Source organism: Neofelis nebulosa, chromosome 5 (assembly GCF_028018385.1).
Source record: "Neofelis nebulosa isolate mNeoNeb1 chromosome 5, mNeoNeb1.pri, whole genome shotgun sequence".
Classification (NCBI taxonomy): domain Eukaryota; kingdom Metazoa; phylum Chordata; class Mammalia; order Carnivora; family Felidae; genus Neofelis; species Neofelis nebulosa.
Genome location: NC_080786.1, coordinates 46,853,046 through 46,925,134, shown reverse-complemented (window position 1 = coordinate 46,925,134; position 72,089 = coordinate 46,853,046). Strand labels below are relative to the sequence as shown.

The 72,089-nt window shown below is 37.2% G+C and overlaps 1 long non-coding RNA gene across 2 annotated transcripts; it reads left to right on the top strand.

Moving 5' to 3' along the window:
* Positions 1 to 18,890: 18,890 nt before the first annotated feature.
* Positions 18,891 to 71,494, top strand: LOC131512038 (uncharacterized). Of its 2 annotated transcripts, XR_009261884.1 has the most exons (4): positions 18,891 to 19,563; positions 63,109 to 63,224; positions 63,553 to 63,602; positions 67,823 to 71,494. It is a non-coding gene; the product is annotated as an uncharacterized LOC131512038 (long non-coding RNA). The 2 variants fall into 2 exon arrangements; XR_009261883.1 differs by lacking the exon at positions 63,553 to 63,602 and having other exon boundaries at positions 18,912 to 19,563.
* Positions 71,495 to 72,089: the final 595 nt, after the last annotated feature.

Below are 72,089 nucleotides of genomic sequence, written 5' to 3'. Positions count from 1 at the left end.
ATAAGCCAACATCATGTAAAACAGCTTAATCTTGACCTTCTTTGACAGTTGTCATAAAAATTGCTTCAATCCAGTCCTCTCTGATCACCACAGCCTGTACAGCTTCTCAGAGCAAATCCTTTCCTATGATTTGCATAAGGAAGTTCTAAGCTCATGGTTATATGTCATGTCTTCTACTTTCAGATAAGTGAAAAGAATAGCTAATATAAACCCCTTGCTTGAAAAATACTAGGTGTTCCTATACTTTTAAATGAAAGTCAACAAAACAAAAACTGAACAACTCAACAACTTTCTACAGAAAACGCACATCTCAGAACAAGCACTCTTGCAAGAGAGTGGTATACTGAAAAGATCCTAGACTTCAGGCTATATGCATGTTGGGTTGAATCCCAGGCCCCCACCTGTATATCAAGGGAATTTGGCAGCAATGGATTTAACTTTTCCGTATCTGTTTTCTCATCCTGAAGTGAAGTTGCAAATGCCTAAGTCATAGACTGTTATATGTAATAGGAGATTTACCATATAGAAAGCCCCAGGCATAGTACCCAACAAGAGGGCCTTTCAATTCTAGAAAATCCATTCCCTGACTAGCTTTTCCTCCCTCGGTTTTTACTTAACCCTGAGTTTTGCAGAGTTTTTAATACTGTAATTTCCCAAACTGTACTGAAATAGGTAGGACTCAGGATAGAGGACAGTAAGGCAGATAGCCTAGGGAGGTTGAGTAGGGAGGATTTAGCTATCTGGAGAGAAATATGGCTTTATGGAGTTTTTGAAAAGTGAATTACAGCATGTTGTTAGCAATCATGAACACTTCTAAGAATACTGGTGATTTTATGTGTCAACGTGAACTTGAATGTGCTAAGGGATGCCCATATAGCTGGTAAACATTATTTCTGGGTGTGTCTGGGAGCGTGTTTCGTGAAAAGTTTAACATTTGAATCAGTAGACTTGGTGAAGATTACTCTTACCAATGTGGGTGGGCATCATCCAATCTATTTAGGGCCTAAATAGAACAAAAAGGCCGAGGAAGGATGATGTTCTCTCTCTGACCTGAAACATCCATCTTCTGCCCTTGAACATTGGAGTTCCTGGTTCCTGGGTCTTCTGTCTTACACTGGATCTTATAACATTGGTTTCCCCTATTCTCAGGCCTTCAGACAATAACTGAATTATACCACTGGCTTTCAAGGTTTTCCAGCTTGCAAAAGGCAGATCAAGGAGTCCCTAGGGCTCCATCATCATAGATAATTCTTTTTTTAAGTCATTCAATCAACCTCTTACTATGGAAATAAATTTCAGCGACTTGGACTCTCGACCTTGATTCCCCTAAACAAAAGGCCCCATGACTTGATAGTATGATTTAACCATAGGAAGTGTATTGCACAAAAAGCTTTATGCAGTACAACATAGAGAACAAGCTGTAGTTAAGGCAATAATATAGGGAAGGATGGTGTGCATATACATTTGTCCAGAGAAGCTCCTTAACTTTAAAATTATGCGTTAGAACTAGAACATTTAAAAACTTCAAATAGACTCCAAATGAAAAATAATGACAGAAATTAATTAGAGCTGGAGAAAAACTAATATCGCTTACTCAAAAAGCATGTACTAAGAATGCAAGGGAACAGATAGTTTACACATTCAGACTATGTTTAATGAGGTTTCAAGAAAGCACTCTATTTAAAAATTGGTAGCCTGTTTTGGTTACATTGGCAGAGTGTCACTCTGGTGTCTTCTTTTTTAATCTGACTGCAGATCTAATTTTTGCTATGTCAAAGAGACCCTCAAGTGCTTTTTAAATCCTCTTCTAAAAATATTTCTTCATTTGGCTCTAAATGTACAGTTGACCCTTGAACAATGGGGTTTGAACAGCGCAGGTGCACTTACACCTGGATCTGTGTGTGTGTGTGTGTGTGTGTGTGTGTGTGTGTGTGTATGTGTGTGTGTTTTATAAGTATGGCACTATCAGTGTGTTTTCCTTATAATTTTCTTAACATATTTTCTTTTTCATAGCTTACTTTATTGTAAGAATACACTCTACAATACATAGAATATACAAAGTTCGTGTTAATCAAGTGTAATGTTATTGGTAAGACTTCCAGTCAACAATAGTCTATTAGTAAAGTGTTTGGGGAGTCTGATTTAAACTCAGATTTTCAACTGTGTGGGCAGCTGGTGCTTGTAAGCCTCATGTTATTTAAGGGTCAACTGTATATACAATCAATCCAAAGTACACTGTATTTTAGGAAGAGATAAATTATAGTATGAGTATCTATTATTTTAAATCTACTATATTTACCAAATATTTTTGACTCATTATGTTTTCAGGCATCAATATTTATTAATACGAAATTTTATGTGTATACTACTGTTAAACTTTTACATTATGTTGTAATATGTTTGAGTATAATTTTAAGAACATAAGAAAAGATTAAGACAGGTGATGTACTCAGAAAGTTTTCTCATTTCATATAAAGGGGAACTTATGGAGGTCAAGCTTTTCCAACAACTTCCTCCTCTACATAGATAATGGCTTTGGGGCATCTGGGTGGCTCAGTCAGTTAAGCTTCCAACTCTTGGTTGCAGCTCAGGTCATGATTTCAAGGGTTCGTGAGTTTGAGCCCTGCATCAAGCTGTGTGCTGATAGCATGGAGCCTGTTCGGGATTCTCTCTCTCCCTCCCTCTGTGCCCCTCTCCTGATTGCTGTCTCTCTCTCTTTCAAAATAAATAAACTTAATTTTTTTTAAAATAAATAGATAATAGCTTTTCTGAAGTATAAGCTGAAGTATCAATTTTTTAAAATAGTTCAAAGCTGGTGAAAAGTAAGTTGTTATTTTCACAACCTCACCACACAGAATTTTATATTATACTCCATTACTTACCCATAATCATATAACATTAAAGAAGAGAAGAAAATGGACTAGCGTCTTTTAAATATTTTAATTAAAACTTAGGAGGCTGGGGGCCTGGGTGGCTCAGTCGGTTGAGCGTCTGACTTCAGCTCAGGTCATGATCTCACAGTTTGTGAGTTTGAGCCCCGCGTTGGGCTCTGTGCTGTCAGTTCGGAGCCTGGAGCCTGTTTCAGATTCTGTGTCTCCCTCTCTCTCTGCCCCTTTCCAGCTCATGCTCTGTCTCTCAGGAATAAATAAATGTTAAAAAAAAATTAAAAAAAAAACCTTAGCAGGCTGATTTCTCATCAGAAGAATGAAGAATGTGAGTCAACGAGAGACTCTTAAAGACTTGCTGTTACTTCCTCCTCTATGTTCCCAGAGAATTATCTGTACTTTGTATCTAGACATGTACATCATACTAAAATTGTTTGTATACCTACCAATTTCTCTTAAGAGAATGCTAGGCCCTCAAAGAGAGAGACAATGTTATTATTTTTTAATACTTCCGGTGTAGTTAACATGTTGAATGAATGAATGAATAACTCTACTTATGAAGGAGTATAAACATGATTTTGATAAATTACAGAAAAACTTATGACTATGATCCACAGTAAAAAAAAAAAAAAAAAAAACCACAATTTTACATTAGGATGCAAAATACAAATGTTTATCTTGCTATCTTTCTCTGGTTATCTATCTAAAACAAAAGAGTTGCCAATAAATACTCCTCCTTACTCTGGGCACCATTCTCCTATTTTCTATTCTAATCTATTTTATTTTTTAATAAAGTTTATTTATTTATCTTTGAAAGAGAGAGAGCATGCATGAGCATGGGAGGGGCAGAGAGGGACAGAGAGAATTCCAAGCAGGCTCTACATTATCAGTTCAGAGACTGACACAGGGCTCAAACCCATAAACTGTGAGATCATGACCTGAGCTGAAACCAAGTATGGGACGCTCAACCAACTGAGCCACCCATGCACACCTCATCTATTTCATTTTTTAAAGAGGATTGTCAATGAACTAAGTTGATTTTATAAACCAAGTGAGTCATGACCTGTAGTTTAAACAACAGATTTGTGGGGGAAGAGAAAAATAAAAGTATCAATTTATCCCTAATTTAACTTACATACAGGAAACTAATGGAAAACAGGTATATAGATGTTGGGCGTTTCATAAAATGTTCTGGAAATTCTGACAGAACATACAAGATACTTGAGTGTAAATTTCTGGAGAAGGCTTCAGAGAAGTTTAATTCCACTTGAGCCTTAGTATTTTAGAATTTACATGTAAAGAGAGAAGCTGAACATTCTAAGGTGTATAGTAGATGAGAACAAGAGCAGAGAAAGGAGGCAGAGAGCAAACAACTATAACCTGAGGAGATGTGACCACAACCATAAGGATCTTGACAGATGGTCTAAGAGAGATAAAATGGATTGAACACTGGACTGAGGACTCCATTAAGATTTCAAGCCATATACTTTCTATATTTACATATGTAAATTTAGTTTACATTTACAATGTAGCATCATTAAGCAACATAGCAATATTTTTCCCTTTGGTGAAAAAGAATATATGCAGGGAACACAATTAGCCTTTTGAAAAAAAATTTTAAATACTTTTAAAAAGTTTATTTATTTAGAGAGAGAGAGTGCATGTGCATGAGTGGGAGAGAGGCAGAGAGAGACGGAGAGAGAAAATCTCAAGCAGGCTCCAAGCCGTCAGCCCAGAGCTTGATGCACGGCTCGATCCCATGACCAATAAGATCATGACCTGAACTGAAATCAAGAGTCAGACGCTTACCTGACTCAACCACCAGGTGCCCCTAGCCTATTTTTTTAATGTTTATTTGTTTTTTAGAGGGGGGTTGGGGCAGAGAGAGGGAGGGACAGAGGATCTGAGGCAGGCTCTGTGCTGACAACAGGGACCCAATGTGGGGCTCAAACTCAGGAACCGTGAGGTCATGACCTGAGCTGAAGTTGGATGCTTAACCACCTGAGCCACCCAGGTGCCCCAGAATTAGCCAACTAAAGTGCCATGAGGAAGGTGATAAAGATCAGGCTAGTTCAGAAACGGTTGTAAAAAAGGTGCTTGATGATTTCTGAAGCTGAACAATGAATGGAATTAACCCTTACTGGTGTGAGCCTGGCTCACTGGAGAAATGTTAGCAGCAATGACAGGCATGGAGACATTGGGAATAATAGTCTGTTTTAGTGGGCTGATTGGAGTGTTTTTGAGGTTCCCTCATAATTGTATATTTCAATATCCAATCTTCTTCTACACTGGAATGATTAATAGTTATTTTTAGCTAAAAGTTTTTAATCTCTTTGACAATTGGCAGTTTGTTCACCTCTGGCATGACATAACATCAAGATGTAATTTTAAAGCTAAGAATGATTTCTATTTGCATCCTTGGAACAAGGCTAAACTTCAGTGTCTAGGTAGTCTGTTAGCAAATAGGCAAATTAGATAAAAACCAGATTGCTCTGGATATGGCTCTCCCAATCTCATGGTTGACCATCATGGAGATTCAGCATATAATCCTAGGCTCAAACAAACAAACACCTTAGCTCCCCCAAAATAAAAGAACAAAATAATTCCAACAAAACCAACTATATCATGGAAATATTTAGAAAACTATATGAAACTGGACTGAAGTTACTTCTTTCCTTCACAATAAAAAAAAATTACTGGCCTTGAGCATGATTTTCAAAGACCATTATTTTTCTATCCATTAGGTTTCAAGCTTCCTCTACAATACTGTCCTCGTCTCCCACCACTTCCACTTCTTTCTTTATTTAAGTCACTAAACCAAGAAAACACAAGAATTGCCTCTGATAGATACATTTGGCAAAAACTAAATCCAACAGATACAGAAATGTAACAGAGAGCACTGTTTTATTTTAATTCTTTAAACACTCAAGTCACACTCTTGTTGAGCCACAGAATATTCATTGGGTGCTATTTGCATGACTAGTTTTATAATTTGGGATCCATCCATTTGAACAAATCAGAAGTTTTATAAATAATACCTTTCTATGCTTGAGTCACTTTAAAACCGTGATTTTATGTGAAATCGCAATACCTATTTGGCTAATTTGGTTTTTTTTTCTCAGAGTGAGAAGACAACCATGATGAAGGTAACAGTCAATACAATAGAATAAACATTAATATTTACAGGATTACTGTTATAGTGTGAATGGCAGTATCCTACACAGAGAAGAAATGCACATCTTACAACCTTAGAATGTGTTCAGGTGTTTGGGGTGTAGGACATATTATAACACTGCATAATTACAAAGTACCTTTCTTGATAGAATCTATTTCATATGTTCTCCTAGTTTCTTCGGTGTTGGTACAAAGATACATAACTCTATTTGTGAGGTGATGTGTAACTCGGCAAATTCCTAAGTCCATGTGAGTTGAAGAAAGGAGAACAAAAACTAAGTTAGCTGAGCAGATGTTTGCTTGTGAGAGGCCTCTACTGTTCGTGACCTGCAGGACTGGTATAAAGAAGGATTTCAGACACCAGTGTATAGCGTTACAATAGGTTCTGTCCCATTGCAGGAGTTAATATTTCAAAATATCCTTATTGAACATCAGCTGATGTTCTGTTAAGAGCCAACTTTTTTTTTTCTAGGTCCTCTGAATATAATTGGGAATAATGACAATTATTAGGAATGCAGGAAAAACTGAGACACCAGTTATGGATGCTTAAAACATTGCAAGGACACATTTACTCCCTTCAGGTAAAACAAAATTGGAACTCAGAAGCGTTGTTACTTCCGTAATCCCATGTAAATTACGTAAGATTCCCATGTGGGGAATTTACGAATCCCATGTGGATTCATAAGAACATCTAACATAGTATTCTTCCCAGATGACAATAAATCCTATAAAGAACTAATTATTCCCAATCTAGTCACTCTCTCTGCAAGTTCTTTCCAGTAAGTTTAAAGGATAGAAAGGGAAAAGGTAGTGCTAACTATGACAGATTCCAAGACCATAACATCATGAAAGTGGTTTAATTTTAGATAAGAGTCTGAAAAATGCATTCGAATCATGACAAGAGAAATAATTCCAAGGCGCTCGAAATGTGATACTACCGCTGATTGCTGAGAATGTAATTATTATAAAGACTCAACAGTGAGTCTGCACTAAAATGTGATTTAGATGATCTTCCCGCATGAGTAACACAAAAAGGAGAATAAAAAAACAACTTTGCTAAGACTCCTGGAGAAAATATTCAAATGAAGCAACAACAGCAGTGAAAAACCAAATAGCAAACAGGACAAATCACAAGAGGACATTTTTGAGTCCTTAGACATTTGGGAATTGAAAGCATATGAAAACAACAAAGTTAGCAGGGTTTGGGAAAGCCAGCAGTGATGAGATCCACACAAATCAGAGTTCAATAGCACTCACAGCACTGGCTCTACATAAATTTGGGAAGTAGGTGGATTTTTGCTTTGGTACCACCCAGTCATCTTTCAGTTCAACGTTTGGTGGTTGGCGTGTGTGGTAGGATTGAATTGGGTAAAGGAAGAAGTAGGATAGGGTGTGTTTTCTCAAATTCCTTCAAAATTTCCTGCTTTAGGCACCTCTTTTTTTTTCTCTTTAATGCTTATTTATTCTTGAGAAAGAGAGAGAGACAGAGTGTGAGCAGGGAAGGGGCAGAGAGAGAGAGAGAGAGAGAGAGAGAGAGAGAGAGAGAGAATCTGAAGCCGGCTCCAGGCTCCAAGCTGTCAGCATGGAGCCTGAGGTGGGGCTCGAACTTACAAACCACAAGATCATGACCTGAGCTGAACGTTAGACGTTAGCTGACTGAACCACCCAGGTGTCCCAGGCACATTTCTTAACTACTGCTATCATTTTAAGTATCCATTTTATGTGCCTCAACCCAGAAGGCTGCCATCAGGTCAGCTTTTACTTCCAAGGACTTTTCACCATTCATCTCAACTAAATGCTCCTCCATATTTCTGTCTGAAATATGTCTGATAGGCCCTGTGGGCAATAGGAAAACATGCTAAAGCCTTCTTTTTGACTTAGCTGGAAGATCCTATCTTACACTATCTCTCTGAGTTTTAGTAAAATGGAACCTATATACCAACATTATAGGATTGTGGTAAAGATTTAATAGAACTGCTTCTATAGTTGCTGGCACCCAGGAGTTTGGCACAAAGTTTGGGCTCAGGTGCCCTTCATCTTTCACATCATGCTCCTAAAGACTTGAAAGATAGTGTGTAGTAGTTCTAAAATATTATGTTTCTTTCTTTCTTTTTAAAATCCAGTCCATCTGATAACAGTACATTCTCATGAGTCACAGGTGTATTCACCATAAAAAGGATCCTCAAGGTTGAAGTAATTAATTTCAAAATCTGGTGGGCATATTTTATAAGCGGATCAAAAAAAGCCCTACAAGTGGTGTGGTACATCTGGGAGATAAACCTCTGCCCTGCAATTCCTAATGCCACTGCTTTTGGGGGAACGGCTTCTATTTGAAAACTTCCCTGGTACAGATAAAAACTTCCCTGTGGCCTAGACCATAGAGAGAGACTGAGGGGGATCAGGAGTCCCTTCTGCTCTGTAGTATTCAAGGCAGCACCAAAGAACACATGCAGTTTTAAGGGGGGAAAAAAAAGGAAAATCATTTTTGATGTCTGATCTGGAAACAATCATTCTTTTCTGAGATTTACCTGTCCATTTTCACAGAAATAAAAAAGAAGCCTATACATGAAGGCAGGATCTCAATAACTGAGTTTCTAGTAATAAGAAAGGAATTCTTTAGCTTTTAGTTGAATAAACAAAAGCTGGCTTTTCAAAAAACAATACCTGTATCCTGTTTTCTAAAATTTTCCTAGAAAATACAGCCTTTGCTTTTTTTTTTTTTTTGGGGGGGGGTAGTGTATATAGATCCACGCAGAATTCAGGACCTGAACTCAAGACCTTAAGATCAAGACCTAAGCTGAGATCGAGAGTTGGACGCCCAAGTGACTGAGACACCCAGGTGCTCCAAAGCCTTTGCTTTTAAAAGGTGAAAGATTTACGTGATTTGAAGAGAAACCAGACTACAGAAACTTTGCTTTAAAGAAATCTAGCAAAGGGGCGCCTGGGTGGCGCAGTCGGTTAAGCGTCCGACTTCAGCCAGGTCACGATCTCGTGGTCCGTGAGTTCGAGCCCCGCGTCAGGCTCTGGGCTGATGGCTCGGAGCCTGGAGCCTGTTTCCGATTCTGTGTCTCCCTCTCTCTCTGCCCCTCCCCCGTTCATGCTCTGTCTCTCTCTGTCCCAAAAATAAATAAAAAATGTTGAAAAAAAAATTTTTTTAAAGAAATCTAGCATTACATGACTATAAAACCCATACATCTTTTATACACTTGATATTTGCACCCTTTAGACTAAGATGTACATTAAATTACTATAAATTAAGATATAGACATCATTATGAAAAATATTGTTATTCAGAAAACAAAGTGCCATATATACAAGGAGGTTGAAATATTAAAACTGCAGATTTCTTCAATTTTTCCCTACAGGCATTGGTTTTTAAGAGATACAACACTGTATTATAATTAAAAAATACTTTATAATTTTAGAGAAGAGCTTAAATCTTCTCACATTTGCAGATTTCTAATATATATAACTTATTAGTGGCATTTAGAGCATATGCCACTTTGGGGATCTAAAATGCTATAGCCAATGATAATGTGCTATTTGTCATAATAATAAAATCATGAAATCAAATCATTTTACAATTTCACAGGTGGCATTTCTGACATAGTTGTATGTCAGTGTGTTTTTAATAAGTTTTATCTAATTGTCCACCAGTTTTGTGATTTAATATTATTTAAATGACTATTTTTCAACATAATTATTTTTTTGTCAGTCAATTTTTGTGCTTTGCACTTCTTTTCAGTTTGATACAGCGCTACAGCTAGGAGGCTAGATCAACACTCCATCCTGCTGTGGGCTGTGTCAGAGAAAGGACACAGGTAACTCATCTGGAGAGAGTATGCTCAGGTTCCTACATCCATAAAAATTGGTATAAGTCACTCCTCTTTTTATTTGGCACACATCATAAAGATAAAGAAGATAATTAAAAGAGACGGAACATATGAGAATAAATATATAAACCTGAGGCAGGACTATTCTCATGATGGTGATGATGATGATGATGAAGAAGAAGAAGAAGATGATGATGATGAAGAAGAAGGAGGAGGAGGAGGAGGAGGGGAGGAAGAAGAAGAGGAGGAAGAACAATGATTATATTCAAGCCTCAATAATCAACCCAAACTATCCAAGACCATTTCTTACATTGCATTCATAAGGAAACTTGGAAAGGGGAGAGGAATCACAAACTGGGCAGTTGGGAAAGTTGGAGAGCCTGAATCCTGCCACAGGTACTGTAGGGTGTGGTCACTTGAGACAGTCTTATCTGGCAACTCCCTGGTGAGTGCATCATGGACTTGAGTCTTTCCCACCAGGCATGTTCCCTCTCATGTCTGGCAGGAGCAAAGGCCAGAAGCCTGATGGAACAAGCAACTTTTCTTCTCTGATCCCAGAAAATGTCCATTGTGTTTGGAATTGAGTATTGAACCCTCCTGTGGCACCTTATGAACGAGGCAAAAACTTGCAGCCTCTGGTTGCATCATCAGTGAGATGCCAAATGAAAAAGACAGACACACTGGTTAGCCCCTGAAACAATGCTTTCTTTCTGAAGTGTTCTACATCATGGTGAGCAGTCAGGCTTTCTACTGCTTACACCATTTTAGTTAGACACATCTCCCTGTAGTATAAAATTGCCATTTAAAAGTAAGGATACAGACAGATTGAAAGGGTACATGCACCCCAATGTATATAGCAGCATTATAAACAATAGCCAAACTATGGAGACAGCCTAAGTATCCATTGACTGATGAATGAATAAAGATGTGGTAATATATAGTGGAATATTACTCAGCAATCAAAAAGAATGAAATCTTGCCATTTGCAACGATGTGGATGGAGCTAGAGTGTATTATGCTAAGTGAAATAAGTCAGTCAGAGAAAGATACATACCGTATGATTCCTTTTTTTTTAATTAAAAAATATTTGTTTATTTTCAACAAAGAGGGAGAGAGTGGGGGAGGGTTAGAGAGAGAGGGAGACAGAGGATCCTGAACCTGATGGCAGAGAGCCTGGTATGGGGCTCAAACTCCTGAGGCATGAGCCGAAACCAAGAGTTGGATACTCAACCGACTGAGCCACCCAGGTGTCCCTAAATACCATACGATTTCACTCATATGTGGAATTAAGGAAAGAAAAAAGATAAACATATGGGAAGGGAAAAAAAAGAGGGGGGGAAGCAAACCCTAAGAGACTCTTAACAGTAGAGAACAAAGTGAGGGTTGAAGGAGGGGAGGTTGGTGGGAGATGGGCAAGATGGATGATGGGCATTTAAGAGGGCACTTGCTGAGATGAGTACTGGGTTTATACATAAGTGATGAATCACTGGGTTCTACTTCAGGGACCAATATTGCACTGTACGTTAACTACATAAAAATTAAATAAAAAATTAGAGGGAAAAATATATAAATAGCATAAAAAATAAAAGTAACAGTGTTCGAGCATCTCTGTTTCCTTCCCTATAGTACCCCAGGCCCGTTGTCACTTGCACTTCCATTTATCAAGTTTTAACTTGAAAGTCTTCCCTGATGTCACCTTCCCAACCAGGATTTTCTCCTGATTATTTTTTCCTTTTATAGCTCTGTGTTTGTCCTTGGTAACACTTGTCGCAGTTATATTTTTTCATTTACATGCCAAATCAGTGATTAGTATCTGCCTTGCCTACTGGACTTCAAATTATAACAGATCAGGTATAATATTTTTTTTACTAGGGCTGTCATATTTAACATGCATGCAAGATAAAATAAAATAAAATAAAACAAAAATAAAAATAAAATAGATTACAGGACACCCAATTACATTGAAATTTAAGGTGAACAATAATATTTAGTATAAGTATGCTGCTGATCTAAAATTCAAATTTAACTGGAAATCCTGTATTTTGTCTGGCGACATTTTCTAGTTACAATTTGACCTTCAATGCCTACTATGGTGTTAGGACCATTGTAAGAGTTCAATTAAAATTTCTTGAATGGGTGTTTGAAAGATTGCAGAAGGAAAAAAGTACCATAAAATCTGAGACAGTTGCTAATATAGGAGAAGGCTTACTTGTATACTTGTAATCCATTCTCCCCAGAAACTCTCTCAAAGTAATATTTCAAAAATGAGGAATAATCCATCAAGCTTATAGATAAAAGACTTTCACAGTTATTGATAAAAATGTCATACTAGAATTCTGTCCCTCTAAGTTTTGACCTGCTGAGTCCCCCTATATCAGAGGTAACAAAAGTCACATACACACCCTAGTATGAACTAAAAGCTGAATTTGAGGCAAAAAGTTTCTACTAATTTTTTTTTGCAAAATTGATTTATTATAGCAGATGAAACTAATATAGTAGACAGAGGTTGTGAACGATTCACTGAGATCAAGTACTACAGAAACAAGAAAGGAAACTGGCAAAGAGCCCTTACGAGGTCTTGGGTGAGCTTAGGTGAGCTAATTCCTGAACATTATAACTGACAGAATTGTTTCCTTTAATACAAAGCGGTTCACTGTCTGCTCAGATTTTTATGCTCATCTTTTCTTTCTTGAATTTCAGCAAATACTGAATGCCCGTGTAAGCAAGACAGTGTCTATAACAGATGAGAAGAATTTGTGTTACTGTATTGAATATGAAAACGTATATAGAAAGCATACTTAAGTGGAAATACATACATTCTTCATAAAAGCAAATTGCTACATTCCATAAATGTACCAAAGGCAAAGGTTGCAGAGTGCAGAAAGAATCAATTTGTGTGAATACAAGTTAAGACATGTACTGTGATAGAGTTCATTCCCTCTAATATATATTTAGTTTGGCTCCTTATCCTCCATGATTCATACAGCATTAGCCACTTCATTTGTTTGAATACTCTGTTTTAAAACATCACTAATAAAATAAGTTCTACTACAGGTTTAAAGTGCTACTAATGTATGTAGGCACACTTCTGCTTTGCTGGGTTTTGACATGCTCCTCCTTATCACAATATTTTAGAAAAACACTTTGTGGCAGATTAAAGATGAGCTACAAATTCCTTGCTATTACTTCCACATGAAGTGGAGTCTAATCCCCATCTCTTTGAATCTGGGCTTTAGTGATACACACACACACACACACACACACACACACACACACACACACACACACACTTTGGAGCAGAATGTGTAAGACTGAAGGTTTTGTTATTGTTGTTTGTCTTGAGTGATAGTGATAGAACTTGCTGGAAAAGCCATATCTTTTGATTTTGGTTTGTGAGATCTTTTACTAGAAATTCAAACACTTTGTTATTAATGGGACTCTAATGTTTCTCTTTTTAATTTGGTTTTGAGGAATTTGACCAATTATGTAAATATTCAAATTTATTGGCATAAAGTTGTTTATAATATCCCTCTATTTTCTAAATTTTTTAAAATGTTTATTTATTTATTTTTGAGAGAGAGGGAGAGGGAGAGTGCATGAGCAGGGGAGGGGCAGAGAGAGAGGGAGACAGAGAATTCCAAGCAGGCTCCTGATGTCAGCGAAGAGTCCTATGAGGGGCTCCAACAAAAGAACCGTGAGGTCATGACCAGAGCTGAAATCGAGTCAGATGCTTAACCTACTGAGCCACCCAGGTGCTCCATTATATTTTTTATTTTTTTATTTTAGAGAGAGAGAGAGAGTGAACAGGGGAGAGGGACAGAGGGAGGGAGAGAGAGAGAGAGAGAGAGAGAGAGAGAGAGAGAGAGAGAGAGAGAGAGAGAGAAAAGAGAGAGAGAATGTCTTAAGCAGGCTCCATGCTCAGTGTGTAGAGCCCGTCATAGGACTTGATCTCATGACCCTGGGATCATGACCTGAACCGAGATCAAGAGTTGGATGCTCAACTGAAGGAGCAACCCAGGAACCCCTCCCTCTATTTTCTGTTTAAGTTTTCGCATCTGTTATGCTTTCCAATATTTCTAATGGTAATTCTTTAAGCACCCTCATCTCTCCTCACCGCCCACTCCATCTTCCTCTCCTTCTTCATCAATCTTGTGATAGTTTTCTCAAAGAAATAGTAATGTATTTTAGCTTTGTTCTTTTTAGGTGTATTTGTATTTTATTTCCATTATTTCCTAATCTATTAATAAGGGGAGGGGCAGAATGGAAATATCATGTCAGCTAGCAGCATGTCACATTTCCACCTGAAAACTGCATCTATGTTCCATAGAGGGCTAAAGAAAAAAAAAAAGTAAATTTCAGAGAAGTACAACTTCAAAAGTGAAATTCTATGCGTTACCCATTTCAAAATGATACATTTTGTAGTAAAGAATTTTGCCTTGCCGAAAGAGAGACCCAGCCTTATCCTTGGCTCCAGGGAGGTAATCTCCAAACTCTTGGAAATACCCTCAGTGATAGATAGGAGTATCTCTGTTATTCATGGTAGGCCTTTGGAAACACATCTGCCAGTTTATGCTAGCGAGATGACGGGTGGATCCCTCTGACCATATCTGAGACTTTATGCTAATTATGATGACTTATGGTGGGCCTCAGCCCTGTGTTATCAGCCTGAGCTCTGAGAGTAAGGGCTGGAGACTCGCGTGCAGCTTTGTGGGCAATCATCCAGTCAGGCCCAAGTAATGAAACTTCAGTAAAAAGTCTAGGCACAGAAGTTAAGATGAGCTTCCTGGGTTGTCAAGCCTTCACAGGTACTGTCACACATTGATGCCAGGTGGAAAATGGAAGTCTTGGGTTTGGAACCCTCCCAGAATCTGCTCTGTGTTTTGCCTTGGCTGATTTTAATGTATCATTTCCTTGTAATAAACCATAAATGTATATATAATAGTTTTCAGAGACTTCTATAAGTCCTTCTGGCAAATTACGGACATTGAGGATGGTCTTGTGAAACATCAGTTTGGACTGCCAAGTCACATTGCATCAGACCAAGAAACACACTTCATAGCTTCTATGTCCAACAATGGGCAGAAAGCTTGTGTCCCCAGAGCAGTGGCTAGATATAGAATTAGAACGGGCAATAGGAATAGTTGTTGTTTAAAATGGGTAGATAAAAGCAAGAGTAGTTGGCTTCTGCACCTTCATGAGTGTGTTCTCACACTCAACATGAGGGGAGGCCAAGGAAGGATCTCTATCAGATAGATTCCCCTGCTTTTCTGAGTAATCTGAGAAGAAGGAAGTGGGGAAGTATTCTGGTATGACTGTATAATTCTTCCCATGGGGGGAGGATGCTGTTATGACTACACTGTTTCTTTTTTGCTCACATCACCTCAACTTTTTTCTTACCTAATGCAGTGGTCCTAGGACCAGGCCTGTGACTATTGGTGCCCGAAAAGCAGAGATAATCCTTAAAAAAAAACAAACAAAAACTGTACCTATATCTTTAAACTTTTATGTCAGAATTCCTAAGGGCCTGATAGGTTGGATTATGCCTTTACCCCATCTGGCATAATTGGGGTTGGTGGGAAATGTAACACATGAGTTGCTTAGTGTCCGAGAGCCCACTAGCTATGTACTGCATAATCCTACCCTGTATAATGGGAGTGCATTGCAGGGAATGCTTGCTGGACCAGTATTACTACTGACAATCTGGACCTGCTCAACAGCCAAACCTGCTGTCTCTTCCAAAGATGAAAATGTTTGGGTAAAACTAGGCAGTTAATGAAGCTAGGGAAAATAGTAGCTGAGGCTATGGGAGGGCATAAATCGGTTTTATAAGGGGGGAAAATAAATACTACATTACTACTTTGAGAAAGGCTAAGAACAAGAGATGATATGGTGTCATTGCTCAATTACACCAGTGTGTGAAGGCCACGTCTGCTTTTGCAACCTGACAGCATTGACAGGAAACCTACAAAGCTGAGTGGCATCACTCTGGCAGCCATTTTGGTTAGACAATATGATGATGGACTGTACTGTTAATGACTGAGTGGGACTCTGGTGATGTGCCAGTATGTTTTGATTCTTATACATTAAGAATCCTATATATAAGAATATACATTCTTGTATATTAAGAATATTATATCACATCTGCTGCCATAGTGTGGTAGGGTATGACACTGGCCTTGTTGTTAAGGTTATAATGTTGATATTGATGATCAATTTGGGAAAATGAATTAAAGCCTCCTCAAACCATAATACTGATAGAAAATGATTGGCTTAAGGAAGAACTGAATTTAGCCAATCATCAGATAATCTCTATGCTAAATAACATTGCATAAGTTTACTCTAAAGTACACATAATGGCAAATCAAAGAGTAAAAATATAAATGTAATATATATAATGACTTTATAGAATGGATTAGTTTTTTCCTAAAAAAATTTTTAATGTTTATTTTTGAGAGAGAGACACAGAGTGTGAGTGTGGAAGGGGTGGAGAGAGAGAGAGAGAGAGAGAGAGAGAGAGAGAGAGAGAGAGACAGAATCCAAATCAGACTCCAGGCTCTGAGATGCCAGCACAGAGCCCGATGTGGGGTTTGAACTCATGAACTGTGAGTTCATGACCTGAACCAAAGCTGGACACTTAACTGACTAAGCCACCCAGTCACCCTTTGAATGGATTAGTTTTTTCTTTAAACCTGTCCCTTCCCCATACTGGCTCCTCCAAATGTGAGGCACATTCATATGATAGTACTGTCTCTACCATATACAAGCTATACTAAATGTATTTGCAGGTGAATATGATTGTTTTGCTTTAAGACAGACTTGGCCAAAGGCCAGAGGTAGCCTTTATAGGATATCATTTGGTTTGGCCAAAGGAAAGCTCTGGCCTTTGTCCCTAGCCACTGGGAGGGACCTTCTAAACTTTTTGGATTTCTTAGATGATAGGAGTATCTTTGTTATTATGGACCACATCTGATGCTTTATGCTATGGACGTGACTCACGGTGGGCCCCTTGGGCCACATGGTATCAACCCAACTTCTGGGCAGTAGGGGACTAGGAACTGAGTGCGACTGCATGGGTAATCAATCAATCATGTCCACTTAATGAAGTCCCCATAAAGCTGTGGACACCAAAGCTTGGGTGAGCTTCCTGGTTGGCACTAGTGAGTGCATATTGTCGCATGTCAGGGCTGGAAGTGAAATGCATTCTGAAGACAACAGAAGCTTCATATTTGAAACTTTCCCAGGCTCTGTCCTATGCTTTATTGGCTGACTTTAATTTATTCTTTCCCTATAATAAACCATAGGCACGTGTATATTAGCTCTGAGTCCTGTGAGTCTTTCTAATGAATTATCAAACCTGACAGTGATTTTGGAAATCCCCTCCAACTTGTAGTTGGTGCAGAGGTCCCAGAAACATTTGGCAACTCAGAGGATTGTGCCCTCAAACCTCACATTTTAGCTACCTTTGGAAGTTGTAGGTATATTTAAAAGGGAGAAACTGGACCAAAGAAAATACTCTGTCTCCATATACCTCATTTAAAAATAACTGTAACTATGGTGGGGAAGCCAAGGCACATCAAATTATTTTTAATAAATGCCACAAAACAAATAAGTCATACCAGATCCTTTACAAAGAAGAAGGTTTCTGTTATGCAGCACACTCAGGCAATGACTTCACTCCTCTATTTAAAGGAATTTACATGGTTTAAAAGACCCTCGTGGTGGAGCCCCCACTGCCTCCTCACCTGCAGAGGGTTGGTGGTACTGCCTTGCAGCCCTGAAACGAGTTCCCCCAAATGTCACGGCCTCTCAAAATACAGGGCATGGATTTTCTTCTGCCTTGAATGCTTTCCATCAAACCTGTGCCTGATTTATTAGTATTTATCCTTCAGACCTCAGCTTAATTCTTTTTCCAAAGGAAGTTTTGCCTGCTTGCCACAGAGTAATTTTATACCTGTATAGGAACATGCACTTCTCCTTCATAACATTTATGACAGTTGTAATAATTTGTGTCTGTGTCTCCCTTATTAGGCTGTAAGCTCCATGATAACAAGCTTACCTGTTTTGCCCACAGTTGTGGAGTGGTGGTTATGAGCCAGGTACTGTAAGGTGCAGTTATTTTACTCAATTCATACTATTCAATGAGTCAGATGGCTTCATTGTGGCCCCCATTTATAGAAAAAGAACGTTTGACCTGAAGACTTAAGTGCCTTCATGTGTGGAGACTCTAAATGTGGGGAAACCATGGGGCACCTGGGTGGCTCAGTTGGTTAAGCATTCGACTTCAGCTCAGGTCATGATCTCGCAGTTTGTGAGTTTGAGCCCCCTGTTGGGCGCTATGCTGACATCTCAGAGCCTGGAGCCTGGAGCCTGCTTCAGATTCTGTGTCTCCCTCTTTCTCTGCCCCTCCTCCGCGAATGCTCTTTCTTTCTCTCAAAAATAAACATGAAAAAAATTTTTAAAAAAAAGTGGGAAACCAGGATTGGAATCCATGAATTTTGACTCTAGGCCCTATATTTTAAAAGCACCATATTACAGTAGATGGTTAATAATACTTGCTATATAAACAACAGAAATTAATAAAATATGCCTAGAATACTCTGTTATGCTTTACAAATACTACCATTTCCAAAAATTTAGATGATAGTCTCTCATACCATAATTGTATTTAACTTTTGTAATCAAGAGTATACTCCAAAATCTTACTGAGCTATAGAAATATTAGTGGGGGAATCATTTATTCCCAGTAAAAGCATCAGGAATACTTTTAATCATAGGAAATTTATTCATAGGAAATTGGTTCAATATTCTGAGTCATAGGAAATTGCAACTTGGAAGCTGTAAAAAAAATACAGCTCTGAAGCTTTGAAAAAAAATAGCTCAGTATCAGTAATTTTATATAGCTCAATCCAATCAAAACTTTTTCTTGTTGTCAATAGAAATCCAAATAATATTTTTTTTCTCCCTAATTCAACAACACATGAGGCTGGCCTGGCATTTCCACAACGTGAAACAAGATGACGGGGTTTATGTCATCAGGAAATTTATTGCCTGAAAATACAAAGAAAACCCGCCCAAAGAAGTTTTGCAGACCAAGTATCTGAAAGGAAAGCACTGCCCCTTGTTCCTTTGTGCTTGCTGAGACAATTGAGATATTGTTATTGGATGCAGTTGCACGCTCCAAACCCTGGCACTTCTCTCTTCTCCAGCATCTCTGAAGAAATTTTAACAGAGCTTTAAACCTTGATCTCACTTCCTTAACCTATTTGTATTTCCCAGTGATGGAAAATAGTCAAAACAAACAACTATACAAGCACCGCCTCCAAAAACCATGATAACAAAAAACGGAAACAAACTGAAACCCTTTGACCGAAAAGGCAAAAGGCAAAGCAGAACAAAACAAAACCGAGATACTTATCTATATGGTGCAGTCTACCTAAATTCAAAATCTGTTTCTTTTGTGGCTCATACGGATTCTTTGTTGAAGTACTTTCAGTGCAAAGCTGAACCAAACGAAAGTGGAGTAAATGCTCACGACCATTATTTCCCATGAAATTACTGCTGGCTTCAAAGCTTTTACCACCTCACCTTTCTGGAGAAATTGAATTCTAATAGTGTCACATCGCAGGACCTCTCGTGCCGTTTCTGGAATCTGAAATTGACCTGGACATCTGGTAAGGCATTGTTATGATTTTCTCTGTTTTGTGGAATGTTCTGAAGCTTTACCCTCACTATGAAGATACTTGTAGAGGGATGAAGCCCACGGATGTTTCCGGCCTTGCTTTTGAGTTCATGAAATGACCAAGATCTGGCAGCCATAGAGTTATAAGGCTTTTCTCATTTTCATGCACTTTTGCAAATTCTTCAGTAGTTTGTTCATAGCATTCTGGGTGTAGTTCACAGCTCATACTTAGGGACCATATGACACCCTCCCTCCTTTAAAATTGCCTGCAAAGAGCATGGATTTGGGAGTGAGATAGATTAACATGACTTAATGCATAATATTATTCAAGACAGCATCATGAGGATTAGATGAAAACACTTCTACAACTTTTACTTTATTTGTTTAATTTTTAAAAATGTTTTCTATTTATTTTTGAAGAGGAGGGGTAGAGAGAGAAGGAGACACAGAATCTGAAGCAGGCTTCAGGCTCTGAGCTGTCAGCACACAGCCCAATGCAGGGCTCAAACTCACCAACTGCGAGATCGTGACCTGAGCCCAAGTTGGATGCTTCATCCACTGAGCCACCCAGGTGCCCTGCTTCTGTAACTTTTAAGTGCAAGGTTTTGAGGCCTAATTAGACATTCAATACGTGTTCATTTTCTTCCTCATCTCCGTTAGGTGTCCTCTACCCTCCACGACGGGCCACTGGTGTCTCTAGTTGCCGGCCGTGTAGAGTATCATCTTTTCTTTTCTCAGTACTTACATCTGGATTCTGTGCTCTGTTCCATAGGTGTAACAAAAGCTCCCTGGCTTTTCTTCAGCTTTCTGTTTCTTGGGGAAATCTTCTGGAACCTTTCAAGTTTAGCTTGGTTTCAAGTGGCACCATTCTTAACCGCTGGCACAACTGTTGGCATGTAGGGTTTCTTTAAAAAACCAGCTGCCAAGACCATGATTTTCTTCTATTTAGCCAAGAAACTTCATTAGTTTTATTTAGAACTGAGCCTCCCATGAAATGTGAAAATTACCCAAGAGAATGTGGAAGTTACCCAAGAAAAGAGGCTTGTGAAACTCTATTAAATTATACTTCGGATCCTTCATGAAGCAAGGTTAATCACTGGCCCCACAGTAAACTTCATCTTAGGGTGATATTATACAAGTCTTCTGGATAGTCCTTAGAGGATATGGGTGAGAAGTGACCAGTCTGGGTCTCCCTCTGATACATACCTACATACATCCAAAAAGTCTAGCAGCAGTCAAAAAATTTTTTTTTGCCTACTCATTAAATAAACATTTATATAATACCTACTACTATTGTTCAGCTCGTGACAAACACTGAAGATTCAATAATAAATATGGTTTAAATTTTTCTTTAATGTTTATTTATTTTTGAGACAGAGAGAGACAGAGCAGGGTAGGGACAGAGAGAGAGGGAGACACAGAATCTGAAGCAGGCTTCAGGCTCTGAGCTACAACTCGTGTCAGTACAGAGCCCAACACGGGGTTAGAATCCATGAACTGTGAGATCATGACCTGAGCCGAAGTCGGACTCTTTTTTTTTTTTTTCAACGTTTTTATTTTATTTTTGGGACAGAGAGAGACAGAGCATGAGCGGGGGAGGGGCAGAGAGAGAGGGAGACACAGAATCGGAAACAGGCTCCAGGCTCCAAGCCATCAGCCCAGAGCCTGACGCGGGGCTCAAACTCACGGACCGCGAGATCGTGACCTGGCTGAAGTCGGACGCTTAACCGACTGCGCCACCCAGGCGCCCCCGAAGTCGGACTCTTAACCGACTGAGCCACCCAGGTGCCCTAAATATGGTTTAGATTAATAAATTTATTTCTTGTCTCAGACAAAAATAAACTAACAAATAACTCTCACCATATGAAGAGGAGTATTCTAATTATTGTGCATCATATCTCTGATAATATATAATACAACAAGCCTCTGAAGTGGGTGAGTACTATAATTATCTCCATTTTACAGATGAGGAAACTGAGACAGAGAGGCTAAGCAACTGACTCTAGGTGACACAGCTAGTACGTGGAAGAGCCAGAATTTGAACCTTGGCTATCAGACAGTTTTTGTTTTTGTTTTTGTTTTTTTAAGTTTCATTTATTTAATTTGAGAGAGATAGAGAAAGCATGAACAGGGGAGGGGCAGAGAGAGGGAGAAAGAGAATTTCAAGCAGCCTCCATCTTGTCAGCACAGAGCCCGATGCGGGGCTCAAACTCAAGAACCTTGAGATCATGACCTGAGCAGAAATCGAGTTGGATGCTTACCTGACTGAGCCACCCAGGTGCCCGTTGCTATAGGACTGTTAATGTCCTGCCACATGGTCCCTTGGCTTACTTCTGAATTCATCTGTGGGAGAAGTAGTAAGTTTCCACATGCTCAGAGCTTCCCACCACAGGCCCCTGGTTTGTATACTTGTCAGCCTGAGAGCTTTCTCTGATTATTGTTTGGGGGCTTGCTCAGCGTTTGCAGGGTAAAGCTTAAAGGTGCCAGGTCTTTAATGCCTCCAGAGAAAACTCTCTGTGGGCGTTGGGTATGGTGGGTAAAATACCTTGTCCCTCATCTCTTGGAGACATGCTCCTTAAAGTTCTGAGACATGTTCCTTAAAGTTCCTCAGACGGTTTTGAATGGTATGGCGCTCCCAAGGCTCTCAAGGGTGACCTGCTCATTGGCATGTTTGATCTCTTTGATCTCTTTTTCCCCCTTTCTTTCTCCACTCCTTCATCTGTGCTTACTGGGATCACCTCTCAAAACAAGTACCTGCACCCAAAACTTCACCTCAAAATTTGCTTTTAAAGCCACCCAAACTGGGGCAGATACAACTCTCAACATAATATACTGCCTCTCTACAACCTCTGGTTCCTTAGTCTGCTTGGTCTCTGCTCAGAAAGGCCTGCCTTCACCATCTAAATTAAAATATTTATTTGTTAGGTTACAGGCTTAGCTGCCAAAACAAAGAGACCCAATACTGAGATTAAAAAAAAAATGAATTGCACTTATCTCTTGCATAGCATTCCAGAAATAGACAGGGAGTCACCTCCCCTTCCAAACATCTATATTCAGGAACATAGATTCCTTCCATTTGGACGCTCTACCATTCCCTAGAGTCCCTGTTCAGGCTGGTTCACATTTCCACCAAGAAGGGGAAAGGAAAGAAAGGTATCCTTTATTAAGTATGTATCTTAGAATCTGTACACATTGCTTCTCTTCACATTCCATTGGTTAAGACATTGTCAGATGGCCTAACTATGAAGGAGGCTGAGGAATATAGTTTTACTCAGGTAGCCATGTTTCCTTGTATCATTCAGGAAAATGGATATTGAGGATAATTAAGAGGTTTTTTTTTTAATTTTTTTTTAACGTTTTATTTATTTTTGAGACAGAGAGAGACAGAGCATGAACGGGGGAGGGGCAGAGAGAGAGGGAGACACAGAATCGGAAGCAGGCTCCAGGCTCTGAGCCATCAGCCCAGAGCCTGACGCAGGGCTCGAACTCACGGACCGCGAGATCGTGACCTGAGCTGAAGTCGGCCGCTTAACCGACTGAGCCACCCAGGTGCCCCAGAGGATAATTAAGAGTTTTAAGCAAAAATAGCATCAACCCAAACAGCATTTATATATTCTTCTTCCTGCTTTATTTCCCATCAGTTCACATATCACTATTTGATGACTGATATATTTCTCATATGTCTCCCCCACTAATGTATAAATGCCTTGAGGGAGAGGCTTTGTGAGTTTTGCCCACCTATAAATCCAGGCTCCAGCATGGTGCCAGAAGTCTGAAATCACTAGGGCTATACTACCTCTGAGGAATCAAGGCGACAACTTGTTTCTTCAGCTTTTGGCTGACCTGGCTTTCTGGGCTTGTGACCACATCACTGCAGTTTCCAACTCTGTCTTCACATCACACCCTTTCTTTATATCTGTATCTTGCCCTCTTTTGTCTGCTTCAAATACCCCTCTGCCTTTTATCTGATAAGGAAACTTATCAGTGGATTTGGGCTCACCCAGTAACTCAGGATTATCTCAAGACCTTTAATTGAATCATGGTTGAAAAGGCCCTTTTTCTGAAAAAGGTAACATTCATAGTTTCTACAGTTTTTCTGTAAATATTTCCTTTTTGAACTAGGGTAGGGGGTCTGGGCGTGTGGTACATTTTGCAGCCTACCACTCCCTTCTCTGGCCCCAAAGGTTCATATCCATCACACATGGGAAATACAGCCACTCCATCCCAACATCCCCCAAAGACTCCATGTATGAGAGCATCAACTCAAGTTCAAAATCTCGTCTAGCTCTCATCAACCCCCTAATCCCAAATACCATCATCTAATCAGATACAAATAAGACTCTGGGGATCTACCCGAGAGCAGAATCTCTCTTCATTTCTGGACCTGTAAAACTAGAAAGTGAACTGTCTGCTTCTAAAATACGATGATGAAACAAGCATAGGGGAAAACAAACAAGCACAGATTCTGTAGACCAATAATGCATCTCTGTGTCAGATTAAATCTTGAGGCCACCTTGTTGTAGACCTTTGCTGGGGGAGGATGGCAGAGTTCCTCCAGGGAGAAATGTATATACATTTGGTGGTGGTAGGGTGGAGATCTTGAGACATTTAGTTAGGGAAAGAAGATGAAAGAGATGGAGTTATTGAAAAACAGTCCTGTAATTTTTCTATAAATTTCAATAGATAGCTGTATAGAAAAAAAAGTATTATTGTTTATTATTTTAGCCCATCCTGCTAATTTTAATCTTTTTATCTATGCCTATCTATATTTATCTACCCTTCTGTTGATTGAAATTTATAGAAAAATTGAAAGTATGGTGCAAAGAACAATTTCATTTTTCCTGAAGCATTTGAGAGTAGGTGGCCAAATACGTGCCTCCATCACCCCTAATATTTTAGCATTTCCTACAAACCAGAATATACTTCAATGTAACTTCAATACAAACAGAACCAAGAGATAGATTTTGACACATTACTACATCTAATCAGATTCCATTCAAATATTGTCAGCGGTTCCCACAAGGTCCTTACCTCACACTCAAACTTCCCAATTGTCCCAGTGATGCCTTAGTAGCAAACATGCTTTCATCTGTTCACATTTAGTTGCCATGCTTCTTCACATTCCTGGAACAGTTTGTTGGTCTTTCTTTACCTTTCATGGCACTTTTGTGGATGACGGGCTATTATGTTATAGACTAGATATAGAAAGATATGTTTATATTTTCTAGAATTTTATGTGAATAGAATTATACATTATGTATTCTTTTATTTTTTGCCTGTCTTCTTTCACTCACCATGATGATTTTGAGATTTAACTGCCTCTGTAATTCATTATTTTGGGCGGGGGGTACTAAATGCCCGTAGTTGAAGGCATGATACCAATGAAAAAACTTAAGTAGATATTTTGGTATTTCTTTTTTTTTTATTGTTGAGCTGTACTCTATTATATGGTTATACCACAATTTGTTTATCTACTCACCTTCTAGGGAATATTTGGGTTGTTTCCAGTTTTAAGCTATTACAAATAAGCTGCTGTGAAAATTTGTGTACACATCTTTGTATGAACATATGCTTTCATTTTTCTTGGGTAAATACCTAGGAGTGAAATGGCTTGGCCCTATTGACTTTTAAAAATGTGCTACCCATTTCCAAAAAACTATACCATTTTGCATTCCCACCAGAAGTGTGTAAGAGTTATGATTGCTTCACCACCTCACTGATACTTGAGTATGACCAGTATTTAAAGTTTTAGACATTGTAGTGAGTGTGCAGTATTATCTTTTTGTGGTTTTGATTTGCATCTCCTTAATGACTAATCATGTTGAGTATCTTTGCATGTACTCATTTGCCATCCATATATCTTCACTGATGAAGCATCTGTTCACATTTTTTTTTTCCATTTGGGATGTTTTATTCTTATTAAGTTGTAAGAATGCTGTATATATTCTAGACTCAAGTTCTCTCCCTAATTTTGAAGGAAATTGCTTCTAAAGTCCAAATTTTTCAAAAACTTTAAATGATTACTACTCTGCTTTGCTTTGTATTTAATAAAACCTTCACTAAACTGAAGTTCACTCAGAGTTTACTCTATGTTTTCTTCTAGGAATTTGGTAGGTTTTGCTCCTACACATAAGTATATGGTCCATTTTGATTGTTAAAAATATGACGTGAAGATTTAAAGTAAGAGTTGAGTGTGTATATATATATATATATATATATATATATATATATATATATACATATATATTGCAAAACTGTTTTAGCATCTTGACTGAAGAGGTTATACTTTCCACACTGAATTTTCTTGCATCATTGGTGAAAAACAATCAACCATGTATGTTTGCATCCATTTCTGGGCTCTTTATCTGTTCCATTGACTTCTACATCCATTTTTATGCCAAAAGCATAATTTTTCCTCAGTTGGGTAATAAATATCCTTCAACGTTACTACTTTGTTCTTCTGACATGTTTCCATCATTTGTTTTTTGAGCAATTCTTTAGTTTCTGGCACAAAAGGATATTCTGTGTTCATCTTGTATTACCTTAAGACCTAAAATTGGCCTTTCCTCCAACAAGCCCTATTTCCTATCTGTGGCGAATGGTATTTAAAAGCCAAGATCTGAGTGGGAGTCATGGACATTCATGACTATTAAGAGTATCACTAGTCCCATACCACTTAGTGGACAAGCTAGAGTATATATATGCATGCATTTGAACACACATATGCACACATAATATACACGTATACACATGATACATATATTTACATCCATATTTCTCCATTTTTATCTACCTATTGAAGACCACTATTTCACATTGATGCCACCAATTACAAAACAAGGTTAATTCTAATGTTTTTTCTTTCTATATTTGAACTGACTTCTGTTGCAATGCGGAAGCAGGATCCTCTTATCTTAAATATATTACTTATTTGATCAACCTCCCTTTATGCCATCACCATTGCCACCTTCCTTCTGCATAAATACCCTTCTTACCTTATTAGGCCTCTTGTGCCAGACTCTTTCTTATGTGAAATCCTGTTTTACATCCTGGGTTGTGATACTTTATGTTTGGCTGTTGTTGGGAAAGAATGCCCTCCTTACTGTGCTTGGACTCAGAACACTACTTCTCAGGGGACTCCCCTTCTTTCCTATCCCTGAAACCTGTGCAAATATTTACCTTCATCACCTACATTGAGTGGCTTTAAGATTGAACTGTTTTGGAAAGAAAAGGAAGAGAAGAAGAAGATGAGAAAGAAGAAAAATAAAAGAATGACTAGTGGGATTGGATAAAAAGTAATTACATTTTGTCTTTAAGTGAGTGATAATGCAGGGCGCCTGGGTGGCTCAGTTGGTTAAGCATCCAACTTCAGCTCAGGTCATGATCTCTTGGTTCGTGAGTTCAAGCCCTGCGTTGGGCTCTGTGCCGACAGCTCAGAGCCTGGAGCCTGCTTTGGGTTCTGTGTCTGCCCCTCTCCTGCTCATGCTCTGTCTCTCTCTGTCTCTCAAAAATAAATACATGTAAAAAAGAAATTAAGTGAGTGATAATGCAACTCTACTATTGATTTTATAGGAAAGACACAAATCACGTGTAAATAACACATTGATAAATGGTACTTTTACTTACATCGTATCTTTAAATTTAATTGACTTTTATGGAAGTCAAAGCTGCTACAGCTGCCATTTCACATATCCTCTCCCCTCTCCTGCTGGGGAAAAGACAAGGTGCATTCTTTAGTGTGATTCTACTTTTGAAACTCCAACTCAAGAGTATGGTTGAGGAAATTTAGGAGTGATATCTGACATTCAATTTTAAGTGACTGTGTTTTTTTTTTCTTGAATATTTGACAAAATTCCACCTTTTGAGATGATTTGATCAATAAATGAGATGACCTGCTTCAAAGCTTGGTCAGGGGACATAGAGAAGATGAATAGTTAGAGAGGACAGGCTACTGGGAGGGGAGGGATTACTGAACTAGCAACAGCAACTTGTATACAGATGAATCCGTATACACAGTCAGTAGAAGAAAATACCTGAGGTCAGAAATGAGCTATGGAGGTTAATGTTAACACAAAGGGCTGTGAAATTAAATTTCATTAGTTACCATGGCATATATGTAATTATTGAATTCCATGCAATTCAGTCAGTGATTCACATTTAATATTTCATTTCATATGATAAAAAGCCAATGAAGTAGTGAACTATATCCACTCTAGAGGGGAAAAAGCTTAGAGGTTTAAACAAAACAAAACAAAACAAAAAAGAAAACACTTACTTAAGATCACCAAATTGGTAGTTAAGAGAGCTAGGGTTGAAACTTTATATCAGGAACTCTTTTTTTTTATGTTTATTTATTTTGAGAGAGAGAGCGTGAGTGGAAGAGGGGCAGAGAGAGATGAGGACAGAGGATCCCAAGCCAGCTCTGTGATGACAGCAGCTAGTCCGATGTGGGGCTCAAACTCATGAACCATGAGATCATGACCTGAGCTGAGTCGGATGCTCAACCAACCGACTGAGCCACCCAGGCGCCCCTAGATCAGTAACCATTAACAAATATGGCTACAGTCATTTTAACCTATATCATCTTTGCAGTCAGTTTTTTCAGTAGCAAGAAAAGGCCTTCAAGGCCTTAAATTGATGTTAGATAAACATTCATACCTACAACAAGGATTAATCACAGATGACATTCTGTCTGCTGCATTTGGTGCAGTATATAAAAAGCTGCAATGGTTCAGGAGAGCTTTCTGAAGGAGGTATCCTAAGAGAAAACTCAGAGATGAGTATTTACATTAATCAGATGAAGGATAGAGAAAGGGTGGAAAAAGAAACACTTGTACTGATATAGAAACAAAAGAGGACATTCTGGAAACTGGCAAGGTCACTAATCATTGTTTTATAGAGAACAACAAGTATGATCAAAGGTGAAGGCAGAAAGGTAGTTAGTGGATAGATCCTAAGTGCCAGCAGACACCAAGCTAATTATCTTTTCAGTTATGCGTTCTTATTGAACTCTTTTCAGCTGGGAAGTAAAGAAATCAGATTAGTTTTCTAAAGATCGATCTCAGTGGTGTGGAGAATGGATCCCAGTGCACTGGTGAGAAAGTAAGCATGAGATAGAATAATCAGATAAGTGATATTGAACAGATCCATTTGAGAAATAATAAAGGACTCGAGCAAAGGAGTAGCAGTGAGCAGAATATGTAGGTTATGGAATCCAGAAATATTTAGGCACTAGCATTTATAGGATTTGTTCAGTGTCAGGTGTCTATGTGTCGTGCCATTCAGATAGAGCCTTCCAGTACTCAGGTAGATGTATGGGTCTCAGCTTAGGACATATATCTGACCTGGGAAACTAGATGTGGGAATGGTAAGTGGACAAGAGTGTCGCTGAAACCATGGGGCCAGATGCTATCAAGTAGAGCAAAATGTACAATGGAGAAAATAGAAAGCCAAGGACAGAACCCTGGCAAGACAAAGGCACAGATACAAGAGGAGAAGGCCACAAAGGAGATGGAAAACTTGAAGCCAGAAGGATAGGAGGGCAGCCAGGAGATAGAATCATCGAAGAAAAAAAGAGGAAACTATTACATTTAAAGTCTTAAATAATTAGGGGCGCCCGGGTGGCTCAGTCGTTTGGGAGTCCGACTTCGGCTCATGTCATGATCTCATGGTGCGTGGGTTTGAGTCCTGCATCAGGCTCTGTGCTGACAGCTCGGAGCCTGGAGCCTGCTTTGAATTCTGTGTCTCCCTCTCTCTCTGCCCTTCCCTACTCACACTCTCTCTGTGTCTCTCAAAAATAAATAAACATTGAAAAAAATTTTTAAAAAGTCTTAAATAATTAAATCTAAGGAGGCATGTTATCAAACTGCACAAAATGGCATATGTTGCAGACATTTAGTGATAGGCCAAGCATCATAAGAAGCAGTATTACTCATAGAAGCTTGCAAGGCATTATTTTTATGTACATAGATGTATGTAATATAGAGCTAATTTATGCTTCAGATGTGATATAGGCTGAAAATCTCTAATGTATTTAGATGGAACTTAGGTAAATTTCTGGATTTATGAATTCATCTATTCATTTATCTATTTGACCAATATTGATTGTGCACAGAGCACTGAGCTGGAATATTTGATAATCTCTTTTCTATGAAACCCTGAAAGAAATTCTGGTGGCATTTATTTCTTCTCCTAGAGTAGAGGTATCTCTTTGTCCCAGAGTAGATTGTGTTTTTTTTTCTCTTTATTCAAAATTATTTTGAGAGTGGAGGGAGGGTCAGAGAGAGAGAGGGAGAGAGCATCCCAAGCAGGCTTTGTGCTGTCAGCGCTAAGCGCAACATGGGACTCCATCTCACAAACTGTGAGACCATGACCTGAGCCAAAATCAAGAGTTGGATGTCTAACTGACTGAGCCACCCAGGTGCCCCAGATTGTGATTTCTTAAGAACAGGTGCTATGACTCAACCGTCTGGAAAATGGAAATTAGAATGAAGTCTTGCACATAATAGAAGTACAGATAATATTTAGTGACGGGATGAAGCATGAGAGTGGGAATAGAGGATTTTGTGACTGATTATATCCATCAAGAAAATGTTCCTTGGCACTGCTGTCAGAGAGCATTTCTCACTAAATGGTCTGACTCAGAACAACTTTCCATACGCTGCTTTGGAGAGATGGTGTAAAGTAATGGATAAGGACTATGCTCCTGGGCAATATGGTAAATATGTATTACAACTTTGGTAAATGTGTATTACAACAAATATGTATTACATCCTTTCTTGTGTAATGAGATTGTGTTTGCTATTTATTTAAGATTGGTTCTTAACACTTGTATGACTACTGAGCTATTTTTAATTTCTCTCTAAAATTTCTTACAATTCTTGTTTCATTTTCCATATGTTTTCCCCATGGCCCTGTGAAGGTTGGGGGGCATTGGGTCCATTCGGTCATTCTGGCTATCACTATGTCAACATAAATGTCGGTGTATGTCTCAAAGATGATGTGGTCTGTTCAGAATATGCTTTCGACCTTTATCCCATCCAACCAACAAAAATTTGTTGCCATTACTTTCTACCTAACTAATCCATCACACCAGTTTTGGCTACTTAAGTTATTCCTGGTTATATTCTAAAAACAGTATCTCATCTTGCCTTCCCACTCTTTAAGAATGTTAATATACTTTAAGCTATACTCTTTAGACTAAATTAGTCTGTGTTAAGATTTTACTTTTGATTTCCTTTGAATTACTATCCTTGACCTTTTAATTACGGTAATTACTCTTCTGAAGTTACAATAAATAATCTATATTATTTCAATATTTGGATATCAAGATCTGAATACCTAATTTCATGTAGTTTTCCAAGTGGCATAAGAAAATGCATTACTATTTGCAAAAGTCATAGAGATTTTAAAGCAAATTTTCTAAGTAGACTCTCTTAATAAGTTAGTTGATAGAAAAGTATTTTTCTTTTTGAAGAAATTCTGTCATTTGTGAAGTCCTCTGTATTATATAGGCTGTGGGTGAGACTTCTATTGTATTAGGTTCCTTTTAGTTCCAAAAGGCCAGGCATACTTCTTTTGAATTTTACAAGAAATAACTAAGAAGAAGACATTTTTCTCCCTTTCATTTGCATTCACCCAACATCACAGATATGTATAACTGTAGCCACATATCATGTAATACATTTAAGGCACCTTGCTGGGTATTGTGGGTGAAACTGGGGTGAATTGTTCACAGTTCCTGCCCTGCAGCTATGCACTTTAGTGTGGGAGACAGATCCTTTAAGAAGTATCTCTAATTCATAAAAGAAAAAGAAGCTGTTATAATGGAGATACAATATATAATAGAGATATGCAAGAGTCCTAGACAGAGAGTTTTCAATATTGCCTGACTTCATGGTAGAGATGAGATCTGAGTTGGCCCAAATGAATGAAAAAAGGAAGGACCTTCTAGGTAGTGATAAAGGCTTGAGCAAAGATATGGAGACAGAAAAATAAACGTTGTTTAGAGAAACAATGATTAATCTCTTGTGTTTGGAACATGTGTTTAACATATGTCTCAAGAATAGTTCAAGATGAGATGAATAAATTTGTGGAAAATTCAAATGCCTGGCTGTCAAGTTTTGACCCTGTTAGAAAGGGACACTCAGAACAATACTAAGGAAAGATGTAGTATTTCCTTTTTCTTTTCTCCACAGTATTTATAAATGAAATGATGGTAATATATTTTGATGTATCTATTCATATGATGTTTCTTTTTAATATATTATCCTTTATATTGCTTTACTCTGCCTTGAGGAAGATTAGCATTACTACATCAGAGAATAAAACAAGAAAAGAGTGAGAGAACATCAGTACTAAGTTTTGCATTGCAAATTGTGTTTTTTATTCTTAGCAAGACAACAGCCTTAAAATTTTAGTATTGCTGCAATATAAAGGGAATTTCCAAATCTCTATAGCTTCCACAGAGGGATCTGGAGCCAGAGGTCTGACTAGATCTTTTGCTCCTTCCCTGGTGTGTGGAATATCCGGATTCTGTTTTGAGGCTAAGCCCTTCAGAAGAAGCAAGATGTGATGCAGAAAAGAAGGGGAAGTAGGGAGCCCAAGCTATAAGCTCTGTCAGACTGTGGAGAGAGATGACAAAATCTGATGAGAGTATAAAAGAACATCTATGGCTAAGAGATATTTTCCTGAAAACATTGTGCTTTTGAACATCCTTCTTTGTAACCTCTGCCAACCTTAGAAAGTTCATTTATTTGTCTCCAAAAAGCATGAGGGAAGAGAGGGCATCCAGAAGCCTTAACTGAGAAAGACAGAATCAACCAGAAGAGATAGTTTAATAGGGAAGAAATGAGATATTACAGTTCAGGAATTGAAAAAAGTGTTTTGTTTTCTCATTTACCAAAGAGATGAAGATCTCAAAGGAAAATCAGATCAGTCATAGAAAACAAAATTACATTTGCTTTAAATATCTGAATGTTGTTATTGTTTTCCTATTTAACAAAGTGCTTCATCCATTTATGAATCATTATTTGTTTCTCTTAATTAAACCACGACAATTGTATAATAAAGGACTAAAACATTTCACACTGGTTTGCCAAGCCTTATAGCAACTTGGTTCTCTCACTTGCTGGCTGTATCACTGGTCAGAACAAGCAGTTCATGACCTAAGATGAAAGGTGTGTGGAGAGTCTTAGGTCCCCCAGGAGGAAGGTAGCAGAGAAGCTGATAGACAAGGAAGAGAATAGAGGAGGCTGAAAGTATCATGTCTGGAAAAGAGAAGACTTATGATCCCATGACTCTGCAGTCCAGATTATCTAGACTTAGTGATCACCCTTCTAAGGCAGGTATTATTACTTTGGTGCACATAAGGCCATATTAAATTTATTAACACTTTCTGGGATTAATTTTTTACTTAGTTGACTTTACAAAACAAATTTATATGCACTTTTCCTCCCCCGCCCCACATTGCCATTGATCCTTTGGTCCCTAAACTAACTGCTGTATTATCTGGTAAGGTGTTAGATTTGGTAATATTATCTGATATTAACAGAAGTGCCGTATTGGTTCAAGTTACTGCAGAAGATGAAGAAATGTGGATTTGGCATTTTGTGGTAATATTGTCTTGTTAAACAGAACATGCATGTAATAAAATAAAAAAAGCTTTTTATCTTCATAAGGTCCCAGTAATTCATTTTTGCTTTTAATTCCCTTACCTTTGGGGATGTGTCGAGTAAGAGATTGCTACGGCTGAGGTCAGAGAGGTCTTTTCCTGCTTTCTCCTCTAGGGTTTTGATGGTTTCCTGTCTCACATTCAGGTCCTTTATCCATTTTGACTTTATTTTTGTGAATGGTGTGAGAAAGTGGTCTAGTTTCAACCTTCTGCATGTTGCTGTCCAGTTCTCCCAGCACCATTTGTTAAAGAGACTGTCTTTTTTCCATTGGATGTTCTTTCCTGCTTTGTCAAAGATGAGTTGGCCATACGTTTGTGGGTCTAGTTCTGGGGTTTCTATTCTATTCCATTGGTCTATGTGTCTGTTTTTGTGCCAATACCATGCTGTCTTGATGATGACAGCTTTGTAGTAGAGGCTAAAGTCTGGGATTGTGATGCCTCCTGCTTTGGTCTTCTTCTTCAAAATTACTTTGGCTATTCGGGGCCTTTTTTGGTTCCATATGAATTTTAGGATTGCTTGTTCTAGTTTCGAGAAGAATGCTGGTGCAATTTTGATTGGGATTGCATTGAATGTGTAGATAGCTTTGGGTAGTATTGACATTTTGACAATATTTATTCTTCCAATCCATGAGCAGGGAATGTCTTTCCATTTCTTTATATCTTCTTCAATTACCTGCATAAGCTTTCTATAGTTTTCAGCATACAGATCTTTTACATCTTTGGTTAGATTTATCCCTAGGTATTTTACGCTTCTTGGTGCAATTGTGAATGGGATCAGTTTCTTTATTTGTCTTTCTGTTGCTTCATTGTTAGTGTATAAGAATGCAACTGATTTCTGTACATTGATTTTGTATCCTGCAACTTTGCTGAATTCATGTATCAGTTCTAGCAGACTTTTGGTGGAGTCTGTCGGATTTTCCATGTATAATATTATGTCATCGGCAAAAAGCGAAAGCTTGACTTCATCTTTGCCAATTTTGATGCCTTTGATTTCCTTTTGTTGTCTGATTGCTGATGCTAGAACTTCCAGCACTATGTTAAACAACAGCGGTGAGAGTGGGCATCCCTGTCGTGTTCCTGATCTCAGGGAAAAAGCTCTCAGTTTTTCCCCGTTGAGGATGATGTTAGCTGTGGGCTTTTCATAAATGGCTTTTATGATCTTTAAGTATGTTCCTTCTATCCCGACTTTCTCCAGGGTTTTTATTAAGAAAGGGTGCTGGATTTTGTCAAAGGCCTTTTCTGCATTGATTGACAGGATCATATGGTTCTTCTCTTTTTTTTTGTTAATGTGATGTATCACGTTGATCGATTTGCGAATGTTGAACCAGCCCTGCATCCCAGGAATGAATCCCACTTGATCATGGTGAATAATTCTTTTTATATGCTGTTGAACTCGATTTGCTAGTATCTTATTGAGAATTTTTGCATCCATATTCATCAGAGATATTGGCCTGTAGTTCTCTTTTTTTACTGGGTCTCTGTCTGGTTTAGGAATCAAAGTAATACTGGCTTCATAGAATGAGTCTGGAAGTTTTCCTTCCCTTTCTATTTCTTGGAATAGCTTGAGAAGGATAGGTATTATCTCTGCTTTAAACGTCTGGTAGAACTCCCCTGGGAAGCCATCTGGTCCTGGACTCTTATTTGTTGGGAGATTTTTGATAACCGATTCAATTTCTTCGCTGGTTATGGGTCTGTTCAAGCTTTCTATTTCCTCCTGATTGAGTTTTGGAAGAGTGTGGGTGTTTAGGAATTTGTCCATTTCTTCCAGGTTGTCCAATTTGTTGGCATATAATTTTTCATAGTATTCCCTGATAATTGTTTGTATCTCTGAGGGATTGGTTGTAATAATTCCATTTTCATTCATGATTTTATCTATTTGGGTCATCTCCCTTTTCTTTTTGAGAAGCCTGGCTAGAGGTTTGTCAATTTTGTTTATTTTTTCAAAAAACCAACTCTTGGTTTCGTTGATCTGCTCTACAGTTTTTTTAGATTCTATATTGTTTATTTATTCTCTGATCTTTATTATTTCTCTTCATCTGCTGGGTTTAGGCTGCCTTTGCTGTTCTGCTTCTATTTCCTTTAGGTGTGCTGTTAGATTTTGTATTTGGGATTTTTCTTGTTTCTTGAGATAGGCCTGGATTGCGATGTATTTTCCTCTCAGGACTGCCTTCCCTGCATCCCAAAGCGTTTGGATTGTTGTATTTTCATTTTCATTTGTTTCCATATATTTTTTTAATTTCTCTCTAATTGCCTGGTTGAGCCACTCATTCGTTAGTAGGGTGTTCTTTAACCTCCATGCTTTTGGAGGTTTTCCAGACTTTTTCCTGTGGTTGATTTCAAGCTTCATAGCATTGTGGTCTGAAAGTATGCATGGTATAATTTCAATTCTTGTAAACTTATGAAGGGCTGTTTTTTGACCCAGTATATGATCTATCTTGGAGAATGTTCCATGTGCACTCGAGAAGAAAGTATATTCTGTTGCTTTGGGATGCAGAGTTCTAAATATATCTGTCAAGTCCATCTGATCCAATGTATCATTCAGGGCCCTTGTTTCTTTATTGACTGTGTGTCTAGATGATCTATCCATTTCTGTAAGTGGGGTGTTAAAGTCCCCTGCAATGACCACATTCTTATCAATAAGGTTGCTTATGTTTATGAGTAATTGTTTTATATATCTGGGGGCTCCGGTATTTGGCGCATAGACATTTATAATTGTTAGCTCTTCCTGATGGATAGACCCTGTAATGATTATATAATGCCCTTCTTCATCTCTTGTTACAGCCTTTAATTTAAAGTCTAGTTTGTCTGATATAAGTATGGCTACTCCAGCTTTCTTTTGGCTTCCAGTGGCATGATAAATAGTTCTCCATCCCCTCACTCTCCATCTAAAGGTGTCCTCAGATCTAAAATGAGTCTCTTGTAGACAACAAATAGATGGGTCTTGTTTTTTTATCCATTCTGATACCCTATGTCTTTTGGTTGGCGCATTTAATCCATTTACATTCAGTGTTATTATAGAAAGATACGGGTTTAGAGTCATTGTGATGTCTGTATGTTTTATGCTTGTAGTGATGTCTCTGGTACTTAGTCTCACAGGATCCCCCTTAGGATCTCTTGTAGGGCTGGTTTAGTGGTGACAAATTCCTTCAGTTTTTGTTTGTTTGGGAAGACCTTTATCTCTCCTTCTATTCTAAATGACAGACTTGCTGGATAAAGGATTCTCGGCTGCATATTTTTTCTGTTTAGCACACTGAAGATATCGTGCCAAGCCTTTCTGGCCTGCCAAGTTTCAAAGGAGAGATCAGTCACGAGTCTTATAGGTCTCCCTTTATATGTGAGGGCACGTTTATCCCTTGCTGCTTTCAGAATTTTCTCTTTATCCTTGTATTTTGCCAGTTTCACTATGATATGTCGTGCAGAAGATAGATTCAAGTTACGTCTGAAGGGAGTTCTCTGTGCCTCTTGGATTTCAATGCCTTTTTCCTTCCCCAGTTCAGGGAAGTTCTCAGCTATAATTTCTTCAAGTACCCCTTCAGCACCTTTCCCTCTCTCTTCCTCCTCTGGGATACCAATTATGCGTATATTATTTCTTTTTAGTGTATCACTTAGTTCTCTAATTTTCCCCTCATACTCCTGGATTTTTTTATCTCTCTTTCTTTCAGCTTCCTCTTTCTCCATAACTTTATCTTCTAGTTCACCTATTCTCTCCTCTGCCTCTTCAATCCGAGCCGTCGTGGTTTCCATTTTGTTTTGCATTTCGTTTAAAGCGTTTTTCAGCTCCTCGTGACTGCTCCTTAGTCCCTTGATCTCTGTAGCAAGAGATTCTCTGCTGTCCTGTATACTGTTTTCAAGCCCAGCGATTAATTTTATGACTATTATTCTAAATTCACTTTCTGTTATATTATTTAAATCCTTTTTGATCAGTTCATTAGCTGTTGTTATTTCCTGGAGATTCTTCTGAGGGGAATTCTTCCGTTTGGTCATTTTGGATAGTCCCTGGAGTGGTGAGGACCCGCAGGGCACTTCCCCCGTGCTGTGGTGTATAACTGGAGTTGGTGGGTGGGGCCGCAGTCCGACCTGATGTCTGCCCCCAGCCCACCGCTCCGGCCACAGTCAGACTGGTGTGTGCCTTCTCTTCCCCTCTCCTAGGGGCGGGATTCACTGTGGGGTGGCGTGGCCCGTCTGGGCTACTTGCACACTGCCAGGCTTGTGGTGCTGGGGATCTGGCGTATTAGCTGGGGTGGGTAGGCAAGGTGCACGGGGGCAGGAGGGGCAGGCTTAGCTCACTTCTCCTTAGGTGATCCACTTCAGGAGGGGCCCTGTGGCAGCAGCAGGGAGTCAGATCCACTGCCGGAGGTTTGGCTCCGCAGAAGCACAGAGTTGGGTGTTTGCGCGGAGCGAGCAAGTTCCCTGGCAGGAACTGGTTCCCTTTGGGATTGTGGCTGGGGGATGGGTGAGGGAGATGGCGCTGGTGAGCGCCTTTGTTTCCCACCAAACTGAGCTCTGTTGTCCGAGGGCTCAGCAGCTCTCCCTCCCTTTGTCCTCCAGCCTTCCCGCTTTCCGAGCAGAGCTGTTAACTTATGACCTCCCAGACGCTAAGTCGCTAAGTCGCGCTTGCTGTCGGAACACAGTCCGTCCGGCCCCTCCGCTTTTGCCAGCCCGACTCGGGGGCTCTGCTTGGCCAGCGAGCTGCCCCTCCGCCCCGGCTCCCTCCCGCCAGTCCGTGGAGCGCGCACCGCCTCGCCGCCCTTCCTACCCTCTTCCGTGGGCCTCTCATCTGCGCTTGGCTCTGGAGACTCCGTTCTGCTAATCCTCTGGCGGTTTTCTGGGTTATTTAGGCAGGTGTAGGTGGAATCTAAGTGATCAGCAGGACGCGCGGTGAGCCCAGCGTCCTCCTACGCCGCCATCTTCTGGAACTCCTCTATATAGTTTATTATATGTAAGTTATACTTCAATGAAGTTAATTTTTTAAAAATAAAATAATATAGTAAGCATAATAATTTTGCCAAGCAGTGCTTACCTAGGTTTGAATTCTTGCTGGGCTGCTCACAAACTGATTGACCACTCACAGGGGTAAATGATGACCCCTCTGAACCTGTTTCTTTATCAAGTAAGAATAGCAGAAATATCTATTCCCTAGGATCAATATTAAGAAAATGTGGTAATATATATAAAGCACGTAGGAAAAAAAAAGCACATAGGAAGAGGTTCAGGAATGCGTATCTTTACCTATACTTGTATAACCTAGTGAGAGCTAATAAAAACATTTTCATTAATAGACCTGAATAATGCAATCTCAATTATAAGAGACAGCTCTTTGCTAAAACACCTAAAATAAAAAAGAAATATGTGTGCTATTATTCTAGTTTTTTTCTAATACAAAAGTATTCTTTCCCTATATTTCATTATTTCAGGAGAAAATATATTCAGTTCTCCTGACAAAAACTGAGGGAAAAAAGGTTTTTAATATGCTTTTAGTAAGAAAGATAACTACAGTGTGCTCATAATGGTCGTATAGCTTTCTTTCATTGCTGGGGCTCTAAATTACACTACACCAATAATGTTATGCCAATAACAAAAACTATGAAGTTTGTTAGCTAATGTTTTTAAGAACCACTTCCTTTAAAAGTAAAAGATCTCAGTCTCTTGGCTCCGTAACCATTTTTGGAATGTTCTGGCTGAATTCTTTTAAATCAGCTTAATTTATGGCCCAAACTATCATGGTTACTTCAGTATGAAGTTAATTCATTTAAACACAGACTAGCTTCTGATTCTCTCTGAGATTTACATTGTAGCCAAAGATGGTATAAAATAGATTCACTCCCTCAGAATAAAATGATAAGAATTATTGCTCTTGGCCTCTCTATGACTGCTTCAGTCAACAAACGTGTTGGCCTTGTAAAATAATGACTAAAATGCTCACCATCTGAAAGCTAGGAAAGGAATGACTGTACCATAAAATATTTAAATGAAATTTGCCCAGAGACTGAGGAAAACCAGAGAAAAAGAAACTCCCTTATTTCTTATTTGTTTGTTTGCAATTTACATCTCACTTCTGCTTCCTTATGAAAAGAATTGGAAGACAAGACGTGTAGTCTTGCACACTATAGTCACTTTAAAAGGTTTGGAAAGAAAAAAAGAAATGGAATTGGGGGGTATTCAATTACTCTAATATATGCTAAAGTCTTTAATTCGCTGTTACTGAACAATGGAAAGGAGCTCATCTTTGTTGCACTGTAGTGAAATGTGAACTATAATTGGGAACCCATTTAATTACCGTTTGTACTCCAGCATACTGTTTTGTACTATAGTCCATGAATTTAGTGAAGTTTACGATATAGTAGGTAAGAGTGCATGTTCTAGGGTCAGGCAAATCCGAGGTTGAACACCGGTTCTCCCATCCAGTGGACAAGTAGTATGGCCTCAATTCCTGCCTCTCCAACCTGATGATAATCATAACCATCTCATGAGTTTTTGAGAGGATTAAAGTCAAGAGTACATGGCAAAGACCCGTTTCTACACCTGGCATACTATAGGTTTGACCAATCATCCCTGGCACCTTACATACAAAGAGCTTCTGTGTCATGGGTAGTCATTACTATTGTAAATACTACCTAGAGCAAAATTTAAAATCTTTTCCTTTTGTTTCTTCTATGCAAGATGGATGGAGAAAACCTGAACATCATCTTTTTACACATTGCACCTTATCTCTGTTTTAACCAGCTCCACAGTCTTTTCTTGACCTTCTATACTTGAGTATATATGTCTTCGCTACTTGAATATATACTAGAACATATATATAAAACAGTTCTTTTTCTAAATGTTCCTTTTCTGAAGATGTGGCTATATTTTTCCAGGCTTCCCTGATAAATGTCTGCATTCTCTTTGGTAATGGATTACCCCAGGAACTTCTTGTCTCCCTGTTTTGCTGTGTTTTACCATCACCAGCTGTCAACGAAGAATAACTGCATGTGAATACTGCATATTGAACACTAAATTCATTGTGTCTTTCCTCATCAGCCCTCCTTCCCTTGCATTCTTCCTTCCGTATTCCTACTCCTAGTGGATGGCTTGACCAGACGCTTGGTTTTCTAATTATACATCTTGGAGGCTTTCTTGATGTCCCATTTTTCTATCTTGCCATATCTCACTGATCCAGTTCAATTCTCTATCCAGCTCAACACCCAATTTTTCTCTGATACTACCCTTTACACATTTTTCCATCATATGACAAGATGATTCTTTCCTCCACATTTGTATTCATGTTGTTTTCTCCATCCAAATGTTCTCTGAACAAGCTACAGTTTCAAAGTTCAGTGACAATTTCAACCTTTCCATGAGGTCTTATTTCTTTGGCAAGCCATTTGGATTTTGTGCCATCAGCTCTCTTACTTTCTGATATAATAGCATCACGTATATGCTTTGTCTTCTTTGAGGAGATCAATGGAAGGCAGGTAGGCTCTGTGTCAGATGCCCCAGATTTCTTTGCCTTAACATATCAGTTTCCTTTTCTATAAAATGGAGCTAATGTAATACTAAGAAGTCATTGATATAATTACATAAAATGATATAACTAACAATTCTTTTACTGAAAATTGGCACCTACATAATAGTTACTTTCATTATGATTTTCAATTTCTATTTGCTATGGCCTAAACCAAAAGGAGTTACCTACATTGTTTGTTTAAAAATTGCTTGTTTATTGACTTTTTGGATCTGATATTTAAAAAGACATTTATTGCTTCATCTAATGAAGAATATTTAATGTTTCTGATGAAGGATACATCAAATCATTTATAGGTTTATGATTTTTTGTAATAAACTTAGAAGTAACTTAGAAAATGACAACCTTGAATAAATGCCTGTGTTTACAAGAAAATGAAATTAAGAGTAAAACCAAGCAAGAAGAGACTAAACCAGAACTTGGCATATAGTCCAGCCATATTGGCCAACTTCTATAATCTCTCGGGTTTCTTTGCCTCTGACTTTCCCTGCTTTGATCCCTGCAATGCCCAACCTGGAGATAAATCTTCTAAAAATACCATTCTCATCATGTTGCTTTCTTGCTTAGAAATATTTAGCATCTATCCATGAGTTAATGAATCTAGACCCTAATTCTTTGTCAGAAATTCATGGTTCTACATAATCTGGGCCCAATTTATGTACCCAACTTCATCATCTATTATTCTAGCAGATGTGATCCATAAAATCTTTCTATGTTGCATATTCAATAGTTTATGACCTAGGATCTGACACTTAACAATGCCTCTAGGGCCATCTAAATAATGTCTTCTTTGGGGTGGTTAGGTGGCTCAGTGGGTTAAGTGCCCAACTCTTGATTTCAGCTCAGCTCATGATCTCGTGGTTCATGAGACTGATCCCCACGTCAAGCTCTGCAGTGGCAGCATAGAGCCTGCTTAGGATTCTCTCTCTCCCTCTCTGCCCTTCCCCAGGTTGTGTGCACATACTTTCTTTCTCTCTAAAATAAACAAACATTTAAAGTACATACATACATAAAGTTTTCTTTACTGAAAACTTCCTTAACTATAAGAATCCATATTATTAGTACCTGAATTAATCTCAAATCAAAAGACGCTCATTGTTGCTTAGAAAGTGTCAAGCTCTATGACAGAAACTTTGAGGAGAATAAAGACAAATTAGTTATACTTTTTGACTTCAGTCTATTACTAAGTTCAATGAAACCCACAGAATGTGTTTTGAAAATAGAGGAAAGAAAATGTAAGGCACATGGTGTGTGTGTGTGTGTGTGTGTGTGTGTGTGTGTGTGTGTGTGTGTATGTGTATTGGGGGTGTGCTCAGAAAATGTTTTCAACATGAGTTCATATTTAAACTGTGCTTGGAAGAAGAACTATCCTAAAGACACAATAAACAAAATGTCTAGGACCCATGATACTTCTAGGAGTCCATAGATAAAATACTTTAACTTATTTTAATATCATAAAAATTTAATATAACAGTAATGAATATATAATAACAAACTCAGCCAGGATTGTGCTTGTTTTTATACAAATAGAATAATTTTTAATATTTGGATGGTGGAAGGAGCCCCTGAAGACAAAGTGACTTGGGTTCTCAAAAGTTACGTTGTCACCGTGCCTAGAAGAATAGATGTGATATGAATGGGTGTAGATGGAAAGAGGAAAACATATGAGTAAAGGTCATGTTGTAGGAAAAAATAGGGTATATGTAGGAGATTCCTGCAAAAAGAGTGTTTAATTAAATATGACTAATGATGGCTAAGAGATATAGAACAATAGGTAAATACAGAATGTGGAATGGATCCATATTATGGAAGCCATTATTCATGGCAATTTTAAAGAGATTTGAACTTGTTGATGTTTATATAAAACGTTGTCGAATAGGGGAGTGACATGATAATAGTTTTCTATATCTAGTGCATTCATTCAACAAATATTTACTAAGCATCTAAGATGTGCTAGACATTTTGCTAAGTACTAGGCATACAGTAGTATAAGAGGGAGTCCCTGTCATTATATAGCCAACATTCTAATGAATTCCAGAGACAATAAATACACAAATTATCAAATAAATAATAATTTCCCAAAGTGATAAGTGCTTTGAAGACAGTAGAGGAGGAGAACAAATAGAGTAAACACAGAATACTGTTGTAGTTGAGAGGGTCAGGATTCTAAGCTGGAGGAACATAGCAAAGAGAAGACCAAGTTCAAATAACTGGTAGTTGACAAATCTATAATGAGGTTGTATGACTGGATTGAGTGTATCAGAGAATGAATTCAGAGAATGAATGCGTGGAATGAGGTTGGGAAGGAAGTTTACATTTTTGCACTTGGTTATAAAACATTTTATGTCCTTGTGTCCCTATCCTTTTTAATAGTTTTTTACATTTATTTTTAATTCATACTAACTTATTTCTTTTTTATTTATCTGTAAAATGGCATTTTGAATCATTTTTGGAATGCAATGGTGTGCTTAAAATTCTCTTCTATTCTGTGCAACATCTATCAGTGAGTTGAGATTACGAAAGGCATTCAATAAACATTTGTATGACTGGTTTGTTAGACAGCAGATATATTCAGATATCATATGAAATTCCACTTAAAGGAGCCAAGAATTCACTTTGGTCTTAGATAAAATAAATTGTCATTTAGTTTACAGAGTCCTATGAACATCTAAAATAAAATAAGAAGTATCGCATGGTGCTTTAAGTAATATTGGCCTGCTTCTTTGATAAATTCCTTTAGTACTGTTACAAGAGCACATCAGGGTTCATTATTCAATTTGGAATCTTATTTATTGTCATGGTAAACCAAGAAAAATGCTATCTAAATTCAAATCTTAGAGATTATTTGTGGAAGTTCCAGCATATATGCATATAGTTTCCCTCAATATCTCCAAAAAATTTTAGCAAAATTAAATGAAAGCAAAAATTCAATCTAAAAGAAAGATTCCATTAATTGATATAAGCTTTGGAAGATTCAAGAAGTTGTGTTCAGAGTAAACACCAATCTATATTTATGGAATAGTTAAGGAAAACAATATTATATAATTGTAAAATAAGGATGCAACAAGTCTCATAGATTTTGGTATATTCTGTATTCTATATATTCTGTGTTCTGTATATTCTGTATGCTATAATGTCTCTAGATAAAACAATTTACTAAGGACTGTAGCATAATATATTTGTCATAATCATTGATCTTAACTGCTACAACCTTTGGAGGGATTATTGGAATCTTACATTTTATTTCAATTTTTGTTAATAGAATTAGTCTCATCCCACTTGTAAATGAAAGGTTGATTATAGGGAGTTTATATTTGTGATGGGCTTGGCTTTTGAGAGTGGTGAATAAATATTAATAATATTGTATTTGGGTAACAATTTTCAAAGGATTAAACAAATGGGAATTAATCCCTCAATTAGTCTTCCTTCAATTAAAACTGATAACTCCCATTCTCCAAGACAGCAAAGTGAGTCAAAGAAACTTAATCCTTTGATTCTGTGTGAATTTCATCACTTTCCAAAGAAACATTAAGCTGTAGTTTAGAAGAATGGGGATTTTAAAGTACAAATAGATTTGTGACTCTTGAAGTTAGAGTGATTTATTATTAATTACCTTCCTCTTATCCTTAAGTGTACATCAAGGCATCACTCCTGTGCTAAAATCCAAAGAATGTTTATATTAGATCTTCATTTATAATCAAGTTTTGTAGACTTAATTTGGGAATTTTATTACATAAATATGTATAGACCATTCAATTTAGCCACGTATTTTTGAGTATAATATCATAGATAGCAAGTTTAGAAAGGATTAATGTGCAAGGCAGAATTCTGTATGGGAAAACACTTTCTTAATTTTGTCCACTTGGGGCTTATATATGACCTTCTAGTCCAGGAATTTATATTGAAATATATATTTGCACGTATTCTGGTAATATGTGCACCTAGGGGTTTCATGGAAGGCTTAGGATTTTTTAGAAAATAATATGGTTTAGAATCACTGCACCCCATATTTTAGGAGAACAACATAGAATTTACAATAAACTCTAAAATCTATATGGTAGTATCTGATATGAATTTCTAATTCCTTCACACTTAGGATTAGTGGCCTGCTGGGGACCACCTATACCAGTACTGATAACAGAATGATCCTATCAGAGTGAGCTTTCCAGGTTTGGGTCCGTGATATCCTTTTCATAACACTTCTGTGATTTGTGCTGAGATAGCTTCCTGATGCTGCATAGCTAATTACAAATCATAACTTTTACTCTTATCTTGTTAACACTGAGTGTTGCTGAATGATTCTGCAGTTGTAACTTTTTAAAAATGTTTTTATCTCAAAACAATCTCAAACTTAAAAAATGTTAAGAATCATCCAAATAGCTGGCCAACAGGCACATGAAAAGATGTTCAACATCGCTCTTTATCAGGGAAATACAAATCAAAACCACACTCAGATATCACCTCACGCCAGTCAGAGTGGCCAAAATGAACAAATCAGGAGACTATAGATGCTGGAGAGGATGTGGAGAAACGGGAACCCTCTTGCACTGTTGGTGGGAATGCAAATTGGTGCAGCCGCTCTGGAAAGCAGTGTGGAGGTTCCTCAGAAAATTAAAAATAGACCTACCCTATGACCCAGCAATAGCACTGCTAGGAATTGACCCAAGGGATACAGGAGTACTGATGCATAGGGGCACTTGTACCCCAATGTTTATAGCAGCACTCTCAACAATAGCCAAATTATGGAAAGAGCCTAAATGTCCATCAACTGATGAATGGATAAAGAAATTGTGGTTTATATACACAATGGAATACTACGTGGCAATGAGAAAAAATGAAATATGGCCTTTTGTAGCAACGTGGATGGAACTGGAGAGTGTGATGCTAAGTGAAATAAGCCACACAGAGAAAGACAGATACCATATGGTTTCACTCTTATGTGGATCCTGAGAAACGTAACAGAAACCCATGGGGGAGGGGAAGGAAAAAAAAAAAGAGGTTAGAGTGGGAGAGAGCCAAAGCATAAGAGACTGTTAAAAACTGAGAACAAACTGAGGGTTGATGGGGGGTGGGAGGGAGGGTAGGGTGGGTGATGGGTATTGAGGAGGGCACCTTTTGGGATGAGCACTGGGTGTTGTATGGAAACCAATTTGACAGTAAATTTCATATATTAAAAAAATAAATTAATTAAAAAAAAAGAATCATCCAAATAGCATTTTCCTGGGCGATTTGAGCATGAGAGGCTAACACGATGCTCCATCATCCCTGCACACTTTACTATAGAATGAAGATAGTCTCTTATATAACCCTAAGACAACTACCCAGGAAATTTATATTGATACATTACTACCATATAATCCTTGGATTCCACTCAAGTTTTTCAAATGGTCTCAATAATGTTCTCTGTAAGAAAAGGATCCAGTCCGGAATCATGCATGCTATTTAGTTGTCATAATCCTTTAAACAACTTCAGTCTGGAATGGTTCTGTGGTCTTTCTGAGACTTTCACAACCATGACAATTTTGAAGATTATAGACATTATTTTCCAGAATTCTTTCAGCTGGATTTTCTCATGTTTCCCCATGATTAAATTTAGGTTTTCAACTTGAGCAGACATACCACAAAAGCGACTCTGCATTATTCTCTTTCATCCTGTTAGGTGACACATGGGTTTGTTCTGTTACTGATGATGTTAACTTTGATCACTTGTTTTTGGTGGTATCTTGCAGGCTTCTTACCATAAAGTTACTTTTTCCCCCTTTATAATTAAGTATTTTATTGGAGCAAGTATTTGAGGCTAGGTAAATATCTCATTTTTCGTTAAAACTTCAATTTATTCATTTTTTTAAAAATTTTTTTTTCAACGTTTTTTATTTATTTTTGGGACAGAGAGAGACAGAGCATGAACGGGGAAGGGGCAGAGAGAGAGGGAGACACACAGAATTGGAAACAGGCTCCAGGCTCCGAGCCATCAGCCCAGAGCCTGACGCGGGGCTCGAACTCACAGACCGCGAGATCGTGACCTGGCTGAAGTCGGACGCTTAACCGACTGCGCCACCCAGGCGCCCCAAATTTATTCATTTTTTAAAATCAGTGTGGATTGATAGATTCTTGTTTTATTTAATAAGTTGCAGTAAATTATCCTCATTATTTACTTTAATGTTAAACTTGTCCAAGACTTAGTCACTGGGTCTCCTTTGAAGGCACTTTTTTGTCCTTTGGACATTTCTCCATCATTTTTTGAGAATTTCTTTCTTTCTGACACATGATTGTCCAGGTTCATATTGCAATATTCCTGCCCAGTGATAGATTGAGTTACTTGTCCAAGGAGTTCTACTTTCCTTAAGTGGACAGTGATATTTAGAAACTAAGATCTGGGTGCTAGGTGTTCTCATTACTATTGGAGGTTGCTGGTTCCAAGCTGCTCAGTGGAAAAAGATAGGAAATATATTTATATATGTTACATATACACACAAATATATTTTATTATTTTTACATATGCATATTTATTTAGGTGTGGGGGTAGAGATATATGTTTACATATAGATTTATACTTATATCTATATGTAGTTTATCTATCTAGAATACGAAGAGTTCACATTAATATCTCCACTTTAAATGCAACAACATAGAGTTCATTCTAGTTTTTGCCCCTTCCCTATTTGTAACTCCTTAGTCCGACATTGAGAAACTAGGCTCTTACTATCCTTAATATCATTTATTTTATCAATTACCCTTATGTATCTAATCATTGCCACACCTAACCTGGATGTCCAGCTAGAATATACTTGAGATAATTACAGCCTTAGCTGACATCTGCCTAAAACTACATATACGGCTGCAAGTGAGAACCACCCAGCTAGATCCAATAAACTCACAGAATCATGAGAGATAATAATACATTATTGTTTGAAACGACCAAGTTGTGTTGTGGTTTCTCATGCAACCACAGATAATCAGAAAAATGAGATCAGCAGGACAGAAAAGAAGGACAGCAAGTACCAAAGCACCTAAGAAAATTACCTAACAGAAATTTGGAGGATGATAAACACTAGTATCTTCTCATTTTACATCACAGCTTTGCCCAGAAGTAGCCCTAATACTATCTAGAGGGCAATACGGACATATTCAACTACTTGAACTATCACGTTTACAAATGATTTCATAGGAATTGTGACTGCATGATCTACACAAAGCAAGATTCATAAAGACAGATTAAAATAAGAAATGTAGAACTAGTTTTGTCTTCTTAATTCTCTAAGGTATCTTGAAAGGTCAATTAAATTGTACCTCATTGTTCTTATCTCGAAGGTCCTTTTTTAATCTGTGTATTTTGCCTTCCAAGGAGCTGCACTATAAGGTTACATAGAGAGTCTTAAAAAATCATGAATGAAGAAACCACACAGAAATTTAGTTTTCCCTCAAACATCTTTTAATCCCCATCTTGTTTTAACAGTAGAATCTATTCTACTGCAGCTTGCCTTCTCTTTGTGGCTTGGCCTGCTTCTATTCTTGGATGTTTGGAAGGCCAATATATTGCAAATTTATTGCCAAATGAAACTTTGAGCTTTGCAAAAGATACAGAATTCCATGGAGACCATGAGAAGGATATTAGAGAAATACTTAGATCTCATGTGAAGTCATTGGCAAATAAGCAATAAACAATGGGAGAAGAAAATGTTAACAAAAATAAGGATAGGCAGGGGTTTCAAAAGAGAATGACTGTTAAAAATCAAAGACTTAAGAGAGAGCTTTGCAAAGACTGATTAAGCATGTGTGTATTTCCAAGAATAATCCTCCTTATTATCATACTGAAAAAAAACACATTTTGTGCAGATATGATATCATGCAATAGTACAAGTTTGTCAGTAAATTGCACCAAGAAGAAAACAATATTCTTTGTCTTTTCTAAAAATTGAACCATGTTTGCAATTATAAACTAAATTTAGTTAAGTATTAGATTATATTTAATCACATTTTTATAATTTTGGTTTTATTTTTCAAAATAAAGTTCTAATCACAATCTTTTCCTCTATTTTTACAAATAAAATTATAGTGTCAATTTAATGTTGATTCATTTCAAGTGCCTTTTCTCCCTATATTAAACATATTAATCATCCCCAGATGAGGAAGTAAAACTCCAGATGAGTAGCCTCCAGATTAGTAAGAAATAATTTTTTGGATAATGGTTTTCATTATCAGTGGAGGGAAGATATTTTCTTAAGTAACTCAGAGCTTGCAAGCAATGGGTAAATAGACTTTAATATAATAAGTTCAGGTATTAGTTTACATGGAACAAACAACACTAAGATAATGGAAAACTTCTCTCAGGAAAGGATATATTCAAAGGAAATTTTGTATTTGATTTTAGATATTTTAAGAGAATACTAAATACGGCACAAAATGTTAAATCCCACAGTCTTTCTACTCTCCTTTCATTCATCCAGGCATTTGGTTGAAAATAAGTGATTCCAAATGAATTTTAGGCACAGAATTCTTTTCCCTTTTCTTCCCTTTATCCCTTCCCTTTTCCCACATTCTTTCTGCCTTAAATTCTTTTTCTCTGGAGCTTACAAGAAAGGCATATATATAAAACATATACAAGTATACAGCTGTAGTTGAATAAAGGGTTCCAAACCCAAAGTCAATTTATCCAGTCTCCATGTACCCTCTTGCTGTGTTGGCATCTGGGATTCTTCCATGATTCCCTAAGAATTAAGCTAAAGATGACTTGAAGCCACTGGACTATCTTCAGTGTTCTATCAGTTTAGAATCCACAATTCTATCAGTCAGATTATTAATTATGGCACTATGTGGTCATATTTTACAGTGTCTGTATCATAGTGTTTGCTGTTCTTTTAGAAATTCCTTCCTGTGGTGGGAAATAATTGTCAGATTTGTACTACATGGCTCTTCAATGTTTGTTCTTATCAACTGAATGAAAAGAAACAAATGGCCTAAGAAAGGTCAATAAGGTTTAACTCCTAGGAATATGTTACATCGATCAAAGATGTTATTTTGATGTGGAATGGTCGATCGAATGAAGATACACAATCAGCTGTGTTGTAGACATTTTAGACCATTCCAAAAGCTGGAGAGAAGGAAGAAGGGAGAGGGAGAAAAGGAGAAAGGGAGAGGGAAAGGGAAAGTGGCGGGGAGAGGAATAATACACAAATTCAGAGACAGGTAAAATTTTACTACTAACTAATTTCCTAATGGCTTTTGAGTTCCCGGTACCATTTCTTTATAGTCTTGAGTGCCTAGGACTCTGTGAAATTTTCTTTTATGTTTCATAGACATACACATATATAGATATAGGTATTCCTTATTGAAATAAATTAAGTTTACTTGAAACCAAGGAAATTTTGATGGGCATACAGGCTTAAATTGGAAACAAGAGCCCCCCAGTAAGTAGTCTAAAGCATTTGTTATATATTTCAGTATATAGAGAATACTTAAAATTGTTTATCTTTTGACTTATATATATTATACTTCCAAGGGTATTCCTTAAATGATTGAGCAGAGAATACAAATATTTTTGCACAATTTCACATAGCATTATTTATAACATCAAAACTGGAAGCAAGTTTAGCATCAAACAGTAGACTAGTAGCTAATAAAGAATGGAAGAGTCACATAATGAGCAATTATGTAGCCATTTCAAATGTTTTCTAAGAACATTTAACATAGGCTGTCACATTATACAACCCTAGGAGGTGTGTCATAGTCTATGTAAATGATGTCCTTTAGGCTTTTGCAGTGTCCAGACGATACTTATATACACAATACATGGCATATTAATGATATATTAAACATTAAGCCAGGTTTGACATTATGTTACTGTCAAATAAAAAACGAAGTAACATTCACCCAAAACTCTTTGGTATAATCCCAAATATATAATTTATAGATTTAAATGAATATATATACTATTCATTTAGATAGATTATAGAGATATATGTCAAATTATTATAAATTATCTCTGGATGTCAGAATTATGAATGATTTTTTTTTAATTTTAACATTTTCTTTTTTTTCTATAATGAATTCATATTGTTGGAATCAGAAAAAAATGACAATTATAATTTTAATGCTGCTATCTGTTGGCCTGTTAAACATCAAACACTGGGTTTATAAGTAACAAAATCTTCTATTATATACCACATCTAATGTGCTCAGGTATCACCTTCATGGCAATTCTGTGGCTATGCTTTACATTAACACTCAACTATTAATTTTATTTTATTATTCAATACTATCTGAGATATCCACTTATTTATGAATTGCTAAACTGGGCACTTTTTTCTAATAAGGATCTGACTAGACTTAAATATACTGAGAAACAAACTCACATTTACTACGGTCAGTGATTTTGTTGACATAATATATAATTAGTATTTTGCAAGTTCCTAAACTATAGGAAAGACAGAATTCTCCAGGATTTTCCAAATCAGTAATAGGCTTTGATTTCTCTACACTATAAATGGATTTAACCTCTAGATGTACTGGTTTTCCCATTTGCAAATTGATGATATATAAGCTTGCCTAAATGTCCTCTGGGGATATGATAAAGATTGGTGTAATTAACAGGAAACATTAGATTTAACTATGGCATAAACAGGTAAACAAATTTGTGAAATGTTTTAATACCTTTATAGAAATGGACATATTAAAGAGGTCTGGGGACACTTGACAAAATATTGACAATAGTAAAGTCCCACTGTGGCGGAAAAAGTGACCTAGCTCACACATTGAATACGTGTATCTTCTACCCAACACAACATAATTTTCCAGTAAGTTTCAAAGAAGGACCACAAGCAACCTTAATGTGAGAACTGAACTGTGTGGGGCCAACCAGTCAGTTAGAACCTAATCCTAAGAAGCAAGTGGTCACAACTTGGGTCCACACCCAAGCACCATGCCAATATCAAAGGATGCATTCCTGTTGTCAGTCTGCTCTTTCACCTTAAAGGTACTAGTCAAAGAACTACTAACCATGTATTATGAAGCTCCAGTCCTGTGTGCCCACTCATGGTTTTAGTATTCTACATATATTATTTCTAATCTTCAGAAAACTCTTTAAGTAGATTTTCTTATCTCCATTATACAGAACAGGAAACAGAAGCACATAGATTTTAAGTGATTTGCCCAGGGTCATTCAGTTAGTTGGGGTTGACTCAGCATTCAAATTCAAGGGTGTGAAACACAAATTGTTCTTATACTTTGATGCTTCCTTCCTGTTACTGAGATTGTAAGTGTTGAGACCCTCAATGTTAATGAAAATATATGTCTTATCTAGAAGACAACTCATAGATGGCCAATAGCTTATTTCTGTTTGTGGATATGATATGATATGATATGATATGATATGATATGATATGATACTATATAATACTGCTTTCTAATAGCTTCCAAGATTTATTATTTTTCAAGTGATTTGTATTATCTATTACCGTATAACAAGTTACTTTAAAATGTAGCAGCTTAAAACAGCAAACATTTATACTCTCATGGTGTCTGTGCATCAGAAATCCAAGCATGGCTTAGCTGGCTGCCTCTGGCTTAAAGTCTTTCATGACATTGCATCAAACTGTCAGCTTGAAGCTATGGTCTTATCTGAAGGCCTAATTGGTTTGGGGAATGAGGAGAAGATTTGCTTCCAATTTCACTTGTGTGGTCCCTCACCAGGTGGGCCTCAAGTCTTGTCACTGGCTCCACCCAGATAAGTGTTCCAAAAGAGAGTAAGACAAAGCATCAAACACCAAAAATACAGTCTTTTGTAACTTAACCTCAGAAGTGAGATTCCATCTGTTCTGCTGTATTCACTTCATTAAAAGTGAATCAGTAAGTTCAGTTTATACTTAAGAAGAAGAGGTTGCATCTTATACTAGAAGATGAGGATCACTGGGGACTATCTTAAAAACTACCTATCACATGATCTAACACAATTGCCCAGACAATAGAAGATTATGATATCTACTTACAAGTTTTCTATAACTCCAGGATTGTTGTAGTCAGGACTCTAATATTAACTAACAGAATGCCAATGTAATCTGGCTTAAGCAAATATAGGATATTTATCAGGTAATTCAAAAGTTATGTATGGGTCAAGCTTCTGACAGACTGCATTGAATGTTTGAATATTAGCAGGTACCTGTCTGTCTTGTCTCTTCTCTCTCTGGCCTTATTTTCTTCTGAGTGCCTTTATTTTCTGGCAGACTCACTCCACATTGTGTAAAGGTTAATTCTAGTGACCCTGGGGGGAACATGGTATATAGTGGCCACTATCTTTTTGCCGAGGCCAAACAAAGTTTTTCATTGGTTCTCTGAATAATTAGGACTATGGCATGTGCCATCCCTGGTGTGGGGTTGTGGCTACCCTCCTATGAATCATATGAACAAAGTGTTTTAGGGAAATTTGGTTCTAAAAAGTAAAAGGTTACAAGAATAAGGGGTCATTTTATGGGAAGACAAAAATTTTTAAAATATCTAAAGAAATAAAGAAAAATAATCACAATGTTATAGGCTGAATCATGACCCCTGCCCCTGCAAATTTATATGTTGAAATCCCAACACCCAAATGACTGTATTTAAAAATAGGGCCCTTATGGAGGTGATGAATGTAAAATGAGGTCATAAGCCTAGGACTTGAATCCCCTTGTCATCTACAAAAAATCCTGAAGTTGTCAGTATTGTATTTGTTTCCTGGGTCTCCCATAACAAATTACTACAAACCAGGTGACTTAAAACAAGGGACCAGAAATCTGAAGTCAAGTTGTTGGCAATGTTGTTACCTTCTAGAGTACTATACACAGACAGGTAATTACAAACAACCTGTTAAATTGGGCTGAATAGGAATTATAGGAAATTCCTTAATGGAAAAGAAAATATTTTTTCAATAAAATTTTCTACATAGAGTTCAAATGTAAGCCTCAAAGATTCCTTAATGTAGTGTAATTTGTAATAATATCATAAAAAATCTTTGTTAACTTTATTGAATTTTTATAAAACCTATGACATAAGAACAAAAAAAGTCTTTTAACAATTATAACTAAGTATATTAGTTTTCTAGAGCTACTGTAAGAAATTGCCATAAAGTACGTGGCTTAAAACAGTGGAAATCTATTCTTTCATGGTTCTAGAGGCTTGAAATCTGAAATCTAGGTGTCAGCAGGTGCCTGTTCTCCCCAAAGGCTCTCTGGGAGAGTCTTTCTAGCATTGCTTGCTGGCTATTCTTGGCTTGCAGATATATCACTCCAATCTGTGCCTTTTTCATCACATGTTTTCTGTATGTGTCAATATCCAAATTTCCCTTCTCTTATAGGGACAGCAGTAACTGGATTTAGGGTCCACCCTAATCCAGCATGAGTTCATTTGAACTTGATTAATCTGCAAAGACCCTATTTCCAAATGAGATCACATGGACAGATACTGAGGTAGGATTTCAACATATCTTATTGAGGAATACAATTCAACCTGCAATACTAGGTCTTAAGATTCTTTAAATAAATTGCATTAGAAAGGAAAAGAACATTAGACTCCCTTATTTCACTTTATTGGTTTCTATGAATAAACAAGAATAATTTATAGGAGGAAAGTTAAAAATCATAATTTTGTTAGGACTCCCACTGTACTAATCTAGTATTTCATGAATAAATCTCACATTGTAATTGGTTTCTGATTAAAAATGTACTGTCTGCATAAACTGTTAAAACTTACTTACCCACCTTCAAATTCATACTTACCAAATGATCTTTTCTTCAACTAGTGCATAGTCTGTAACTTTGGCATGGGAGTCACATGCTTAATATCACTCCACTGTGCTGAAGAGATCTGTTTAAACAAATCACAAAGCTGTGATACAGGACAGAACACCAAGGCAAAAACATTTCAGCTTCTTCTATTTAAAGTCATCATGGTATTTAAGAATGCAGGCAAACTACAGGTTACTTCAAGTTTTAGATCATCATTCTCCCACAAACCTTCAAATCATGTTCTAGGTAAGAGCTCTGAAATTCCAGCGTTCACAGTGACGTTGCACCTGCATGTAGAATTCTCTACCTTCCCTGATTCGGCAGCTATTCTAGAACTGAGGATCCACATTTTGTTACTTTTCCTTCAGCAAGACCAACAGTCTCTGATAATATTTATCCAGGTTCTGTAAATTTGGGCTAAATTTTCAACATGTTAAATTAAAATGTTTTTGTTTCTTCATTTAAAATATCCAGAGAAAATTTTACATTTTTTGTGTGTGTAAAAATAGAGCAAGTATGTGTTATGTAATGGGATGATTATTATCTTTCTTATGTTCTCTTATTTCCCCCACTCTCATAGCCTGAGTACCCCAGAAAAGAGTCTGAACCAAAATGTATATATTAATGCTCTTTGGTAGGGGTGAAACATTATGTGCAAGGGCAGTGAGAGTGAAGGAAAAAGGGAAATGAGGCAGGAGTGAGGAGGAGAAATGAATCCAGTTGTCTGTGATTTTACAAGAAAATTCAGTCAGTTATTATTTAGTCATATGGGATATCTCTGGACAAGCTTCATGTCTCTTAGGTGGGCGTGGGGTTTGGGGAAAAGAGTAATTCATCTGATGGTTCTACTATTTCTCACTGGTCACATCTGCTCCAGGGTCTATGATGTCCCCACACTCCTGGGTTGTATGATCTAGCTCTTCTACAGAACAACAGAGAAACCATACCCTTTACAGCTTTGACCCGGCCAGTGGTTTGGAGACAGTGGTCACTAACAGTTGGGGGGTTCTTGATCTATAGTGATGATGGCAGCAGTTGGACTTTATCATCCCCAGAACTGTTTATGTCAAAGCTAGGGCTGCTCAGGCCAAGAACAAAGTCAGGAAGTTGAGGTCTGGAGAGTACACGTCAGTGCAGCCTATTGGGCAGTACATAACTGGGTCTACACACAGCTGGGTTGATCTTTAAAGGTCATTTATTCCAAATGTGACTTTAAAAATATGAGGAGATATTTTTTTTTTTTTAATTTTTTTTCAACGTTTTTTATTTATTTTTGGGACAGAGAGAGACAGAGCATGAATGGGGGAGGGGCAGAGAGAGAGGGAGACACAGAATCGGAAACAGGCTCCAGGCTCCGAGCCATCAGCCCAGAGCCTGACGCGGGGCTCGAACTCACGGACCGCGAGATCGTGACCTGGCTGAAGTCGGACGCTTAACCGACTGCGCCACCCAGGCGCCCCGATATTTTCATCTTCAGTTAAAATGGAGTAATAAAGACTGAATTTACCCTCCCATTGGAGACAATTCCCCCATAAGGCAAAGTATATAAAACAACAGTTTTCAAGACACACAGTGTCAGATGATGAAGGAGAGTGCAACCTGAGAAATAGGAAACAAAAAGGTGAGCCTAACAAATGCTTCCTTAAGACTTTCTGGGCTAAGGGGCGCCTAGAGTGGCTCAGCTGGTTAAAGCATTGGACTCTTAGTTTCAGCTCAGGTCATGATTTCAGGGTTCATGGGTTTAAACCCTGCAGTGGGTTCTGTGCTGATTGCACAAAGCCTGCTTGGGATTCTCTCTCTTCCTCTCTGTCCCCTGTCCCCCCCACCACTTATGCTCTCTTTCTCTCTCTCAAAATAAATAAATAAACTTTAAAAAAAGTTTCTAGGCTAAGAGAGCTCCAGTAGGAGCCTAGTGTATGGAGGACATGGAACTGTGTGTGTAAACTGAGGTAGCTAGAATTTGCAGTGCAGAGTATCAGGAAGAAGAGAGCAAGAAAGAGAGAGAGAGAGAGAGAGAGAGAGAGAGAGAGAGAGAGAAAGCAAGCAAGCAAGCGAGCATGCTCCAGGAAGATACCCCTTGAGTATGCGACTGGATACTAACACATGCATGGAGACTACTCCAGTCCAGGCTGAGGAAAGAACCATCTGATAGTTTTAGAAGTAACAATGCCTAGCACTCACACAGGATTTGGAGTAATGTTTGTTACCACCAGCTGAACTGGAAAACCTCATGATGAAATGGCACTGGGTAAACAAGAGACTTCCCTGAATCGTGGGAATCTTTAGCCTTACCTAGAATTGCTCTGATTCTAACAAATATAAAATCAAGACCCAAAAAGAACAGGGGCACCTGGGTGGCTCAGTCGGTTGAGCGACCGACTTCGGCTCAGGTCATGATCTCATGGTTTGTGAGTTCGAGCCCCATCAGGCTCTGTGCTGACAGCTCAGAGCCTGGAGCCTGCTTCTGATTCTGTGTCTCCCTCTCTCTCTCTGCCCCTCCCCTGCTCATGCTCTGTCTCTCTCTGTCTCAGAAATAAATAAACATTAAAACAATTTTTTAAAGAAAAAAAATTTAAAAAGACCCAAAAAGAACAAATTGCAAGTAACTTAAATGCATCATAGAACAAACCTCATGAATATTTGTATAAAAACAAAATGATCCAGAACTCAATAGAGTAAAATTCATGACTGGCAAAAACAAAAAACAAACAAAAACACCCCCCAAACCATTATACCCTTGCAAAGCAATAATAAAATATAAGCCACATTGAGGAGAAAAAAAACCCCAATAAATTGAAACTGGACTAGAAGTAATAAAATGTTAAAACCAACAAATGAGGACATTGATACTGCTAGTACAACTATATTACATATGTTCAAAGAGTTGAGGAGAGGCATGGAAGATATAAATTCACCCAATTTGCTTCTAAACATAAAAAGTTTGATGTGTGACATGAAAAAAAAATCTGAATGCGATTAAGCAAGTTAGGAGACATTAAAAAGGAAATATTTTAGAATGGTTAAACTTGAAAATGTTGACCACACCAAATGTTGATAACGAAGTAGAGAAACTGGATATCTCGTGAACTGCTTATGGGAATGTCCAATAATATAACTACTTTGAGAGATTGACAGTTTCTTAATCTGTTTAACATATGTGTGCAATATAATCTAGTCACTCCACTCCTTAGCATTTTCTCAAAGACAATGAAAGCCTACATCCCTACAAAGAACTGGGCACAAGTTCACACAATAGCTTTATTTGTAATATTCTACTAAAAAGACCAAAATGTCTATCAACAGGTTAATGAGTTGGCAAACTTTGGTATGCCTATGTAATGGATACTTGTCAGCAAGAAAAAGGAATGAACTATTGATATATGCTACAAAATGGATGAATATTAACATCGTTATACTGAGTGGTAGAATTGAGACAAGAAAGCATACATACAGTATGATTCCAGTTATATAAAATTCTAGAACATAAAAACTAATCTATAGTGACAGAAAGCCTATTAGTTGTTGCTTGGAGAAGGGGGAGGAGGGACAGAGAAGGTTGAGTGGGAATGACTGCAAGGATCCGTTGGTGGGTATTGATATACTCATGATCTTGATTGTGGTGATGGTTCACGGTAGGTACACATGAAAACTAATCAAATTGTATACTTTAAATATGTGCAGTATATTGTGTGGTGTTAAAAAAAAAAAGAACCTGGAGAACAAAGGTTTCACAGGGAGTCATAGGTAGACCGATTAAAGTCGTATTTCCTTTTTCTATAATGCATTTCCTTTATTCTTAAAAGTATTTGAAAACAACATTGATTATTAGACGTAGTGTCATGTGTAAATGCAATCCATAATAATTTACGGTTCTGTCCTACTTCTTCCAAAATCAAAGAAGCACAACTGCAACTGTTATTCACATGGATGTTGAAAGGCTGGGAGTCCACATGTTGATGGAGCCACCATAGCCATGGTTACAATATTGCTTATTGTGGACTCCATAACAACAAAGGATGTGGGATGAAAATTCACTAGTTTATACAGTAATATTCACTTCACACAGTGTTTGGAGTTTCTCACATTTTATCTTAGAGCCACCTGCAAGCTCATTAAACACAGATATCTGGGACCCATTACCAGTTTCTGACTGAGTAGGTGTGGTAGGGGGCTGAAAATTTTACATCTCTACCAAAATTACAGATGATGCTGATGCAGTTGCTCGAGGGACCACACTTTGAGAATCACTAAGATAAATGCCCCAGACAAAAAGAAAAGGAATCCCTTCATGCAGTTGAATTTAATTATTCATTTGGGTTTGGATTTAAATATGTCCAGGTGGCAGAGAGCAAGCAAGCATCTGAGCAGCCCAGTGGAAATACCCCCGTCAGATGCTCATCCGTCCTTTCCTGTTTCCTGGATCCATTTAGCTCACCACAAACCTATTTTGTAGGTGTAGGAGTCACACACAGATCTTTCTACTTTTCAAATTTAAAATGTTTAATGGTAGTCAAAGGTAGCACCGTGTGCAGTTGAAGCCTCGCAGAACCAATGAAGATCATTGTCCACTTTAAGTTCAACAAGGTGTTTAAACGCCTGTCCTATGTCACACTCTGTGTTAGGTACTTGATACTCAGTGGTGAGCAAGTTGGGCATGGTCTTTACCCCTTGGAAATTCCTGTCTATTGGAAAAATTGTCATTATATCAATAATCATACAAATAAAAGAGCACAATTATGACAAATGTACAGAAGGAGAGCTGTAAATATTATTGACGATCAGTACAAAAATAATGTTCCTGTGAAGACGATGCATGTAATTCTATAGCTTGATTGGATCTGTATCTGCCTCCAATTCTAATGATAATTTCTGATATAGTTTGCACCGGACAATTCTAATAGACAATTTTAAAGTGTATGGCACTCCACCTCCCATTTACACTTTCATTGCCTTTGGTTTTATCCCTGAATTTGTATCTTCTTTCTCTTGTAAGTTGATTTAACTTCTACCTTTTATTACTTTTATATTTTTAGAAGTTATGGTGTCAGCTTATTTAATGTTTATCTTTTCTTTGACTGATTTCATCTCAACCAAAATAGATCTCTTGTTTAATTTGTTATTGTACATTTGGAAGAGAATCAGATTTTCTGAGCTTCACTAAATTACTTCTTCTTTTATAAGACAAATGCTTCACAGGAGACCTTAATGTGAGTATTCAATAAATACTTTTCCTCCATTTCCCAATTTTTTTCCTTTATTCTTGCATGCACAGTAAGCTTGTGAAATTCATGAATGATAACTCTCAAAATTTTCTTGAAACCTGAAATTTAAGTATACCACAATGTTTGCATAAGCTTCTAGCTTTCACCTAAATGCCAGTATAGTCCCTCTTCTTATCATCTCACCTTTTAAACTTACATGAAGAGTTTTATGCAATGCAATTTTCACATTAAAAGGAAATTTTTAATTCCTTGTGAAGGTTACCGTGTAACTAATGATGAACAGAAAAAAATCAAAGTTGCCTCGAGAAGTAGGTGGGGAACAGTTGACCAAATTGGTGCTTTTTTTTTTCCTTTTCTCAGGTCTCAGGACATTTAGAACTTTACAGCATCAGAGCTGAGGGCCAAGCTCTCAGGGATCACAGCTTTGACAACATAATTGCCTGAGACATTCAAGGCTAGGCTCTATCACCAGCTGAGTGACTCACCAGCTCATGTAGAATACATGAGATTCAAATTTGTGACGGAGCAAAACTTCAAATAATTCCAAATTATGAATGCCAGGGTTGCTTGGGAATTGTTCATTCTGTCTTCCAGCATTTGTAAAATATTTATTCAACAAATTACAAGATCGTGGCCAGTGATGAATACCAAGCCTCTATACTTCATGTTCTATAATTATGCCAAGTTGTATAAAATCATAGACCTCAAGATCCTATGACATTATTTACAACTTGTTTCTTATTTCTCTGATAGCTACAATACCATTTTAGATCCTTATCCCATTCATCCATTTAAGCATTTTTGACATCTACTATGATGTAAGCACTTTGCCTACTTCATATGATAGGCTCTACTCACTTAAAAAGCCTACAGTTTGGGTAGAAAGAAACACAAACAGACCATTACAATAAAATGTGAAGAGTACTGTATCACAGGGAAGCCCAGAAAAGAAGAGGAAGAAAGACACATCAAGTTTATGAGGTTTAATCCAGTAAGTTTTCCCATTGATTTTCCTCTCATTCTGAACATGGTTCATGAAATAACATCATAAACATGTCCAGAGTCAGCAAGTACCACCCAGCACCTGTGTTTTAGGCCCCACTGCAGCTTTCATTATTAGCAGATCTGACACTTGCCTGTTCTAGTAAGTTATTATGGTTTCTATCAGGACATAGAAAATAGATGTGAAAATAGATGTGATAGACTTGGAATAGAATTTAGTCATGGGAAAAATGTCTGTTTTAGGTTAAAATATCATATCAAATAAATAGTTGCTAGGTGACAACACAGTGTGATTCATATTCTGCAAATGATATAGCTGTAAAAAAATTAAAACTTCGTTTTTCTTTAAAGCATTTTCTCATATTGTCTAACGATGCTAGGTCGGGGACTTTTTAAAAAATTTTTTTAATGATTATTTTTGGCACAGAGAGAGACAGAGCATGAGTGGGGGATGGGCAGAGAGAGAGGGAGACACAGAATCCAAAGCAGGCTCCAGGCTCTGAGCTGTCAGCACAGAACCCCACATGGGGATCAAACTCACAGACTGTGAGATCATGACCTGAGCCGAAGTCAGACGCTTAACCAACTGAGCCACCCAGGCACCCCTAGGTTGGGGACTTCTAATACTGTAGGACAAACACATTGACCATTAAATTTTTATTTCAGGAGGGAGTTACTGATACCCAAAGTCCCTGCTGAGACATGGTAGGGTTTTATGATGTGAGATTTGAGGTAGATTTTCCCACGACTTCCATTGTCTCAACTTACTCCAAAAAGGAAAAATAAAAACCTGTATTAAATGAAAGCCCAAAGAATTATTAGAATTGTATGGTTCCAAACAGGGCAAGAGAGTAATATAAGTAATGGGAACATATGTCAGTAGAAACTTACTTTCTCTTTTCCAAAGATAGTGTGCCCCTGTAGGGAGAGACTATCATTTGTTCTTTGGGCTGGCAATACTTAATTCTCTGTTCTGTACTTGGTAGGCACTCAATAAACATTCGGCAATGATTATAAAAATAATGAAGATGAAGTTATTTTAATTTTAAATTAAGTTAAATTCCAGGAAGGTTTTGTAATAAAAGTAAATTTAATATTTCTCCCAGCTCTATTCTTTGTTCTTTAGGACATTTCATAAGTATGTCTTGCCTGTTCAGAATGACACTATGCATTATTCTCAAAGGCATGAATTTTTTCAATCTCTGGAGTCATATTGATTTGGAATAAACATGTCCTTAAAATTCTAATTTAATGTTCTCAGAAAATTTTGCCATTATGGAAGTCACTTTCATATGTTCCTGTGAGAGTCAAGGGAGAGATTTGAATTTCTACTTGATTTCTTGCTTCTATTCAATTTCCTATCCAAGGTGTCAAATTTATCTCTCACTTGTGACTTTCATAGGAAGATATGAGGGCTCCAATGGCAGGAGGGAAAGGACTATATTTATAATTGTCAGTATTTTTATAGCAACAAGCTGCTGGATCAACAAAAGATAATATAGATTGAGCCATTTATATTCTTACAGCTATAATTTAATTTTACGTGGGAGAAATACATAACTTTTCTTTTATGTTTACTTAGCTATCTGTGTCTTGGAGCCCCGTTTTTGCCTTTGAATTGCCAGTTATCCTAATACTGTTTTTATCTTTTATTTTCTGTGAAAGCAGAAGAAAAAATTTTTAAGTGTAATGACTATAAAAGGAAATGACACCTTATAAAAGGCATTGTTAAAATGAAGTACTAAATGTCAAGATTCTTTAAGCACAGGAGAAAATTTACATTAGTTTCTAATTATACTCTATCAGCAAATTAAAAAATACAGAGTCTAAAACTGGAATAAGCCTACAAATGAATCAAAATTGCATTTAAAATGTCTTTTCTTTACCAGATGATCAAAGTACCTATTTTTTTTTTTCTGTGTGAAATGCCACCTGTTCTATACAGCTTTCCTGATTGGTTGAAAATGAAATTGAAAATTCTGTGCTTTTTCACATCCACCTCAATCATATCTTTTCATTTTGCATTTTGTAGTTTCTCATAATTTCTCCTTTAATAATCAGTTTCTTATCCATCTAGATGTCCATGTCCTGTGACAGTCTTTGAAGAAAATATATACGCTATGGTAGTAGATTGAATGCTGCTATTACATTAGGTAATCACCCACTCTGCTTCTCTATTTTCCTTAAGAGTTCATGAAAACAAAAGGAAGACAAATCTCCTTATTGACCGAAAATTACACTAACAATTCAACAGACGAGCTTCAACAGATGATGAGCAAAGTTGAAATCATATAATTTTGACTAATCCTTCCATTTCAAAGCAAGTTTGACTAAATGTGTAGTCATATTGATCATAAAATCTGTTTTGTTTGATTATTTCCAGTTGCTAATTAATAAACTGTGGAGTTTAAAAAATAGAGGGGACTATAAATTAAAAATCGAGCTACATTCCTGACTTTGTACATGACCATGAGAATGTCAAGTCTCAACTATCCTCAGGTGAGTTATGAAGAAACAAGCCTCTAGAATTTTCTGAAGATTGAAAGCAATAATCCCTCCAACAGTTTTTTTTTTTTAGAAAGTTAAAAGAGCATAAAATTGATACGCAAGCTAGATATAATGACTTATTTCAAACTACTACATAGAGACACTGGTTAATTAAGCTATGTTTAATTGGAATTTGATTATTACCATGAAGATGAGTATTATTTTTTTCATGTGTCACTAAGACCATATGTTTTCAATAAACTCTTTGAGACTCACCTTAACAGTTACCGCATGAGAACAAAGAAAAAAATAAGTTTCATTTCTGTATTTCTCTATTTAGAATTATTGAGGAGAAAGGCCAATGACCACATCAAAATATAGTTCTTTGAGGTAAGTACCTTAGCGTTGTCAGCACAACATGAAATATTTAAGATTTCTGCAACAGGAACTAAAATGGGCATTTTGTCACACAATACCAGATATGCCATTTCAGTTGGAATGCATAGAAGTAAAGCATTAAACACACCAGATAACCTTATGAAACTATAGTCTCATATCTAAGTTAAAATCATGCAAGAGTATCCATAAAACTTGTGCTTGTAAAATTCTAGAAAAGGATTTATCTTGTTTTTTCATTATTTAAAAAAATTTTCTTTTATATTTATTTATTTTTGAGAGACAGAGGGAGACAGAGCGTGAGCGGGGGAGGGGCAGAGAGAGAAGGAGACACAGAATCCGAAGCAGGCTCCAGGCTCCCAGTTGTTAGCACGGAGCCTGACATGGGGTTTGAACATGAACCATGAGATCATGACCTGAGCTGAAGTCGGATGCTCACCTGACTGAGCCAGCCAGGCACCTGTCTTGTTATTTATTTTTAATGTTTATTTATTTTGGAGAGAGAGGGGAGGGAGGGGCAGAGAGAGGATAATGTATGTCATTTTTAAGATTCCACTATAGGAATAGGCATTCCCTATCCCACTACCCCACCATCTTTCTAGTATAGTATGCACACTACATTAGCAGGAACAAATATTCCTTCCTTTGGATCTTCTCTTCCACACTCTGGACATTTTAAAATAACGATTTGTCTTCTATAAGACAAGTCATCAACTAAAATATACAGATATAAATAATCTATTTATAGAGAGGCTAATTATATCAATCCAAATAGAACCAAAATTCCTTCATATTTGGACTTGTCCATTGGCAAATAAATGTAAGAAGCTGGCCAAAGTATAATTTAATCCCAATGGGACTGCTATTTAAGGAAAACAAAACAAAAATTCTTAACTTTAACCAATTCTCTTCTATACTCCCCTCTGGGCACATAAATAATAAAAACAACTAATCCCATAGGGATAAATCCATGTCCCCTCCCCAACTTCTTCTTCCTCTTTAATTAGGGACAAAACAACTAAGCAGTACAGTTTGAATATAAACTTGCCAGTATTTCTAAAATGTTACATAAGAAAATTGTCACTAGTATATTAAGAAGAATTCTAACTTGGTACAACATAATCCACAGAGTAAGAAGTCAGGCCTAGAGGGAAAATGAAAGGTCAAAGAGTTGGTTCCAAAAAATCTTCCAACTCTAATGAAATAGTTTGTATTACACAAGGTCTCCAGTCAAAAGCTACTATAAAACCTCAGTCTAAAAATTTTCAGCTTATTTAGGCATTAGAGAGCAATTAAAGCAGCCATGATTAGAGGTACAGATTAAAAAGAGAATGGAAACACACTAAAGGGAACTATACTTGTTTAGCTGCTTTCTCCCATTGAAACATTTACTATTATTTGCCATTTCATAGCGGGACGCTCAGAGTTTAAGCAGAAAGTCTGTCTAGAGTGTTTGTCAAACTTGGGATGTGGTAAAAATATAATGGCTAAAAAGGTAGGTCAGACTCAAACGAGCAAGATCTAGAGAAAATGACTTTGTAAGGAAGTGAGGACAACCTTTTTTTGCTTGAGTCATTTGTCAAGCATTAACATTTCAAGGTGTAAGAGACTGAAGAACTAAGAAGGAAGCAGGTTAGAAGGCAAAACAAACAAACAAACAAAAAAACCAAACCCTTTTAGCAGTCTCACAGCACCAAAAGAACACAAATTGGAAATCAGAATCTTCCAAGAAAGAGAGGCAATGGTAAAACTCAAATTTTTCAGGAATACGGGCAAAGTAAAAATATTACAGCTTCTACAAAGCTTCAAACCAGTTCTCAAACTTTATTAATCCTAGCTAAGACTGAGAGAATCTGCCCTTATACTAACTACTCACTAGAATAATTAAATATTCTTTGATAAAGATAATGTCATATAGAGCTTCCTGTCGCCTTTTATATACAATGTTTAGAATTCAAAACAAATCTACAATAGTACCAAATGATCAAAAAACAAGAGAAGGAATAGGTACTAGAAACAGACCCACAGATGATCAAGATAGTGAAATGATAAAACAGAAATGTAAAAATAATTGTAATCAATAAAATAGATGACAAAATAGTTTCAAAAAACATAAGAATATATATATATAACATATAACATATAACATATATATAACATATAACATGCATATAGAATATATATAAATATAAATATAAATATAAATATAAATATAAATATAAAATATTCAAATGGTAGTTCCAGAACTGAAGGATACAATAACTGAAAAGAATATTTGTGGGTAAATTACCAGCAGATTAGATATAAGAAAACAAAAATGTAGGTCAGAAAATAACCAGATTGAAAAACAAAGAGAAAAGAAGGTTGATCGAAAAAAGAAAAAAGATTAGGAGACATAAGTAATATCGTAAATGGTAAAATGCATATGTAGAAGAAAAGAGAGAAGAGAGAACATGAGACTGAAGCAATAGTTGAAGAGACAATGGCAAAACATTTTCCAAGGCTGTAGAAAGATATCAAGATACAGTTTTTTTTTTCATTTTTTAATGTTTATTTATTTTTGAGAGAGAGAGAGAGAGAGAGCATGAGAAGGGGAGAGGCCACGAGAGAGGGAGACAGAATCCTAAGCAGACTCCAGGCTCTGAGCTGTCAGCACAGAGCCTGACATGGGGCTCGAACTCATCAAATGTGAGATCATCATCTGAGCTGAAGTCTGATGCTTAACTGACTGAGCCATCCAGGAGCCCCTCAAGACACAGTTTTACAAAGAACTGCTACTCTCCAAAATTATAAATACCCAAAACATCACATCTATGCACAATTTAGTAAAACTGATGAAAAAAATAAAGGGAAAATAAAATCTTGAAAACAGCCAGTGTAAAGAAAAAAAATCCCACATTATTTGACTTCTCCAACTAGCAGTAAAGGGCTCTTATTCTTACATTTTCTTACATTCTTACAGTGATATATTTCTCTAACTGAATTCATCCTAATGTCCCTTATCTTAGAAATTCAAAAAAATTCAAAAATAAATGTGTATAGCTTGGTAATTTGAATGACAAATAGTCACATTAAAAAAATCAGCTTGAGGACATTTAATCATTTCTCCTTTTCCAGCCTGAAATCTTTTCCCTTTATAATTTTATTTTGAAATTTAGGAGGTGACATTTGTTTCTTAATTGGGAATTTTAACCTTGAGACCAACTCTTCAACTTGATTTACCATTTTCTCATGAGCTATCCTCCACTGACTCACTCAAAATACAAACTTCGAAGTTCTTAAATTCACAGTGACCATGAAATTTGAATCTTTATCTTTTGGTCATAATACCATTATACAATATTTATAAGGATGTAGGAAAGAATTATTTTACATTTAGGAAGATAAAACTGTATTCTTTAAGTGGTAATTCTCTTATTTTCCTGTGTAATTCCCTGATGATGAGTGATGTTGAGCATCTTTTCATGTGTCTGTTAGCCATCTGGATGTCTTTGGAAAAGTCTATTCATGTTTTCTGTCCATTTCTTCACTGGATTACTGTGTTTTGGATGTTGAGTTTGGTTAGTTCTTTATAGATTTTGGATACTAATCCTTTGTCTGATATATCATTTGCAAATATCTTCCCCCATTCTGTTGTTGCCTTTTAGTTTTGTTGATTGTTTCCTTTGCTGTGCAGAAGATTTTTATTTTAATGAGGTCCCAATAGTTCATTTTTGCTTTTATTTCAGAAAAATTAAACCTTGCTATTTGCAACAATGTGGATAGACTAGAGTGTATTATAATAAGTGAAATAAGTCAGAGAAAGACAAATATCATATAATTTCACTTATATGTGGAATTTAAGAAACACAACAGATAAACTTAGGGGAAGGGAAGGGAAGATAAGATAAAAACATAAGAGGCAAGCCATGAGAGACTTAACAATAGAGAACAAACTGAGGGTTGCTAGAGGGGAAGTGGGAGGGGGGATGGGTTAAATGGGTGATGAACACTAAGGAGGACACTTGGGATGAGCATTGGGTGTCATATGTAAGAAATGAATCACTGGGTTCTACTCCTAAAGCCAAGATGACACTGTATGTTAACAAACTTGTATTTAAATTAAAAAAAAAATACACAGTAGCCCACCATGCTGGTTTCTATTTAAACCAAATTTGAAAGAAAAATCATCATTTCTTTTGGATTTATATTTTGTTCATTTTTCATTGGGACAGACTTTCATCTAAACAAGAAGAAACACGTGAACTACAATGGTCAATATGAGGAACAAAGACTGATGGAAGAGGAAGCAAAAAGGCAATGGAGGAAATAATTTAGGAAATTATGGTATAAAAAGTAGAAAAGAGAGGTAGAAAGGAATTATTCAAGAAAATATAAAAGGGAAAGAGTCAGTATTAGACATTCAGATTCAACAGATATTTTTGAACCTCTGTGGGCTTGCCTGTGTGCTGGGCTCTGAACAAAATGAAAAAAGCCTCTGCTTCCAAGGAACTTATATTGTAGTTGTTGTGTATCAGTTAAGATTAGGTGGTCTATATGAAAAAAAAATGTGTGAAAAGATTTTAAAAGTCACATTGTTTTTCTTTAACCCAAAAGAAAACTGAACTTAACCTAGTGTCGGTTAAATTCTACCCTGAAGGCAATTCACTGTTCAAAACAGCTGCTGTGGCCCCAGCTTCCCCATCCATTACCAGACAGCAAGAAAGGGGAAGAGAAAATAAAGCAAAAGGGAAATATTATCCCTTAAGGAACCAACCATGCTAGGAGTCTCTTCCCAAAACTTTTAACTTCTAACTCATTAGTCAGGGCTTAGTCATGTTGAAACCTTTAACATATATGGAAGAGTGGGAAATAAAATATTTTTGTTGGGCATATCGCTGCTCCAAATAATACTAGTTGTTTGCTCTTAAAGCAGAAAGGGAGAATGGATAGCATGTAGGGATCCAGTTGGCTCCGCCATGGATAGAAATGTGAACAATGTGATCTTTGATTATTATTTTATATTTATTTGCTTCTTATGGTCTTCAAACCATGGATATATTTATAATGATAAAAAAAATAGAGACTTATGTTGCCTGAGTCTATTTTCTCCTAGTTGGCCCTATCAGTTATTGTTCATCTAAATCTACTTTTCCTTTTTTCCATTCCCTAAGAGCTTACTTGTTTTTAGTGGAACTGGGAAAATTGTTTAAACTCCAACGTGACTCACAGAACTACTTGCAGATGTTGCCTTTGAACATTTGGAGACTAATGAGAGCTGCACACTAATCTCATTAGATTATTCACAAATAAAAACAATAATTTTATATTCTTAATAGTTTAAGATCCAGAGATTTGGCACAAGACACTGCCAATTCAACCCCATTTGCAGTTACTCATACTGAGGACATATCTAAATAAGTTCCAGAAGCACCTTAAAGTTTCAATCCCATTATAATTCCTGTGGCTAATTACTGGTGGCAGAAGGACTGAGTTTCTCTTTCACATATTAGTTTTGGAAAGTTAAACTCTGTTAGAGTACTAATAAGGAGTATGCTGATTGTTTCTCAGCTCCTACTTCCCTCCCTCACACTATTAGAAAATAAATGAATGGTTAAATCTTTCTCTGAATCAATCATGCAATTTCCTGAGCACAGGAGCTTTACAATTTGCAGTATGCTTTTACCTGTAGTATCTCACTTTATTCTCATACTTTCCCTGTAAAGCATAACAATTTGCAGTTATTACCCACATTGTACCGTATCTGAGGGTCTGAGGAGTGACCTGAATTGTTCAAGTCACTCGGCCTGTAAAATTTGAACTATGACCGATTAAAAAACATTTTTTCACTATAATTAATGTCCTTTTAATCTACCCACAAATTTTCAGTAAAATTATTTTCCTATGTTGTTGTTACCAATACAGAAGAAAAAACAAAAAACCAAAATTTTTCTATGTTTCTTCTGCATTCCCCTCTTTTAATTACATTCATACACACTTTCACATCTCTCCCTTTTCTTCCCTTCCAGAGCAATTTGTTTTGTAGCTATCCCTTAATTAATGCCCGTTCTTCACCCATTGGTATAAAGGGCAGGAATGAAATATCAAAACTTGCTTTGTAATTGTAGATTCACTCCTGCCGCGAGGCTGAATGAAAGGAATAAAATTTCAATTAAGCAATTACGGAGGAGTGCCGCTGAAAGCCTCAGGGGTGCAACTGTTCCTCTCCATGATTTTTGCAGCCCTCATTGACCATATGTTGAATTTCCATTTTCCATGGTTTCCTCTCAGGCGGAAATCTCCACATATTGACATGTGTGTAATGGAGGAGCACCACGTGAGGCCCAGTTTTGTATTTATCCAAGCCCACTTGCTTCAATGTCTGTGACAAGAGTAGAATGGGTACCAGCAAGAGGCCGGACATTTTCGATGCCCTGTCAAAGCCTGGCTGTTCTTGGTCCTGTGATGATATGGAAATGGTTCCCTTCTTATTGTGCAAGCCAAGCTCACATGTGGATTAGCCCTTTGAACACCAAGTCCATTTCTTTGCTTTCATTGTTTAGTACTTGTAAGCCAGAACCTGCATAAAGAGTAGGCATTCCCGTTTCCAACCACGTAGACTGACTTCAGAAAGCCTAAGAGAGGCGAGCTCATAGAGTCACGTTGTCTCCAAGATACCAAAGAAGCCAAGTTTGATTGTGTTTTCCTGTCTTTCAACTCATAGACTTAAGGTTCCTGCGACTTGTGAGCACAAACTATCACTCTATAGATACTCAAGGCACTTGGAATCAGTCACCACATGTCTACCCACTGGAATTAATTTGGAGTAACAACATGTTCTGTGGATATTTCTTAGTTGCTTTTTTTTTTCAGTGCCTTTGCTCTGAGATTATAAAGCACATATTTAAAAAATTATAATAGTTCTAAATGTGAAAATAATGCTTTAATACTAATGTAATATACTAGTACTACTAATATGCTACATTTACATTACAATTCAAATTTGTCATGTCATTATTGTTTCTTTGCATTGCTGACCTTGATGTTAAGAAACAGAAACACGTGGAAGCAGTAGTGATCTTTTGTATCATTATTTTATGAAAGGGGATCTAGGATTCTGAAGCAGAAGTATTCAGGAGTTTGTTTTTAAATGTTAATACCATTGTCAATATACTCTAGAACTTAAAAAATGTTACAAAGAGTGCTGAAGAAAGAACTTTATTTTTTAAAAAACATGAAAAATAAAAAGGAATATTCATTGAATCTTCTCCAGTCCCTATCCCTGATACCTGAGCCTGCAGAAGTGAACACAGACCACACTATCCTTTGCAAACAGGGTTTCGAGGGCTCCCTGTAGGACCAAGCCCAGTGTCCTCACTGGTGCATTCCAAACTGTAAGGGTCTGATCCATGCTTTGTGTAACTTCTCTATTTCCACTGTCTCACTTAAGTTCCAGTAATAACATTTTACTGAATTTTCCTGAATAGTTTTAAGCCTTTACATAATTTTCCTAAATTGCTTCAGCCTACAATGATCTTCCTTTCTTATGGATTGAATTGTGTTCCCCCCAAAAGATATGTTGAAGTTATAACCCCCAGTATCTCAGAATGTGACCTTATTTTGAAATAAGGTTAATGTAGATGTGATTAGTTAGGGTAGGTGGCCACTAATACAGCATGACTTGTGTGCTTACTCATAAGACAATGGCCATATGAAGATTCAAACACACAGGGAGAAGTGATGTATCTGCAATGACTGCCAACCATCACCAAAAGCCAGGTGAGAGGCATGGAGCAGATTGTCCCTCATGAAAAAACCCTTAGAAAAAACCAACCCTATAGACACTTTGATTGTGGACTTCCAGCTTCCAGAAATATGAGAGAATACATTTTTGGTGTTTTAAGCTACCCACCGTGTGGTGTTTTATTACAGCAGCCCTAGGAAATGACTATATTCTCCATTTCCAGCTGCTATTGTCTGCCCATTCTATGGAGCACAGTTTAAACATAATCGCTATTCTCCCTAGTTCTTCCCTGAAGGAAGGCTATCAGAAATCTCTTACACCTACCTCATTTCCTCTCACCCTACCTTGTTACTCTAGCCATTTCTATGCAGTCAGCTGCCTACAGACACAACCTGACAGGACCTCATTCAATAACAGGCCATGTCTTTACTTTCTTCCCCTAACCTTCTCTGCTTCCACCAATCTGAAAGAGCAAAGGAGTTAATATACTGGAGGGCTGTGAGCCAGTAAACTAATACTCCTCTGTAATGTTCCTTGAATGGATAGTTCTCAGACACATTTTACCCAGTAGCTTGCAGGACTGAGCGGAACCGAGCCCACAGAAAACCAGCTCATCACTACAGCTTTAGATTGCCTTTCCCTTCATTTCTGTGTCATTTTTTTCAGTTCTCTACTTTTTGAGGTCACATTCTGAAATAATTCAGTGTCACAAAAGCTTTAGTCTTAAGTTCTGCTTTGGGGGTAGAAGGTAAGCAGGC